This window comes from Scyliorhinus torazame, chromosome 10, assembly GCF_047496885.1.
Source record: "Scyliorhinus torazame isolate Kashiwa2021f chromosome 10, sScyTor2.1, whole genome shotgun sequence".
Classification (NCBI taxonomy): domain Eukaryota; kingdom Metazoa; phylum Chordata; class Chondrichthyes; order Carcharhiniformes; family Scyliorhinidae; genus Scyliorhinus; species Scyliorhinus torazame.
Genome location: NC_092716.1, coordinates 126185601 through 126236157, shown reverse-complemented (window position 1 = coordinate 126236157; position 50557 = coordinate 126185601). Strand labels below are relative to the sequence as shown.

The following is a 50557-nucleotide window of genomic DNA, read 5'->3' as shown; positions in this document are numbered from 1 at the left end:
GCTGAATAAGGCTCAGAAATTGGAGCTGAAGGAAGTTGAACCTCCACAGCAGGCGATCCCTGGACAGGGCAGGGCAGTAAGATATCAGACCATGGGGCATTTACTCACACACTGAGCCTTAGCACACTCCCTGAGTCACCAAGTCACTCTCCCAGGAATAGAGACACTCGCCGATCACTGGGTCAACTCTATCTCTCTCTATCTCTCCTGTGTCCCTCTCTCCTGTACATGTGCTGATCCCACCACTGGATGTCTTCACTGCTTTGGATGATGTGAGTGTTCCTCTTCTCAAACACCTCCGAGGTTTCACATGCCACATTGATGTTGTCAGTTTGAAAGCCTGCGAGGATGAAGAATGTTATTCCCACACCAGAAATCTCTGTCAAATGGTTACCGGGGGAACTGAGACAGCAGCTGCAATAAGTTAAGTTTTAATCAGATGGGACAATGACGAGTTTAAATCCCCACCTGATCTGCTGATCAAAGTCGCCTCTGTTTCACGGTCAGTTTGCCAAGCTTCAGGAAACTCCTGTCACTCCAGAAATATTTGGATTGGCTGTGAGAGACGACAATCAGAGAGAGTCCACCCACTCTGCCCATTCTCTCCTCTTCCTCTTTCACAGCTGCTTCACATCCTGTAGGGACTGAAAACCAAGTGAGGAGATGGTGAGTGAAGGAGCAGAATTTGTAATAATTACATTGCACAATATCCACACGAATTTTCAGGCAGTCTGACTATCCTGTGGGAATCAGGTGTGGAAATGCTCCTTATGCTGTGTGAGAAGATGCAGCTGAGAGACCTGATTACTCGCTGCTTTGTGCTGAGCTGACTGATTGACTGTGTTGGATATTGAGTGTGTTTATTGGAAGCATTTCCCTTCTGATTTACAGCTGAGATTTGTTGATGGGTCATTACTGAATATGAGAAGGTGAGGTGTAATTATCTGGAAGGGGTAGACTGAGGATTTTCGATTTGGGAGCTGGGCCTTATCATGTGGACTGTGAATGGTCAGTTCCGTCTCCGTGTGTTGGAATCTGGATGTTTCCTGTCTTCCAGACGATCCGAACCCACCCCCGTTGAGATCTCCAAAACCCACCTGGCCCTGGACTCCTGACACTTGGATTCTGGGACCAACATGATTAAGAATGGAGGTGCTGATGGCGCTGCCGCCATCTTGTCACTGAACTTCTTGTCCACAATTCTCAACCAGATTTGCTCTGTTGTTTGCTCATCCCAGCATCTCCATCTACTGGTTTGATGATAATTATGGAATGAGGTCTGTACCGGGCTGTGAGATTGTGGTGGATTTAATCCTGTTGTTGCTGATGGCTCACTGCACCTCATGGATACCCAGTTTTGGGATCTGTCCTTAGTCGACATCTCCAGTGATGATTAACCTGGTGAAATATCCATTCATTAGTAGGGAAGGTAGTGGTAGTTTTCCTTGAACTTGTTTGACCTGAAGCCATGATTCTCCATGGAGTCAATATTGAGGATTTCCCCAACTGCCCGTGGGATGGGATATTCCCAGGGATGGTGACACTGCGGTCTTGAATCTTTCCAGATCAATACGATTCAGGTAATATCATTGTTACTTGACCAGTCTGTGGGGCAGTTCCCCTCACTTGGGTATTTGTCTTCAGACCCTTGGTAAGAGGGACTTTACAGGTTACACTGGGCTGAGATCACCTTCATTTTATTCTGACACAAAGCCAGGACTGTGCAGATCTTTGATTTTCCTCATTATTGGACTTTGTAGTGATTGTTTCTCATTGTGTGCTGGGCCTTTCAGAGGACAGTTCAGTGTGGGGGACTGGAGTCACAAATAGACCAAAGCAGGCAGTTGTGGCAGGCTCCCTTCCCTGAAGGACAATATTTAGTGTTTTAATATAATAATAATAATAATAATTGCTTATTGACACAAGTAGGCTTCAATGAAGTTACTGTGAAAAGCCCCTCGTCGCCACATTCCGGCGCCTGTTCGGGGAGGCCGGGACGGGAATTGAACCCGCGCTGCATTACAAGCCAGCTGTTTAGCCTACTGTGCTAAACCAGCCCTAATTTTGGGGATAATCTGAAAGTTATGTTTTCTTTTCAATTCTATTTCACAAATTCCAAAGTGTATTAAATTCAGTTTCACAGTCTGGAGTGGTTGACGTGAATAACATAGATTTCTTTCAGGGGGAATTGCATAAGCACATGAAGGACAAAGAGACAGAAGGATTTGCTGATAGGGTGAGATGAAGAGGGCTGAGAGGAGGCTTGTGTGAAGCATAAACACCAGCATGGAGCAATGGGGCCAAATGGCCTGTTTCTGCACCATAATTCTATCTGTAACTTTCTGTGGTTGGATTTGAACTCCCATTCAGCTCCATACCTGGAGACATTTATTCAAATGTAATTTATTTAAAAATAAATTTAGAGTACCCAATTCATTTTTTTTTTTCCAATTAAGGGGCAATTTAGCATGGCCAATCCATCTACCCTGCACATCTTTGGGTTGTGGGGCGAAACCCATGCAAATACGGGGAGAATGTTCAAACTCCACACGGATAGTGGACCCAGAGGCGGGATTAAAACTGGGGCCTCGGCGCCGTGAGGCAGCTGTGCTAACCACTGCATCACCGTGCTGCCCTTCAAATGTTTTTCATTGTTTTCTTTAAAGATTTTACCTGAAGGCCTCGGCCTTTCCCAAAAGCCTGGGCTTGGATTTGATACTTTTACCCAGTGCTGTGTGAGAGCTGAATTTGGGATGTGCAGTCTGAATGAGGGCAGTGTATCTAATTTCCCAGGATAAACCAGAACCCTTCAATCAGCTTCACTGAAGCAATATTTTCCTGAACTTCCAGCACTTCCTGACCAGTGAGTTTTCTTCAAATATATTTGGAGAAAAGGGAACAACATTTCTAAATCTCCAACAGATTAACATTTCTCTTGAGTCTTTTTTATATTAAACACATTCTCTAAGGGTAAAACTGGTCTTCACCAGCACCATTGAATTGAAAGCTGGTTTTACACTCCGCCTGGCTGTCTTTTCCATTATCCTCACGGTGCCTGGGAAGATGGGGTCTGGGCAGAGGAAATAAAGTAGCCACGTTGTCAGCTCCTGGTCACTATCCAGTGTCCCTGCTGGAATCAGAGGGTGTATGACAGTGAAGGGAGGAAAAAGAAAGGACTTGTATCTGACACTGGGGAACAGCAGACTGACACTCACTGTGGAACAGTCTCTAACTGAGGAGTCAGCCCCTTCAGCAAAGGAGGAGAGGAAATTGGAAGAAATCATGTTTCCTTTTCCTGTTTTACAGAAGGATTGCACCGTACAACACCAGAGAATACAGAGAGGATAGACACTGCAGATAGATCCCAAGGAACAAAAGCACAACTATGAGAAGACATCCAGTCCCTTCATAGGATTGCACAACACAGAGAAGGTTGGACAGTAAAACCATCATCTGGAAATCTGTCGGGTCCGGGGAGCTTTGGCATATCATCAGATCTGAAACTGGTCAGTGGTGTGGAACCTTCCATCAGAACCAACCTTCCCAAAGGTGATCGGTGAAGGTGAGGCTGGGAAGAAGTGTGAGTGAGCTCCAAGTGTGGTGAGAGGTTCAATCATTCATCGAGCCTCATGAACCACTGACTCATTCCTACAGATGAGAGGCTGTTCAAGTCTGAGGTGTAAGGAGAGCTTCACAGGCTTCTAAGATCTCTGAAGACACGCCTGTGCCTGCTGTACAACTTTTAACACAAGGTCAGCTTCATGGAAGAGAAACCGTTCAAATGTGAGGCGTGTGACCGAGCCTTCAGAACATCATCGACGCTTGTAAATCACCGGCGCATTCACACAGGGGAGAAGGCATTCAAATGCCAAGTGTGTAACAAGGGCTTTGCACAGTTATCAGGTCTGGTGAATCACCGGACTGTTCACACTGGGGAAAAACCATTTGTGTGCAAAGTGTGCACCAAATCCTTCTCGAGGTCATCGACTCTTTACAGACACCAACGGATTCATACAGGGGACAAACCATTTAAGTGTGAGCTGTGTAACAAATCATTTTTGTCTTCATCAGATTTCCTCATACACCAACGCATTCATACAGGGGAAAAGCCGTTCACGTGTAAGGTGTGCATGAAATCATTTTCAGATTCTTCGACTCTCTGCAGACACCAACGCATTCACACAGGGGAGAAACCATTCACGTGTGAGGTATGTGACAAATCATTCGTATTGTCATCAGATCTCCGAGTGCACCAACGCATTCACACAGGTGAGAAACCATTCACGTGCAAATTGTGTGACAAATCATTCTCATCATCATCAGATCTCTGCATACACCAACGTATTCACACAGGGGAGAAACCTTTTATGTGTGAAGTGTGTGACAGATCATTTTCACAGTCGGGGAATCTCCGCAGACATCGACGCATTCACACAGGAGAGAAACCATTCAGATGCGATGTGTGTGAGAAATCATTCTCTGACACAGCGAGCCTCTGTGTACACCGCCACATTCACACTAAGAAGAAACCATTCACGTGTGATGTGTGCAACAAATCATTCTCAAGGTCATCGAACCTCTTATTCCATCAGAAGAGCCACACAGGAGACCAACACTTCAACTGTGAGGTTGGCGATAAGGCTTTTGTGACATCTTCGAGCTTCCTGAGGAACTAAATTTGTACTTTATTCATGTCTTCCTTTGTGAAGACAGAAGCAATGTACCGGAGGTTCTGAGAAACACAAGTTTTAGTGAGGAGCTGAAGTAAATGTGTATCAGTAGAGAAATGGTTTTGGGTAAATTAATCAGATTGAAGGCGGATAAATCTCCAGGGCATGATAATCTTCATCCCAGAGTACTTAAGGAAGTGGCCTCAGAAATAGTAAGCGGTCATTTTTCAAAATTCATTGGACTCTGGAATGGTTCCTACAGATTGAAGGGTAGCTATTCAAAAAGGGAGGTTGAGAGAAAACAGGGAACTAGAGCCCAGTGAGCCTAACTAGGGAAGCCATTATCAAGGATTTCATAGCACAGCATTTGGAAAGCAGTGGTATCGTCAGACGAAGTCAGAATGTATTTATGAAAGGGAAATCAGGCTTCACAAATCTATTGGAATTCTTTGAAGATGTAACTAGTGAAGTTGACCTGGGAGACACGGTGGATGTGCTTTATTTAGAGCAAAATAAAGCACAGCACAGGAACAGGCCCTTTGGCTCTCCATGCCTGCGCCAACCGTGCTGCCCGTCGAACCTAAAACCTTCAACACTTCCGGAGTCCATATCCTTCTATTCCCATCCTATTTGTCAAGATGTCCCTTAAATGTCACTATTGCACCTGCTTCCACCACGTCCTCTGGCAGCAAATTCTTGGCACCCACTGCACTCTCTGTAAAAAAAGATTTCCTTGCACATCTCACAGAATCACAGACTGCTGCAGTGCAGAAGAGGCCCTTCAGCCCATTGTGTCTGCTCTGACGCACGAAAGGCCCTGACCTGCCCACCTAATCCCACTTGCCACATAGCCTTGAATGTTATGACGTGCCAAGTACTCACCCAGGTACATTGTAAAGGATGTCAGGCATTCCATCCCTACCACCCTCCCAGGCAGTGCATTCCAGGCCGTCACCACTCTGGGTAAAAAGGTTTTCCTCAAATACCCTCTAAACCTCCCACTCCTCACTTTGAACTGCGTCCCCTCGTAACAGACCATTCAACCAAGGGGAACAGCTGCTCCCTGTCCATGCCCCTCATAACCTTGTACACCTCAATCAGGTCATTGGGCGGCATGGACAGGTTGGGCCAAAGGGCCTCTTTTCATGCTGTAAACCTCTCTGACTCTATGACCTGTTTTTACCATTAAGTTAGTCCATATTGTCCGCATTTGGCCCATATCCCTCAATACCCATATAACTGTCCAAATAATTTCTAAAAGACAAAATTGTACCCACCTCTGGCAGCTCGTTCCAGACACTCACCAGCCTGTGTGAAAAAAATGCCCCTCTGGACTCTTTTGTATCTCTCCTCTTGCGCTTAAACCTATGCCCTCTGATTTTAGACTCCCCTACATTTGGGAAAAGGTGTTGACCATCTACCTTTTATCTATGCCCCTCATTATTTTATAGACCTCCACATGATCACCCCTAAGCCTCCTAAAGGAAGAGTGCTAAATTGGGGAAAGGCCAAGTATAACAAAATTTGGCAGGAGATGGGGAATGTGGATTGGGAGCAGCTGTTTAAGGGTAAATCCACATTTGCAATGTGAGAGTCTTTTAAGGAAAGGTTGATTAGAGTGCAGGGCAGCCATGTCCCTGTGAAAAATGAGGGATAGAAATGGCAAGATTAGGGAACCATGGATGACAGGTGAAATTGTGAGATTAGCTAAGATGAAAAAGGAAGCATACATAAGGTCTAGGTGACTTAAAACTGATGAAGCTTTGGAGGAATATTGGAAAAGTAGGACAAATCTCAAATGTGCAATAAAAAGGGCTAAAAGGAGTCATGAAATATCTTTGGCTAACAGGGTTAAGGAAAATCCCAAAGCCTTTTATTCGTATATAAGGAGCAAGAGGGTAACTAGAGAAAGGATTGGCCCACTCAAAGACAAAAGAGCGATTTTATGTGTGGAGTCAGAGGAAATGGGTGAGATTCTTAATGAGTACTTTGCATCGGTATTCACCAAGGAGAGGGATGTGACGGATGTTGAGGCTAAGGATGGATGTTTAAATACTCTAGGACAAGTCGGCTAAGGAAGGGGGAAGTTTTGGGTATTCTAAAAGGCATTAAGGAGGACAAGTCCCCAGGTCCGGATGGGATCTATCCCAGGTTACTGAGGGAAGTGAGGGACGAAATAGCTGGGGCCTTAACAGAGCTATGCAGCATCCTTGAGCAAGGGTGAGGTCCCGGAGGACTGGAGAATTGCTAATGTTGTCCCTTTGTTTAAAAAGGGTAGCAGGGATAATCCAGGGAATTATAGACCTGTGAGCTTGACATCAGTGGTAGGCAAACTGTTGGAGAAGATACTGAGGGATGTGATCTATTCACATTTGGAAGAAAATAGACTTATCAGTGATAGGCAGCATGGATTTGTGCAGGGAAGGCCATGTCTTACAAACCTAATAGAATTCTTTGATGAAGTGACAAAGTTAATTGATGAGGGAAGGGCTGTAGATGTCATATACATGGATTTCAGTAAGGTGTGTGATAAAGTTTCTCATGGTAGGTTGATGGAAAAAGTGAAGTCGCATGGGGTTCAGGGTGTACTAGCTAAATGGATAAAGAACTGGCTGGGCAACAGGAGACAGAGCGTAGTGGTGGAAGGGAATGTCTCAAAATGGAGAAGGGTGACTAGTGGTGTTCCACAGGGATCCGTGCTCGGACCACTGTTGTTTGTGATATACATAAATGATCTGGACGAAGGTATAGGTGGTCTGATTAGCAAGTTTGCAAATTATATTAAGATTGGTGGAGTTGCAGATAGTGAGGGGGACTGTCAGAGAATACAGCAAAATATAGATAGATTGGAGAGTTGGGCAGAGAAATGGCAGATGGAGTTCAATCCAGGCAAATGTGAGGTGATGCATTTTGGAAGATCTAATTCAAGAGCAGACTATACGGTCAATGGAAGAGTCCTGGGGAAAATTGATGTACAGAGAGATCTGGGAGTTCAGGTCCATTGTACCCTGAAGGTGGCAACGTAGGTCGATCGAGTGGTCAAGAAGGCACACAGCATGCTTGCCTTCATCGGACGGGGTATTGAGTACAAGAGTCAGCAGGTCATGTTATAGTTGTATAGACCGATATATGAACGGGCAGGGAACAGAGGGAGGTAGATCCTTGGAAAATGGGCGACAGGTTTAGATAAAGGATCTGAATCGGCGCACGCTGGGAGGGCCGAAGGGCCTGTTCCTGTGCTGTAATTTTCTTTGTTCTTTTGTTCTAAGCCCCAGGGACAAAAGTCCCTGTCTATCCAGCTTATCCTTATAACTCAAGCCATCAAGTCCCAGTAGCATCTAGTAAATCCTTTCTGCACTCTTTCTAGTTGAATAATATCCTTTCTATAATAGGGTGACCAGAACTGTACACATTATTCCAGGTGTGCTCTTCTCTTACCAATGTCTTGTACTACTTCAGGAAAACATCCCAGCTCCTGTATTCAATGTTCTGACCAATAAAAACCAAGCATGCCAAAAGCTTTCTTCACCACCCTGTCCACCACCTGTGATTTCACTTTCAAAGAGCTATGAACCTGTACTCCTAGATCTCTTTGTTCTATAACTCTCCCCAACTCCCTACCATTAACTGAGTAGGTCCTACCCCCTTTCGATCTACCAAAATGCATCACCTCACATTTACCTAAATTAAACTCCATCTGCCATTCACGGCCCACTGGCCCAATTGATGAAGATCCCGTTGTAATCCTAGATAACCTTCTTCACTATCCACTCTGCCTCCAATCTTGGTGTCATCTGTAAACTTACTAACCATGGCTCCTAAATTCTCATCCAAATCATTAACCCTGCTCCAGAGTAAACAACCCAAACCAATCCAACCTCTTTTTATAACTTAAGTGTCCCATCCCAGGCAACATCCTGGTGAATCTCCTTTGCACCCCATCTAGTGCAATTACATCCTTCCTATAATATGATGACCAGAATTGCACACAGTACTCCAGCTGTGGTCTCACCAAAGTTCTATACAACTCCAACATGACCTCCCTGCTTCTGTAATCTATGCCTCGATTGATAAAAGCGAGTGTCCCATATTCCTTTTTCACCACCCAATTACCCTACCCTTCTGCCTTCAGAGATCTATGGACAAACACGCCAAGATCCCTTTGTTCCTCAACTTCCCAGTGACAGTCCTTTCATGGTATACTTCCTTGTTAAATTACTCCTTCCAAAGTGTATCACCTCACACTTTTCAAGGTTAAATTCCATCTGCCACTTATCCGCCCATTTGACCATCCTGTGAGATCTTCCTGTAACCCAAGACACTCAACCTCACTGTTAACCACCCGGCCAATCTTTGTCATCCACAAAGTTACTGATCCAACCCCCACATAGTCATCATAGTCATTTATATAAATGACAAACAATAGGGGCCCAGCACAGATCCCTGTGGTATGCCACTGGACACTGACTTCCAGTCACTAAAGCAGTCGCCTATCATCACCCGCTGTCTCCTACCGCTAAGCCAATTATGAATCCACCTTAACAAATCACCCCGTATCCCAAGGGCATTTGCCTTCTTAATAATACTCCCATGTGGGACCTTGTCAAAGGCTTTGCTGACATCCATGTAAATTACATCAACTGCACTCTCTCATCTATACACTTGGTTACATGTTCAAAAAAATAAATCAAACTTGTGAGGCATGATCTCCCTCTGACAAAGCCATGCTGACGATCCCTGATCAAACCTTGCCTCACCCAGTGGAGATAGATTCTCTCCTTCAGAATCTTCTCCAGCTGTTTCCTGACCACTGATGTGAGACTCACTGGTCTGTAGTTCCCTGACTTAGCTCTGCAACATTTCTTAAATAGTGCAACCACATTAGCTGTTTTCCAGTCCTCTGGCACCTCCCCTGTGGCCAGAGAGGAATTGAACTCTCAACTTTGCCCCTCGCACCTTAAACCTATGCCCCCTAGTAATTGACTCTTCTACCCTGGGAAAAAGCTTTTGACTATCCACTCTGTCCATGCCCCTCATAGTTTTGTAGAATTCTAACAGGTCGCCTCTCCACCTCCGCCGTTCCAGTGAGAACAAACTGAGTTTATCCAACATCTCCTCATAGCTAATACCCTCCATACCAGGCAAAATCCTGGTAAACCTCTTCTGTACCCTCTCCAAAGCCTCCACATCCTTCTGGTGGCGTGGCGACCAGAATTGAACACTATATATTCCAAGACTTTCAGAAGGCTTTCGACAAGGTCTCACATAGCAGATTACTATGTAAAGTTAAAGCGCGTGTGATTACGGGTTTTGTCTTGAGAGGGATAGAAAGTTGGTTAGTAGACAGGAAATAAAAAGTTGGAATAAATGGGTCTTTTTCCAATTGGCAGGCATAGACTAGTGGGGTACTGCAGGATCTGTGTTAGGACCCCGACGGTTCACATTATATATTAATGATTTGGACAGAGGAACAAAATGTATCATTTCCACATTTGCAGATGATACAAAGTTGATGGGAGGGTGAGCTGTGAGGGAGATGCAGAGATGTTTCAGTGGGATTTAGAGAAGCTGAGTGAGTGGGCATTTGCATGGCAGATGCAGTATAATGTGAATGAATGTGAGGTTATCCGCTTTGGTAGCGAAACGGGAAGGCAAATTATATTTGAATGGGTGTGAATTGGGAGAGGTGGATACTCAGCGAGACCTTGGTGTCCTTGTGAATCAGTTGCTGAAAGAAAGCATGCAGATACAGCAGACAGTAAAGAAGGCAAATGGTAACCCGGAGCTGTGTGGATCCTACAGGCCGATCTCCCTGCTGAATGTGGATGCCAAGTTGGGGGTGGGGGGGGGGGGGGGTGGGGGGGGGGGGTGGTGGTGGGGGGGGGTGGGTGGTGGGGGGGGGGGTGGGGGGTGGGGGGGGGGGGGGTGGGTGGGGGGGGGGGTGGGGGGGGGTGGGGGGGGGGTGGGTGGGGGGGGGTGGTGGGGGGGTGGGGGGTGGGGGGGGGGGGGGGGGTGGGGGGGGGGGGTGGGGGGTGGGGGGGGGGGGGGGTGGGTGGGGGGGGGTGGTGGGGGGGGGTGGGGGGGGGGGGTGGGTGGGGGGGGGTGGTGTGGGGGGGGGGTGGTGGGGGGGGGTGGGGGGGGGGGTGGGTGGGGGGGGGGTGGTGGGGGGGTGGGGGGTGGGGGGGGGGTGGGGGGTGGGGGGGGGGGTGGGTGGGGGGGGGTGGTGGGGGGGTGGGGGGTGGGGGGGGGGTGGGGGGTGGGGGGGGGGGTGGGTGGGGGGGGGGTGGTGGGTGGGGTGGGGTGGGGGGGGGGCGGGGGGAGGAGAGGGTAGTAGTAGTTTAGGTTAAAGTAGGGGGGCAATAAGGGTGGGACCTGTACGAAAGGTAAATGGTTTTTGCACTATGTTTATGGTTTCATGTATCTTCTCTATTTTGTTGTTGTTTCTATACCAAAAATACCTCCATAAAATGTTTATTTAAAAAAATTGAAGGCAAATAGTATGTTGGCCTTCATAGCGAGAGGGTTTGAGTAGAGGAATCGGAATGATTTACTACAATTGTGAAGGACATTGGTGAGGTTACACCTGGAGTATTCTGTGCAGTTCTGGTGTCCTTATCTGAGGAAGGATGTTCTTGCTATGGAGGGAGTGCAGCAAAGGTTTACCAGACTGATTCCTGGGATGGCAGGACTGTCATATGAGGAGAGACTAAATAGATTAGGATTATATTCATTAGAGTTTAGGAGAGTGAGGGGAGATCTCATAAGTTTTAAATTTGAACAGGATTGTGCAGATTAGATCCAGAAAGAATATTCCCAATGGTCCAGAAACAGGGGTCATTGTTGGAGGATAAGGGGTAAATCTTTTCGGACTGAGGTGAGGAGCAATTTCTTCACCCAAAGAGTGCTGACTTTGTGGAATTCACTCCCACAAAAAGTAGTTGAGGGGAAAACATTGTGTGATTTCAAGAAGGAATTAGATATAGCTCATGGGGCTAAAGGGATCAAGGAATATGGTGGGAAGGAGGGATCAGGGTATTGAACTCTATAATCAGCCTTGATCATAATGAATGGTGGAGCAGGCTCAAAGGGCTGAATGGCATCCTCCTGCTTCTATTTTCTATGTATGTTTCATTGCATCAAGAGGGTTCACACACAGGAGAAATTCCGAAGGTGCAATGTTTGACAAGGCTTTCATCCACTACTCTGATCTCCTGAAGTACGAGTGGATTCTTCTCGTCCATCAAAACAGGAGAAACCCGATCAGTGTGTTCTGTAACAAAATCTTCACACAGTTGTTGAACCTCTTGGGGCATCAGTGAACCCCACGGGAACTACTGAGCCAAGTTCTTGCCCAAATCTGTCATCAGGGTGTGAATCTCTAGACAAGCTCACTGCAAAGGATGTTCAGTGGTGTTGGGGCACAGAATAGAAGCAGCTTTCACTCATATCAAACAACTAGTGACGACAATGCCAGTGTTGAGGTTCAATGATGAAGCCACCCTGCAGTGAGATGCCAGTGAAACAGGACTTGGAGCAACCCTCATGCAGTAAGGACAACCAGTTGTGTTTGTATGCAGAGCTTTAACACAACAACTATACAACGCATGATTAAAAAAAGAGTGCGTTGCTCCTGTTTTCTTATAAACATTTCAACCAGTACCTGTTTAGGAGAGAAATTGGTCCCTGTTCTGTTTAGGTGTAACCTGCCCGGCCTGTAGCAGGAGTGTAGCTATGGTCGTCCGTCTGGTAGCGAGCGTTGAACCTGAACTTGCTTCTGGTGGTGCAGGTGGAGGGGTCTCTCCAGTTGAGAGCCGAATCCAAGAGAGCGAACACATGGCGGGGTTCCTTCTTATACTCTGGGGCGGGGGGCTTCGCGTGCTTTTAGATGAGCCTTAAACTTGGTCCCAATCAATTGGGCAGCTTCTCGATCACCGCCATCGATCTGAGCCAATAAAGGAGCGGGTGCCCTGATGGCTGGGCGTGTCCTAAGTGGCCGTTGGCCTTGCTTTGTTTGTTTCTTCTTGCTGAGGTATTGGCGCCGGAATGCATGAGTCGCAAAAAGTTGGTTTACAGGTGCAACAGGTGATTAAGAAGGCAAATGGAATTTTGTCCTTCATTGCTGGAGGGATGGAGTTTTAAGACTAGGGAGGTTCTGCTGCAATTGTATAAGGTGTTAGTGAGGCCACACCTGGAGTATTGTGTTCAGTTTTGGTCTCCTTACTTGAGAAAGGACATATTGGCACTGGAGGGTGTGCAGAGGAGATTCACTAGGTTAATCCCAGAGCTGAAGGGGTTGGATTACGAGGAGAGGTTGAGTAGACTGGGACTCTACTCGTTGGAATTTAGAAGGATGAGGGGGGATCTTATAGAAACATTATAAGATTATGAAGGGAATAGATAGGATAGAAGCGGGCAGGTTGTTTCCACTGGCGGGTGAAAGCAGAACGAGGGGGCATAACCTCAAAATAAGGGGAAGTAGATTTAGGACTGAGTTTGGGAGAAACTTCTTGTAAAGGGTTGTAAATCTATGGAATTCCTTGCCCAGTGAAGCAGTAGAGGCTCCTTCATTAAATGTTTTTAAGATAAAGATAGTTTTTTGAAGAATAAAGGGATTAAGGGTTATGGTGTTCGGGCCGGAAAGTGGAGCTGAGTCCACAAAAGATCAGCCATGATCTCATTGAATGGTGGAGCAGGCTCGAGGGGCCAGATGGCCTACTCCTGCTCCTAGTTCTTATCGTCTTGTGTTCTGAGCACTAGTCTTTTGTTTATCGGAGATGGGCCATCAATGTGCAAATCGGCCAAGATTTTGGTTCTGTCTGCAGTCTGTTTTCTAAATACACATTCAGGCTCTGTGCCTGCTTGTTACTTTGCATTATCCATTTTTCCCTGTATGCTCTGTGAGTGTCCATTTTATATGCTGAAAGTGGCCATCCCAGATGGCTACACTCCCTCCTTATGATCCTCAACGCGAAGCGTGAAGGATCACATTACTGAATCTTTGTTCTCTGCCTAAGTCGAGCACCTGCAATCAAGGACAGGTTCTATCCTATTCTCATAGATTATCATAGAATTTACAGTGCAGAAGGAGGCCATTCGGCCCATCGGGTCTGCACCGGCTCTTGGAAAGAGCACCCTACCCATAGGTCATTCTGTCCTATGGATTTGAACCTTTACCTAAATTGCTTTTATTTACATCATATCATTATAAAATCCTAAGGGTAACATTCAAGCATGCATTACATTTCTTTCTTCAAACACGGGAACCTCTAACTATCTTCCTCTAAACTATCTTCAGGCTGTTTAGCCAATAAAAAGAATTTACAAAGTATAAACTATAGAGTAGCAGTGTTACATTTCTCTGTATCATGGCGGTCAAGTACAGAAAATTCAAATCCTTTCTTTTATTAGAAAACAAAAAAAATAGTCGATGCACTTTATTTATTTAGAGAGAGTGGGGGGGGGGGGGTTTGCTGGAGTCCGAAAATAGGGGGTCTAAGTATGTATACCGGAGTGCGGGAGGCTTTCCTTCGCCATTTCCTTTGTCTCACTGTCTGGATGACACTGCAGAGTATTGCTATCACTAATAGGGCTTCCACGATGTATGAAAGGGAGTACCATTTTATGAGGTTGTCGCACCAGGTTGGTGTGTCAGTGGCTGTTTCTGGGTGTAGTGTATGGCAGTGATGGGATACATTCACCGCCTGTGTGGTGGGGGTCAGGGGGGGTCACTTCCGCGCACAACTGTAGTGATCCCACGATGATCCAAATGTAGGTCATTATGTCTCTTCATTTTGCTCTTGGTCTTCCTGTGTGAGGTGATTCACTTTGGAAGGAATAACAGGAATGCGGAATATTTGGCTAATGGTAAAGTTCTTGGAAGTGTGGATGAGCAGAGGGATCTAGGTGTCCATGTACATAGATCCCTGAAAGTTGCCACCCAGGTTGATAGGGTTGTGAAGAAGGCCTATGGAGTGTTGGCCTTTATTGGTAGAGGGATTGAGTTCCGGAGTCAGGAGGTCATGTTGCAGCTGTACAGAACTCTGGTACGGCCGCATTTGGAGTATTGCGTACAGTTCTGGTCACCGCATTATAGGAAGGACGTGGAGGCTTTGGAGCGGGTGCAGAGGAGATTTACCAGGATGTTGCCTGGTATGGAGGGAAAATCTTATGAGGAAATGCTGATGGACTTTGGTTGTTTTCGTTGGAGAGAAGAAGGTTAAGAGGAGACTTAATAGAGGCATACAAAATGATCAGGGGGTTGGATAGGGTGGACAGTGAGAGCCTTCTCCCGCTGATGGAAATGGCTGGCACGAGGGGACATAGCTTTAAACTGAGGGGTAATAGATATAGGACAGAGGTCAGAGGTAGGTTCTTTATGCAAAGAGTAGTGAGGCCGTGGAATGCCCTACCTGCTACAGTAGTGAACTCGCCAACATTGAGGGCATTTAAAAGTTTATTGGATAAACATATGGATGATAATGGCATAGTGTAGGTTAGATGGCTTTTGTTTCGGTGCAACATCGTGGGCCGAAGGGCCTGTACTGCGCTGTATCGTTCTATGTTCTATGTTCCTCTTGTCTTCTGGTGTTTTGGATTTCCTGTAGACACAAGCATAATATCTGTTATTACCTTGTTTAATATTTTGTATGTCTGGCTGTCTCTCCTTTTATCATCAATTGCCCATTAGAATTGTCACCATATGTGACTCCCTCTTTTTTTAAACCAAATATTTTTGGGGACAAGACATCCGAAAAAGAAAATACTGTCATAGGGCGAGCAGTCTCGCAGCCTGTGTGGTCACTGCGCTGAGTGGGTGGACAATTTCTCTGTCCAGCAGCAAATCGTTTCACCCAAGTGTTTGAAGATGTAAATAGCATGTGGGGTCGTGACCTGAGGGTCGCCGGAAAGCAAATAAAACCTGTGGCAAAGCGCATTCTTTAAACCACATCCTAAGAAACAGTAAAAGAGTTTCAAAATAAAAGCGCCGAATGGGGTGCAAGAATGGGTGGAATCCCCGGATAGGGTGGTGATCAGTGCCGTAGGTGCTTAGCTGACCAGATGGGGGTCCTCGGGCAGGGCGGGGACATGTGCCGTACTCCACTGCCTGGGTGACCGGACAAGAACGGAAAGAATTTGTGTTCGCCGTGGTTCTTATAAACAGGTTCTTATGATTGCCGTCAAATCAGAAGAGTAGTTATGACTGTATCAATAAACTGTATCGTGAGTCGAACAACATACAAACATTTAAAAAAACAAGCTGAAACAAGAAAGCGGGCAGGCTCCATCAGAAAGCGGGCAGGCTCCATCAGAAAGAAGGACACTGTAATTCTCTATCGGTTTCTTTTTCGCATCATCTGGACACCTCATTGTTCTACTGTAAAAAGGCCTGGTGGGAGTCAGACTGAGTCGTCATCATCTCCCGGTTGCCAAACTCGTGATTGGAGTAGCTGTGCCAAGGCGGCCTGGGCCGATGTGGGGTCATCTTTGTCTACAGGAATAGTGCCAGAAGACTGGAGGATGGCAAATGTTGTCCCCTTGTTCAAGAAGGGGAGGAGAGACAACCCCAGTAACTATAGACCAGTGAGCCTTACTTCTGTTGTGGGCAAAATCTTGGAAAGGTTTATAAGAGATAGGATGTATAACCATCTGGAAAGGAATAATTTGATTAGAGATAGTCAACACGGTTTTGTGAAGGGTAGGTCGTGCCTCACAAACCTTATAGAGTTCTTTGAGAAGGTGACCAAACTGGTGGATGAGGGTAAAGCAGTTGATGTGGTGTCTATGGATTTCAGTAAAGCGTTTGATAAGGATCCCCGCGGTAAATTTGCAGATGACACACAAGTCGGAGTTGTGGACAGTGCGGAAGGATGTTACAAGTTACAGAGGGACATAGATAAGCTGCAGCGCTGGACTGAGAGATGGCAAATGGAGTTTAATGCAAAAAAGTGTGAGGTGATTCATTTTGGAAGGAATAACAGGAAGACCGAGTACTGGGCTAATGGTAAGATTCTTGGTAGTGTGGATGAGCAGAGAGATCTCGGTGTCCATGTACATAGATCCCTGAAAGTTGCCACCCAGGTTGAGAGGGTTGTTAAGAAGGCGTACGGTGTGTTAGCTTTTATTGGTAGAGGGATTGAGTTTCGGAGCCATGAGGTCATGTTGCAGCTGTACAAAACTCTGGTGCGGCCGCATTTGGAGTATTGCGTGCAATTCTGGTCACCGCATTACAGGAAGGATGTGGAAGCATTGGAAAGGGTGCAGAGGAGATTTACCAGAATGTTGCCTGGTATGGAGGGAAGATCTTATGAGGAAAGGCTGAGGGACTTGAGGCTGTTTTCGTTCGAGAGAAGAAGGTTAAGAGGTGACTTAATTGAGGCATACAAGATGATCAGAAGATTGGATAGGGTGGACAGTGAGAGCCTTTTTCCTCGGATGGTGATGTCAACACGAGGGGACATAGCTTTAAATTGAGGAGAGATAGATATAAGACAGATGTCAGAGGTAGGTTCTTTACTCAGAGTAGTAAGGATGTGGAATGATCTGCATGCAACAGTAGTGGACTCGCCAACACTAAGGGCATTCAAATGGTCATTGGATAGACATATGGACGATAAGGGAATAGTGTAGATGGGCTTTAGAGTGGTTTCACAGGTCGGCGCGACATAGAGGGCCGAAGGGCCTGTTCTGCGCTGTAATGTTCTATATTCTATGCTCTGTCGTATTGTGCTGCTGCACCATTTTCCTAAGGGTTTGGTTGAGGGTTCAATTCATGCGTTCTACAGTCCCACTGGATTGGGGATGATAGGCTATATGGAATTTTTGTTGTATGCCGAAAATTCTGAGGACATTTTTCATGACGCATCCTGTGAAGTGTGAGCCTTGGTCTGACTCGGTACTATGGGGGAGTCCCAATCTTGTGAAAATTTGCTGTGTTCGAATTTTGGCTGTTGTTTTACCTGTGTTAATCCTAGACGGAAAAGCTTCCATCCATTTCGTGAAGGTGTCGATCACTACCAACACATATTTAAAACCATTTTTGCAGGGGGGTAGGGGACTAATCTATCTGTAAATTCGCCCAGGGGCTATTAACAGGGCGGGTGTGACTGAATTGAGCTTTCTTCGCTTACCTGTCTGGATTGTTCTGGGCGCAAATCAAACAATTCTCAATGTAATGAGTCACATTGGATTTTAAATCAGACCACCAGCAGAGAGGTCTGAGGTGGGCAAGGGTTGAATCTATCCCTTGGCGTCCATGGAATTGGCAGATAATCTGGTTTCTATCTTGGGTGGGGACCACATAAATACCGTCTTTTTAAATTATGCCATCGTGTGCTGTGAAAGCGTTTCTGCACTTATCATAGGGGGCTGGGAAGTTACCTTTTAAAACGTCCCTCAGCTTTTCGTCTTCCTTCTGTGCGTGGGCTAAATCTTGGATATTGGTCTGTGAGACCTGGACCACGTGTACTGGGGCACTCTTGGGGGGATTCCAAAAGTGACCTGGCCTTAACGTTACCGGGGCGGGGGGGGGGGGGGGGGGGGGGCGAAGAACGATGGTGGCTGCGAACCTTAACGATACCGTATTTACGGTCTTTAGCTGTCTTGAGGATATGCTGGAGTAATGGGGCTGAGGGGAGGGGTTTCCCGTCGGCGGAAACAAAACCTCTAGATTCCCACAGGGGTAGGAACTCAGTTAAGCTATTGCTGACATTTAGGCTATCGGAGTATATTTCGGCTGGGGTCGGGAACGAGTCGGGATGCTGTACAATGTAGGCTACGGCTGCTAATTCGGCTGCCTGCGAATCTAGATGTCCAGGCAATTTTAGTGAGATTTCTTCTAACGCGCGTGCTTGCGCGTCCTCGACATAAATACCACAACCTATGATTCGTTTGCCATTTAAAACTGTGGAGGAGCCATCCACATAAATCTTAAGAGCTGCGTCTGTGTCTGTGGCCTGGGGTCTCTGGGGTGTAGCACCTGGTTTCGGGGGAGCTGGTTTGGGGACAATAGCACTCTCGCGCTCTCCTGCCTCCCTCGCGCTCTCCTGCCTCCCTCGCGCTCTCCTGCCTCCCTCGCGCTCTCCTGCCTCGATTTCAGCGGGAGCGGAGCAGGCTAGTCAATTTCAGCGGGAGCAGTGCGCAAGTGATTTCTGGGAGGTAAGTTTCTCCATTATAAAAACACTTGTCTTTGCAGGAGCAGGCCAGTCGATTTCAGCGGGAGCGGAGCAGGCTAGTCAATTTCAGTGGGAGCAGTGCGCAAGTGATTTCTGGGAGGTAAGTTTCTCCTTTAAAAACACTTGTCTTTGCAGGAGCAGGCCAGTCGATTTCAGCGGGAGCGGTGCGTTAGTGATTTCTGGGAGACCTTCACAGGAGCAGGCTAGTCAATTTCAGTGGTAAATACTTACCTGGTCCCGTTTTCGGTCCCTCCTTTGCTGTTTTTTTTTTTTAATTTTAGTGTTTAAGGCGGGGAACAGGAAGTTCGACTTCTGGGAAGACCCTCACCAATAAATTCTGGTGGAGAGGAAACCCGAGACACTACACGTGTAGTGTCTCCCACCCGCCCTCCTCCTCTAACCTAATAATAAAACCCATTGGTGTGAGGTAAGTACCATATTTTATTATTATTATTTTTTTCTTTTTAAATTTAATTTAGTTGTTAGCCAGATCTTGGTAGAAAGTTAGAGGGATGGCAGTGAAGGGAGTGCAGTGTTCCTCCTGCAGGATGTTTGAGGTGAGGGATGCCGTTAGTGTCCCTGCTGATTTTACCTGCAGGAAGTGCTGCCATCTCCAGCTCCTCCAAGACCGAGTTCGGGAACTGGAGCTGGAGTTGGAAGAACTTCGGATCATTCGGGAGGCAGAGGGGGTCATAGGTAGCAGCTTCAGGGAATTAGTTACACCAAAGATTGGAGATAGATGGGTAACTGTAAGAGGGACTGGGAAGAAGCAGTCAGTGCAGGGATCCCCTGCGGTCGTTCCCCTGAGAAACAAGTATACCGCTTTGATTACTTGTGGTGGGGATGACTTACCAGGGGTAAGCCATGGGTACCCCTCTGGGCCTCTGGCACGGAGTCTGTCCCTGTTGCTCAGAAGGGAAGGGGGGGAGGAGCAGAGCATTAGTAATTGGGGACTCGATACAGGGATGGTGCAGACGGGAGGGATTCAGATTTTTGGATAACTGGGGCTCTTTCTGGGGAAGGTGGGACCTCTACAAACAGGATGGTCTACATCTGAACCTGCGGGGCACAAATATCCTGGGGGGGAGATTTGTTAGTGCTCTTTGGGGGGGGTTTAAACTAATGCAGCAGGGGCATGGGAACCTGGATTGTAGTTTTAGGGTAAGGGAGAATGAGAGTATAGAGGTCAGGAGCTCAGATTTGACGTCACAGGAGGGGGCCAGTGTTCAGGTAGGTGGTTTGAAGTGTGTCTACTTCAATGCCAGGAGTATACGAAATAAGGTAGGGGAACTGGCAGCATGGGTTGGTACCTGTGACTTCGATGTTGTGGCCATTTCGGAGACATGGATAGAGCAGGGACAGGAATGGATGTTGCAGGTTCCGGGTTTAGGTGTTTTAGTAAGCTCAGAGAAGGAGGCAAAAGAGGGGGAGGTGTGGCGCTGCTAGTCAAGAGCAGTATTACGGTGGCGGAGAGGATGCTAGATGGGGACTCATCTTCCGAGGTAGTATGGGCTGAGGTTAGAAACATGAAAGGAGAGGTCACCCTGTTGGAAGTCTTCTATAGGCCTCCAAATAGTTCTAGGGATGTAGAGGAAAGGATGGCGAGGATGGATAAGAGCGAACGTAACAGGGTAGTTATTATGGGAGACTTTAACTTTCCAAATATTGACTGGAAAAGATATAGTCCGAGTACATTGGATGGGTCGTTTTTTGTACAGTGTGTGCAGGAGGGTTTCCTGACACAATATGTTGATAGGCCAACAAGAAGCGAGGCCACGTTGGATTTGGTTTTGGGTAATGAACGAGGCCAGGTGTTGGATTTGGAGGTAGGAGAGCACTTTGGGGACAGTGACCACAATTCGGTGACGTTTACGTTAATGATGGAAAGGGATAAGTATACACTGCAGGGCAAGAGTTATAGCTGGGGGAAGGGCAATTCTGATGCCATTAGACGTGACTTGGGGGGGATAAGGTGGAGAAGTAGGCTGCAAGTGTTGGGCACACTGGATAAGTGGAGCTTGTTCAAGGATCAGCTACTGCGTGTTCTTGATAAGTATGTACCGGTCAGGCAGGGAGGAAGACTTAGAGCGAGGGAACCGTGGTTTACCAAAGAAGTGGAATCTCTTGTTAAGAGGAAGAAGGAGGCCTATGTGAAGATGAGGTGTGAAGTTTCAGTTGGGGCGATGGATAGTTACAAGGTAGCGAGGAAGGATCTAAAGAGAGCTAAGACGAGCAAGGAGGGGACATGAGAAGTATTTGGCAGGTATGATCAAGGAAAACCCAAAAGCTTTCTATAGGTATGTCAGGAATAAGCGAATGACTAGGGAAAGAGTAGGACCAGTCAAGGACAGGGATGGGAAGTTGTGTGTGGAGTCTGAAGAGATAGGCGAGATACTAAATGAATATTTTTCGTCAGTATTCACTCAGGAAAAAGATAATGTTGTGGAGGAGAATGCTGAGACCCAGGCTAATAGAATAGATGGCATTGAGGTACGTAGGGAAGAGGTGTTGGCAATTCTTGACAGGCTGAAAATAGATAAGTCCCCGGGTCCTGATGGGATTTATCCTAGGATTCTCTGGGAGGCCAGGGAAGAGATTGCTGGACCGTTTATTTGGCTTTGATTTTTATGTCATCATTGGCTACAGGAATAGTGCCAGAGGACTGGAGGATAGCAAATGTGGTCCCGTTGTTCAAAAAGGGGAGCAGAGACAACCCCGGCAACTATAGACCGGTGAGCCTCACGTCTGTAGTGGGTAAAGTCTTGGAGGGGATTATAAGAGACAAGATTTATAATCATCTAGATAGGAATAATATGATCAGGGAGAGTCAGCATGGCTTTGTGAAGGTTAGGTCATGCCTCACAAACCTTATTGAGTTCTTTGAGAAGGTGACTGAACAGGTAGACGAGGGTAGAGCAGTTGATATGGTGTGTATGGATTTCAGTAAAGCGTTTGATCAGGTTCCCCACGGTAGGCTATTGCAGAAAATACGGAGGCTGGGGATTGAGGGTGATTTAGAGATGTGGATCAGAAATTGGCTAGCTGAAAGAAGACAGAGGGTAGTGGTTGATGGGAAATGTTCAGAATGGAGTTCAGTTACAAGTGGAGTACCACAAGGATCTGTTCTGGGGCCGTTCAGAGGAGAGCTGATCTCCATTGGGGCCCACAAAAGGAAAACAGAGGCCAAGGAAAGGGAAAGATTACTGGGGGCGATTTTAAGGGTGGATAGGGAATTTGCGGAGACCCCGGAGGAGGAATTGTACAGGGAGAGGAGACGACTCCAGACGGAATTTGACCTTCTGACCACCAGAAAGGCGGAGGTACTGTGGAGGAAGGCACAGGGGAGGAGGTATGAATATGGGGAAAAGGCTAGTCGCCTGTTGGCTCATCAATTGCGAAAGAGGGCAGCAGCGAGGGAGATAGGAGGAATTAGAGACGAAAGGGGAGACACGGTGCGAAGGGCAGGAAAGATAAATGAGGTGTTCAAGACCTTCTATGAGGAACTGTATAGGTCTCAATCCCCCGAGGGAGAGGAGGGGATGCGGCAGTTCCTGGACCAATTGAGGTTCCCGAAAGTGGAGGAGCGGGGGGGGTGGTAGGCCTGGGGGCACCGATTGGGGTGGACGAGGTTATTAAGGGACTGGGAAGCATGCAAGCAGGGAAGGCCCCAGGACCTGACTGGTTCCCGGTGGAGTATTACAGAAAATATGTGGACTTGTTGGTCCCGTTGATGGTGAGGACGTTCAATGAGGCCAGGAAAGGGGGGACTCTACCCCCGACGATGTCGGAGGCAACGATATCGTTAATTTTGAAGAGGGATAAAGATCCGTTGCAGTGCGGGTCCTATAGACCCATTTCATTATTGAACGTGGACGCCAAATTGTTGGCAAAGGTACTGGCATCGAGGATAGAGGACTGTGTCCCGGGGGTGGTGCACGAAGACCAGACCGGGTTCGTAAAAGGGAGACAACTGAATGTTGACGTGCGACGACTATTAGGGGTGATAATGATGCCCCCAGTGGAGGGGGAGGCAGAGATAGTGGCGGCAATGGACGCAGAGAAGGCATTTGATAGGGTGGAGTGGGAGTATTTATGGGAAGTGTTAAGGAGGTTTGGGTTTGGGAACGGGTTTATTAGCTGGGTTAGACTTCTTTATGGGGCTCCAACGGCAAGCGTAGTTACAGGTCGACATAGATCGGAGTATTTCCGACTATATAGGGGAACAAGACTGGGATGCCCGCTGTCTCCATTGTTGTTCGCGTTGGCAATTGAACCTCTGGCCATGGCGTTGAGAGACTCCAGGAAATGGAGAGGGGTGATTCGAGGGGGAGAAGAACACCGAGTCTCGTTATACGCGGATGACCTATTGTTATACGTGTCGGACCCAGCGGGGGGGATGATAGAGGTTATGCGAATTTTGAGGGGGTTCGGGGATTTCTCGGGGTATAGGCTAAACATGGGGAAGAGTGAATTATTTGTGATACTTCCAGGGGACCAGAGTAGAGAGATAGAAGGCTTGCCTCTAAGGAAAGTGGAAAGAAACTTCCGATACCTGGGGATTCAGATCGCTAGGAGCTGGGGAACCTTGCACAGACTTAATCTGACACGGTTGGTAGAACAAATGGAGGAGGACTTCAAGAGGTGGGACATGCAGCCTCTATCGCTGGCGGGCAGGGTGCAAGCAATTAAGATGATGGTCCTCCCGAGGTTCTTATTTGTATTTCAATGTCTCCCTATACTAATCACCAAGACCTTTTTTAATAAAATAGACAGGAGCATCACGAGCTTCGTGTGGGCAGGGAAAGTTCCGAGAGTAAGGAGGGGGTTCCTTCAGCGTAGTAGGGACAGAGGAGGATTGGCACTACCGAACTTGGGCAATTACTATTGGGCCGTCAATGTGACAATGATACGTAAATGGATGATGGAGGGTGAGGGAGCGGCGTGGAAAAGACTGGAGAGAAAGTCCTGTAAAGGGACGAGTTTAGAGGCGCTGGTGACGGCGCCGCTACCGATCTCACCTAAAAGGTTTACCACGAACCCGGTGGTGGCGGTAACATTGAATATCTGGGGACAGTGGAGGCGACAGAGAGGGGTGCGGGGAGCCCTGGTGGGGTCCCCAATCCGGAACAACCATAGGTTCGCCCCAGGAAGAATGGATGGAGGATTTCAGAGCTGGTACCAGTTGGGAATTAGGAGGGTGGGAGATTGTATTTATAGATGGGACTTTTGCGAGCTTGGGCGCATTGGAGGAAAAGTATAAGTTGCCCCGGGGAAATTTCTTGAGATATATGCAGGTGAGGGCGTTTACTAGACAACAGGTGAGGGAATTTCCGTTGCTCCCGACACAGGGGATACAGGACAGGGTGCTTTCAGGGGTGTGGGTCGGAGAGGGCAAGGTGTCAGAGATTTACCGAGAGATGAAGGAAGAGGGGGAGGAGTCGGTGGGCGAACTAAAAAGGAAAGTGGGAAGAAGAACTAGGGGAGGAGATAGAGGAGGGTATGTGGGCTGATGCCCTAAGCAGGGTAAATTCCTCTTCCTCATGCGCCAGGCTTAGCCTGATTCAATTTAAGGTGCTACATAGAGCACACATAACGGGAGCAAGATTGAGCAGGTTCTTTGGAGTGGAGGACAAATGTGGGAGGTGTGGTGGGAGCCCGGCAAACCACGCACATATGTTTTGGGCGTGCCCGGCATTGGAAGGGAGTGACAGGAGTGATTTCGCGGGTGGTGAAGGCCCGGGTCAAACCAGGCTGGGGGTTAGCTCTATTTGGAGTTGCGGAAGAGCCGGGAGTGCAGGAGGCGAAAGAGGCCGACGTTGTGGCCTTTGCGTCCCTAGTAGCCCGGCGCAGGATCCTACTCATGTGGAAGGAGGCGAAACCCCCCGGACTGGAGGCCTGGGTAAATGATATGGCGGGGTTCATTAAACTGGAGCAGATAAAGTTTGCCCTGAGAGGATCGGCTCAAGGGTTCACCAGGCGGTGGCAGCCATTTCTCGACTACCTAGGGGAACGTTAGAGGGAAGACAGATGACCAGCAGCAGCAACCCAGGGGGAAGGGGAGGGGGGGTTTAGTTTAGTTTAGGTCAAAGATAAAGGGGTTTTGTTACTTGTGTATTGTTAAAAATTTCTGTATTATTGTTGCGTTTGCTTTGTAAGAGGGGAAAAATTGTTGTTTGGGAAAAGAATTTCAATAAAACATTTAATAAAAAAAAAAAAAAAAATAAGATGCTGTTGGTCCAGGTGGGGAGGGGGGGGGGGCGCTGAATTTATAAAAAAGGGCCCCCACTCCCTCAACATGCAGCTGATTTGCAACCACAGCGAAAGATTCATGCAAGTGTCATGTGAGAGTACCTTTAAGAAATGGGTGTGTATATAAATATCTGTAGTGAGAGTACCTTTAAGAAATGGGTGTTTACTATTGCAGTGATGTCAGAGAGTGGGTGGAGCTGGGCTGTCTGTCAGCTTTTTACTTTTGTTTTTGAGTAGGCTGCAGGGTGTGTTTTAGTTTCGTTTTCAGAGCTGAATAGCTGCAGTCACAGCCAGAAGGTGTATGAATCTCTCTCTGTAATCTAAAGATTGTAAAGATCCTGGCGATTTAAAACTAATAACAGTAGTGACTTTAACCTGATGTGCTTCTGGTAAAAGGTGTTTTAAGTCTTATGGATGTTAAAAAGGAAAGCTTAAAGATTTACTTAGTGTTGTAGTCTTTGGTGTTGTATTTGAATTAATGGTTGCTAAGATGTTCACTGTATGTTTCAAAAAGGTTAACTTGAGTTCATAGAATAAACATTGTTTTGCTTAAAAAAAAACATTGTGTCAGGAAACTCTCCTGCACACACTGTACAAAGAACGACCCATCTAATGTACTCGAACTATGTATTTTCCAGTCAATATTTGGAAAGTTAAAGTCTCCCATAATAACGACCCTGTTACTTTCGCTCTTATCCAGGATCATCTTCGCCATCCTTTCCGCTACATCTTTAGAACTATTTGGAGGCCTATAGAAAACTCCCAACAGGGTGACCTCTCCTTTCCTGTTTCTAACCTCAGCCCATACTACCTCGGAAGATGAGTCCCCATCTAGCATCCTCTCCGCCACCGTAATACTGCTCTTGACTAGCAGCGCCACACCTCCCCCTCTTTTGCCTCCTTCTCTGAGCTTACTAAAACACCTAAACCCCGGAACCTGCAACATCCATTCCTGTCCCTGCTCTATCCATGTCTCCGAAATGGCCACAACATCGAAGTCCCAGGTACCAACCCATGCTGCCAGTTCCCCTACCTTATTTCGTATACTCCTGGCATTGAAGTAGACACACTTCAAACCACCTACCTGCACACTGGCCCCCTCCTGCGACGTCAAATCTGAGCTCCTGACCTCTATACTCTCATTCTCCCGTACCCTAAAACTACAATCCAGGTTCCCATGCCCCTGCTGCATTAGTTTAAACCCCCCCAGAGAGCACTAACAAATCTCCACCCCAGGATATTTGTGCCCCTCAGGTTCAGATGTTGACCATCCTGTCTGTAGAGGTCCCACCTTCCCCAGAAAGAGCCCCAGTTATCCAGAAATCTGAATCCCTCCCATCTGCACCATCCCTGTAGCCACGTGTTTAATTGCTCTCTCTCCCTATTCCTCATCATCACGTGGCACGGGCAACAACCCAGAGATAACAACTCTGTTTAGAATCATAGAATCATAGAAGTTTACAGCATGGAAACAGGCCCTTCGGCCCAACCAGTCCATGCCGCCCAGTTTTTACCATTAAGCTAGTCCCAGTTGCCCGCACTTGGCCCATAACCCTCTATACCCATGTAACTATCTAAATGCTTTTTAAAAGACACAATTATACCCGCCTCTACTACTACCTCTGGCAGCACATTCCAGACACTCACTACCCTCTGAGTGAAGAAATTACCCCTCTGGGCCCTTCTGAATCTCTCCCCTCTCACCTTAAACCTATGCCCTCTAGTTTTAGACTCCCCTACCTTTGGGAAAAGATGTTGACTATCTACCTTATCTATGCCCCTCATTATTTTATAGACCTCTGTAAGATCACCCCTAAGCCTCCTACGCTCCAGGGAAAAAAGTCCCAGTCTATCCAGCCTCTCCTTATAACTCAAACCATCAAGTCCCGGTAACATCCTATTAAATCTTTTCTGCACTCTTTCTAGTTTAATAATATCCTTTCTATAATAGGGTGACCAGAACTGCACACAGTATTCCAAGTGTGGCCGTACCAATGTCTTGTACAACTTCAACAAGACGTCCCAACTCCTGTATTCAATGTTCTGACCAATGAAACCAAGCATGCCGAATGCCTTCTTCACCACCCTGTCCACCTGCGACTCCACCTTCAAGGAGCTATGAACCTGTACTCCTAGATCTTTGTTCTATAACTCTCCCCAACGCCATACCATTAACTGAGTAGGTCCTGGCCTGATTTGATCTGCCAAAATGCATCACCTCACATTTATCTAAATTAAACTCCATCTGCCATTCGTCGGCCCACTGGCCTAATTGATCAAGATCCCGTTGCAATCCTAGATAACCTTCTTCACTATCCACTGTGCCACCAATTTTGGTGTCATCTGCAAACTTACTAACCATGCCTCCTAAATTCTCATCCAAATCATTAATATAAATCACAAATAACAGTGGACCCAGCACCGATCCCTGAGGCACACCACTGGTCACAGGCCTCCAGTTTGAAAAACAACCCTCTACAACCACCAGACGTCTTCTGTCGTCCAGCCAATTTTGAATCCAATTGGCAAACTCACCCTGGATCCCGTGAGCTTTAACCTTCTGCAACAATCTACCATGCGGTACCTTGTCAAAGGCTTTGCTAAAGTCCATGTAGACAATGTCTACTACACTGCCCTCATCTACCTTCTTGGTCACCCCCTCAAAAAACTCAATCAAATTTGTGAGACATGATTTTCCACGCACAAAGCCATGCTGACTGCCCCGAATCAGTCCTTGCCTCTCTAAATGCTTGTAGATCCTGTCTCTCAGAATACCTTCTAGCAACTTACCTACTACAGACGTTCGGCTCACCGGTCTGTAGTTCCCAGGCTTTTCCCTGCTGCCCTTCTTAAACAAGGGCACAACATTCGCTACTCTCCAATCTTCAGGCACCTCACCTGTGGCTGCCGATGATTCAAATATCTCTGTTAGGGGACCCGCAATTTCCTCCCTAGCCTCCCACAACATCCTGGGATACATTTCATCAGGTCCCGGGGATTTATCTACCTTGATGCGCTTTAAGGCTTCCAGCACCTCCTCTGTAATATGCACACTTCTCAAGACATCACTATTTATTTCCCTTAGTTTCCTAACATCCATGCCTTTCTCCACCGTGAATACCGATGAGAAATATTCATTCAGGATCTCACCCAACTCTTGTGGCTCTGCACATAGATGTCCTTGTTGATCCTTAATAGGCCCTACTCTGTCCCTAGTTACTCTTTTTCCCTTTATGTATCTGTAGAAGCTCTTTGGATTCTCCTTTGCATTATTTGCCAAAGCAATTTCATGTCCCCTTTTTGCCCTCCTGATTTCCCTCTTAACTCTATTTCGACAATCTCTATACTCTTTAAGGGATCCACTTGATCCCAGTTGTTTATGTACGTCATATGCCTCCTTCTTCTTTTTGACCAGAGTCTCAATATCTCGAGTCATCCAGGGTTCCCTACTTCTACCAGCCTTGCCCTTCCCTCTAAAGGGAATGTGCTTACCCTGCACCCTGGTTAACACATTTTTAAAAGCCTCCCATTTACCAGCCGTCCCTTTGCCTGCCAACAGTCTCCCCCAATCTACCTCTGAAAGTTCCTGTCTGATACCATCAAAATTGGCCTTGCCCCAATTAAGAATTTTAACTCTTGGGCCAGGCCTATCATTCTCCATAGCTATCTTAAAACTAATGGAGTTATGGTCACTTGTCCCAAAGTGATCCCTCACTAACACTTCTGTCACTTGCCCTTCCTTATTTCCCAAGACGAGGTCAAGTTTTGCCCCCTCTCTAGTCGGTCCATCCACATACTGAATGAGAAATTCCTCCTGAATACACTCAACAAATTTCCCTCCATCCAAGCCCCTAATGCTATGGCTGTCCCAGTCAATGTTGGGAAAGTTAAAGTCCCCTACTATTACCACCCTATTTTTCTTGCAGCTATCTGTAATCTCCTGACATATTTGCTCCTCAATTTCCCGCTGACTATTTGGGGGCCTGTAGTACAGTCCTATCAAGGTGATCTCTCCCTTCTTATTTTTCAGTTCCACCCATATAGACTCAGTGGGCGAACCCTTGGATATATCCCCTCTAAGTACTGCCATGATGTTCTCCCTAATCAAAAACGCCACTCCCCCTCCTCTCTTACCTCCTGTTCTATCCTTTCTATAGCATCTGTACCCCGGAACATTGAGCTGCCAGTCCTGCCCCCCCCCTTAGCCATGTTTCAGTCATAGCTATAATATCCCAGTCCCACGTGCCCATCCATGCCCTGAGTTCATCCGCTTTGCCCGTCAGGCCCCTTGCATTGAAATAAATGCAGTTTAATGTAGACTTTCCTTGCTCTCTGCCCTGCTTTCTCTGGTCATGCTTTACACACTCTCCCTTCCTGACTTTTGTTTCCGTCCCCACTGACTTCCTACATCGGTTCCCATCCCCCTGCCACATTAGTTTAAACCCTCCCCAACTGCACTAGCAAGCACCCCCCCCGAGAACATTGGTTCCGGTCCCACTCAGATGCAGACCGTCCGATTTGTACAGGTCCCACCTCCCCCAGAACCGGTCCCAATGTCCCAGGAATTTGAAACCCTCCCTCTTGCACCATCTCTCAAGCCACGTATTCATCCTAGCTATCCTGTCATTCCTACTCTGACTATCACGTGGCACTGGTAGCAATCCTGAGATTACTAGCTTTGAGGTCCTACGTTTTAGTTTAACTCCTAACTCCCTAAATTCAGCTTGTAGGACCTCATCCCGTTTTTTACATATATTGTTGGTGCCTATATGCACCACGACAGCTGGCTGTTCACCCTCTCCCTCCAGAATGCCCTGCAGCTGCTCCGAGACATCCTTGACCCTTGCACCAGGGAGGCAACATACCAACCTGGATTCTCGTTTGCGTCCGCAGAAACGCCTGTCTATTCCCCTTACAATTGAATCCCCTATCACTATAGCTCTGCCACTCTTTTTCCCGCCCTTCTGTGCAGCAGGGCCAGCCACGGTGCCATGAACCTGGCTGCTGCCACCTTCCCCTGGTGAGCCATCTCCCCCAACAGTTTCCAAAATGGTAAATCTGTTTTGGAGGGAGATGACCGCAGGGGATCCCTGCACTGCCTTCCTACTCTTCCTCTGTCTGTTGGTCACCCATTCCCTATCTGCCTCAGTAATTTTAATCTGCGGTGTGACCAACTCACTGAATGTGCTATCCACAACTTCCTCAGCATCGCGGATGCTCCAAAGTGAGTCCATCCGCCGCTCCAGAGCCATCAAGCGGTCTAACAGGAGCTGCAGTTGGACACACTGCTTGCAGATGAAGGAGTCAGGGACACCAGAAGGGTCCCTGAATTGCCACATCTCACAAGAGGAGCATGACACGGGTCTGAGCTCTCCTGCCATGACTTAAACCTGAAGTTAAATTTGAACTACACTACACAGCTAAGAGAAAGTCAAAGAGAGAAAAGATAAAAAAATCACTTACCTGCTGGCTGTGATGTAATTGCTCCCGAGACTCCTTCACAGGTCTGCTTCTCTGCACCTCCTTGAGATGAGCACCAAATTCCCTTAACTAGTTAATTAATTTGCTTAATCAATTGTTTTGTTTTGGGAAACTCAACCCCAAACACCAAACTGCAAAAAAAACACAGCCCTCACTCACCTCTTACCCGAACTCAGCCTTACCCAAACTTAGATACACTCTGTTTGCTTCCAGCACTCTGTTTCTAAAGGCACTTCAGCCACACCTTTTGTATCCAATTGAATTCAATTCAATTCAATTCCCACTTCGATTCAAATTCCCAAACTCATTCTTTGCTGTGTCTCACGCCTGGCTCTGTCTTCTCTCTGGCTCACTGGGAGTGAGTTTACAAGTGGCTCTTTTTAAACTGCCCTGAATTGACTCCCCTCCCCCACCTGCTTTTAGATCAAAGTAGATTAAAGTGACTGACACTTAACTGCCAACCAATTATGTGAGTGGGTGGGGCAGCCCTTGTTAACCTACACTGCACAATACTAGCTTAATTTAAATTAATTTAAACTCCTGAAATTTAAAAGGAGCTGCCTTACTGATTCGATTCAATTCAATTCCCACCTCGATTCAAATTCCCAAACTCACTCCTTGCTGTGTCTCACTCCTAGCTCTGTCTTCTCTCTGGCTCACTGGGAGAACTCACCTCGAACTGTTTGTTCTCGTTCTGAGCTTCCATCCTAGCTCCCTGAAAGCCTGCCTGACATCCTTGTCCCCTTTCCTACCTATGTCGTTAGTGCCAATGTGGACCACGACTTGGGGCTGCTCCCCCTCCCCCTTAAGGACCCGGAAAACACGATCCGAGACATCACGTACCCTTGCACCTGGGAGGCAACATACCAAACGTGAGTCTCTCACGCTCCCACAAAATCTCCTATCTGTGCCCCTGACTATCGAGTCCCCAATTACTAATGCTCTGCTCCTCTCCCCCCTTCCCTTCTGAGCAACAGGGACAGACTCCGTGCCAGAGGCCCATACCCCATGACTTACCCCTGGTAAGTCCTCCCCCCACCACAAGTATCCAAAGCGGTATACTTGTTTCTCAGGGGAACGACCGCAGGGGATCCCTGCACTGACTGCTTCTTCCCAGTCCCTCTTACAGTTACCCATCTATCTCCAATCTTTGGTGTAACTAATTCCCTGAAGCTGCTATCTGACCCCCTCTGCCTCCCGAATGATCCAAAGTTCTTCCAACTCCAGCTCCAGTTCCCTAACTCGGTCTTGGAGGAGCTGGAGATGGCAGCACTTCCTGCAGGTAAAATCAGCAGGGACACTAACGGCATCCCTCACCTCAAACATCCTGCAGGAGGAACATTGCACTCCCTTCCCTGCCATCCCTCTAACTTTCAACCAAGATCTGGCTAACAACTAAATTTAAAATACTCACCCAGCAGCAGCCCCCGCACTCCGCTCCCGCTGAAACTCCAAGAGATGCTCCTGTAAGGTAAGTTACTTTAAACTTCAATACTCACCCAGCAGCAGCCTCCGCACTCCGCTCCCGCTGAAACTCCAAGAGATGCTCCTGTGTCCTCTCTCTCTCTCTGGGTCCCAATCTCCCTCTCTCCGGTGTCCCTGTCCCTCTCTGTCTCCTGCGTCCCTCTCTGTCTCCTGCATCCCTCTCTCTCTCCTGCGTCCCTCTCTCTCTCCTGCGTCCCTCTCTCTCTCCTGCGTCCCTCGCGCTCTCCTGCGTCCCCCTCGCGCTCTCCTGCGTCCCCCTCGCGCGCTCCTGCGTCCCCCTCGCGCGCTCCTGCGTCCCCCTCGCGCGCTCCTGCGTCCCCCTCGCGCGCTCCTGCGTCCCCCTCGCGCGCTCCTGCGTCCCCCTCGCGCGCTCCTGCGTCCCCCTCGCGCGCTCCTGCGTCCCTCGCGCGCTCCTGCGTCCCCCTCGCGCGCTCCTGCGTCCCCCTCGCGCGCTCCTGCGTCCCCCTCGCGCGCTCCTGCGTCCCCCTCGCGCGCTCCTGCGTCCCCCTCGCGCGCTCCTGCGTCCCCCTCGCGCGCTCCTGCGTCCCCCTCGCGCGCTCCTGCGTCCCCCTCGCGCGCTCCTGCGTCCCCCTCGCGCGCTCCTGCGTCCCCCTCGCGCGCTCCTGCGTCCCCCTCGCGCGCTCCTGCGTCCCCCTCGCGCGCTCCTGCGTCCCCCTCGCGCGCTCCTGCGTCCCCCTCGCGCGCTCCTGCGTCCCCCTCGCGCGCTCCTGCGTCCCCCTCGCGCGCTCCTGCGTCCCCCTCGCGCGCTCCTGCGTCCCCCTCGCGCGCTCCTGCGTCCCCCTCGCGCGCTCCTGCGTCCCCCTCGCGCGCTCCTGCGTCCCCCTCGCGCGCTCCTGCGTCCCCCTCGCGCGCTCCCGCGTCCCCCTCGCGCGCTCCCGCGTCCCCCTCGCGCGCTCCCGCGTCCCCCTCGCGCGCTCCCGCGTCCCCCTCGCGCGCTCCCGCGTCCCCCTCGCGCGCTCCCGCGTCCCCCTCGCGCGCTCCCGCGTCCCCCTCGCGCGCTCCCGCGTCCCCCTCGCGCGCTCCCGCGTCCCCCTCGCGCGCTCCCGCGTCCCCCTCGCGCGCTCCCGCGTCCCCCTCGCGCGCTCCCGCGTCCCCCTCGCGCGCTCCCGCGTCCCCCTCGCGCGCTCCCGCGTCCCCCTCGCGCGCTCCCGCGTCCCCCTCGCGCGCTCCCGCGTCCCCCTCGCGCGCTCCCGCGTCCCCCTCGCGCGCTCCCGCGTCCCCCTCGCGCTGTCCCTCGCTCCCTCGCGGGTCCCTCGCTCCCTCGCGGGTCCCTCGCGGGTCCCTCGCGGGTCCCTCGCTCCCTCGCGGGTCCCTCGCTCCCTCGCGGGTCCCTCGCTCCCTCGCGGGTCCCTCGCTCCCTCGCGGGTCCCTCGCTCCCTCGCGGGTCCCTCGCTCCCTCGCGGGTCCCTCGCTCCCTCGCGGGTCCCTCGCTCCCTCCCGGGTCCCTCGCTCCCTCGCTCCCTCCCGGGTCCCTCGCTCCCTCCCGGGTCCCTCGCTCCCTCCCGGGTCCCTCGCTCCCTCGCTCCCTCCCGGGTCCCTCGCGGGTCCCTCGCTCCCTCGCGGGTCCCTCGCTCCCTCGCGGGTCCCTCGCTCCCTCGCGGGTCCCTCGCTCCCTCGCGGGTCCCTCGCTCCCTCGCGGGTCCCTCGCTCCCTCGCGGGTCCCTCGCGGGTCCCTCGCTCCCTCGCGGGTCCCTCGCGGGTCCCTCGCTCCCTCGCGGGTCCCTCGCGGGTCCCTCGCTCCCTCGCGGGTCCCTCGCTCCCTCCCGGGTCCCTCGCTCCCTCCCGGGTCCCTCGCTCCCTCCCGGGTCCCTCGCTCCCTCCCGGGTCCCTCGCTCCCTCCCGGGTCCCTCGCTCCCTCGCTCCCTCCCGGGTCCCTCGCTCCCTCCCGGGTCCCTCGCTCCCTCGCTCCCTCCCGGCTCCCTCGCTCCCTCCCGGGTCCCTCGCTCCCTCGCTCCCTCCCGGGTCCCTCGCTCCCTCGCTCCCTCCCGGGTCCCTCGCTCCCTCGCTCCCTCCCGGGTCCCTCGCTCCCTCCCGGGTCCCTCGCTCCCTCCCGGGTCCCTCGCTCCCTCGCGGGTCCCTCGCTCCCTCGCGGGTCCCTCGCTCCCTCGCGGGTCCCTCGCTCCCTCGCGGGTCCCTCGCTCCCTCCCGGGTCCCTCGCTCCCTCGCTCCCTCCCGGGTCCCTCGCTCCCTCCCGGGTCCCTCGCTCCCTCCCGGGTCCCTCGCTCCCTCCCGGGTCCCTCGCTCCCTCGCTCCCTCCCGGGTCCCTCGCTCCCTCCCGGGTCCCTCGCTCCCTCGCTCCCTCCCGGGTCCCTCGCTCCCTCCCGGGTCCCTCGCTCCCTCGCTCCCTCCCGGGTCCCTCGCTCCCTCGCTCCCTCCCGGGTCCCTCGCTCCCTCGCTCCCTCCCGGGTCCCTCGCTCCCTCGCTCCCTCCCGGGTCCCTCGCTCCCTCGCTCCCTCCCGGGTCCCTCGCTCCCTCCCGGGTCCCTCGCTCCCTCCCGGGTCCCTCGCTCCCTCCCGGGTCCCTCGCTCCCTCGCGGGTCCCTCGCTCCCTCGCGGGTCCCTCGCTCCCTCGCGGGTCCCTCGCGGGTCCCTCGCGGGTCCCTCGCGGGTCCCTCGCTCCCTCGCGGGTCCCTCGCTCCCTCGCGGGTCCCTCGCTCCCTCGCGGGTCCCTCGCTCCCTCGCGGGTCCCTCGCTCCCTCGCTCCCTCGCGGGTCCCTCGCTCCCTCGCTCCCTCGCGGGTCCCTCGCTCCCTCCCGGGTCCCTCGCTCCCTCGCGGGTCCCTCGCTCCCTCCCGGGTCCCTCGCTCCCTCGCTCCCTCCCGGGTCCCTCGCTCCCTCGCTCCCTCCCGGGTCCCTCGCTCCCTCCCGGGTCCCTCGCTCCCTCCCGGGTCCCTCGCTCCCTCCCGGGTCCCTCGCTCCCTCCCGGGTCCCTCGCTCCCTCGCTCCCTCCCGGGTCCCTCGTTCCCTCGCTCCCTCCCGGGTCCCTCGTTCCCTCGCTCCCTCCCGGGTCCCTCGTTCCCTCCCGGGTCCCTCGCTCCCTCCCGGGTCCCTCGCTCCCTCCCGGGTCCCTCGCTCCCTCCCGGGTCCCTCGCTCCCTACCGGGTCCCTCGCTCCCTCCCGGGTCCCTCGCTCCCTCGCTCCCTCCCGGGTCCCTCGCTCCCTCGCTCCCTCCCGGGTCCCTCGCTCCCTCCCGGGTCCCTCGCTCCCTCGCTCCCTCCCGGGTCCCTCGCTCCCTCGCTCCCTCCCGGGTCCCTCGCTCCCTCCCGGGTCCCTCGCTCCCTCCCGGGTCCCTCGCTCCCTCCCGGGTCCCTCGCTCCCTCGCGGGTCCCTCGCTCCCTCGCGGGTCCCTCGCTCCCTCGCGGGTCCCTCGCTCCCTCGCGGCTCCCTCGCTCCCTCGCGGGTCCCTCGCGGGTCCCTCGCTCCCTCGCGGGTCCCTCGCTCCCTCGCGGGTCCCTCGCTCCCTCGCGGGTCCCTCGCTCCCTCGCGGGTCCCTCGCTCCCTCGCGGGTCCCTCGCTCCCTCGCGGCTCCCTCGCGGGTCCCTCGCGGGTCCCTCGCGGCTCCCTCGCTCCCTCGCGGCTCCCTCGCTCCCTCGCGGCTCCCTCGCTCCCTCGCGGCTCCCTCGCTCCCTCGCGGCTCCCTCGCTCCCTCGCGGCTCCCTCGCTCCCTCGCGGCTCCCTCGCTCCCTCGCGGCTCCCTCGCTCCCTCGCGGCTCCCTCGCTCCCTCGCGGCTCCCTCGCTCCCTCGCGGCTCCCTCGCTCCCTCGCGGCTCCCTCGCTCCCTCGCGGCTCCCTCGCTCCCTCGCGGCTCCCTCGCTCCCTCGCGGCTCCCTCGCTCCCTCCCGGGTCCCTCGCTCCCTCGCTCCCTCCCGGGTCCCTCGCTCCCTCGCTCCCTCCCGGGTCCCTCGCTCCCTCCCGGGTCCCTCGCTCCCTCCCGGGTCCCTCGCTCCCTCGCTCCCTCCCGGGTCCCTCGCTCCCTCCCGGGTCCCTCGCTCCCTCCCGGGTCCCTCGCTCCCTCCCGGGTCCCTCGCTCCCTCCCGGGTCCCTCGCTCCCTCCCGGGTCCCTCGCTCCCTCCCGGGTCCCTCGTTCCCTCGCTCCCTCCCGGGTCCCTCGTTCCCTCGCTCCCTCCCGGGTCCCTCGCTCCCTCGCTCCCTCCCGGGTCCCTCGCTCCCTCGCTCCCTCCCGGGTCCCTCGCTCCCTCGCTCCCTCCCGGGTCCCTCGCTCCCTCGCTCCCTCCCGGGTCCCTCGCTCCCTCGCTCCCTCCCGGGTCCCTCCCTCCCTCGCTCCCTCCCGGGTCCCTCCCTCCCTCGCTCCCTCCCGGGTCCCTCCCTCCCTCGCTCCCTCCCGGGTCCCTCCCTCCCTCGCTCCCTCCCGGGTCCCTCCCTCCCTCGCTCCCTCCCGGGTCCCTCCCTCCCTCGCTCCCTCCCGGGTCCCTCCCTCCCTCGCTCCCTCCCGGGTCCCTCCCTCCCTCGCTCCCTCCCGGGTCCCTCCCTCTCTCGCTCCCTCCCGTGTCTCCCATGTCCTCTCTTTCCCGTTTCATGGGACAGCTGTGGGAACAGAAGTTGGTCATGGATGGGTGTGCCGGGGCGTGCCGGTGGGTGCCGGGGTGTGCCGGTGGATGCCGGGATGTGCTGGTGGATCTTAAACAGTGGTGCTACATTAGTCATTTTCCAGTCTTCTGGGACCCTCCCTCACTCCAGTGATTCCTGAAAGATCACCACCAATGTCTCTACAATCTCCTCCGCTATCGCCTTCAGAACCCTAAGGTGTAGTCCATCAGGTCCAGGCGATTTATCTACCTTCAGACCTTTCAGTTTCTCAAGCACCTTCTCCTTAGTGATGGTCACTTCACTCACCTGTGCCCCCTGACTCTCTTGAAGTTTTGGTATGCCACATAGTGAATTGACATAGTGAAAAGAGTCCTCCTGACTCTCTTTTCCATTGTCCTCACGGTGCCTGGGAAGGTGGGGGTCTGGCTGAGAAAGAAAGTAGCCACGTTATCTGCTCCTGGTCACTATCCAGTGTCCCTGCTGGAAACAGAGGGTGTGACAGTCAAGTGAGGGGAAAGAAAGGACTTGTAGCTGATCCCCACACAGGGTAATGGCAGACTGACACTAATTGGAACCAGAGAATACAGAGAGGATAGACTCCACAGATAGATCCTGACCATCACCAGAGGAACAACTGCGCAACTGTGGGAAGAGACCCAGTCCCTTCAGAGCATTGCTCAACACAGAGACGGTTGGACAGTAAAACCATCATCTGGAAATCGGTCGGGTCAGGGGAACAAAGAACAATCAGCACAGGATCAGTCCCTTATTGTACCAGTCATGATGCCACCCTTCGCCAAAACCCTCAGCACTTCCATGTGTCGTATTCCTCTCCCCATCTTATCCATGTATTTGTCGAGATCCCTTTTGAACACCGTTAATGTATCTGCTTTGACACATCATCAGGTCTGAAACTGGTCAATGGTGTGTCCGAACTAACTTTTCCAAAGGTCCGGCTGTGGTGATTGGTCAGGGTGAGGCTGGGAAGCCATGTTTTGGGGCTCCAAGTGTGGTGGGGGCTCCAAGTGTGGTGAGAGCTCCAATCATTCATTGAGCCTCATGAACCACTGACTCATACCTACAGTTTGGAGGCTTTCAAATATGAGTTGTGTGCGAAGGGCTGCATAGCTCTATTAAATCTGCTCACACACAAGGGGTGTCTGTTTTAATTTCATTAATACAAAGACAGATTTATGGAAGAGTAACCATTCAAATGTGAGGTTTGTGACAGTCATCAAAACTCATGGGACAGTAGTGTGTGAAAAATCCTTCAGACACTTCAGGTGCTGCCAACTACATCAGGTGTGAGGATTATGAGAACACTTTCACCCACTCTGATCTCCTGAGACACCTGCAGACTCATACAGGGGACAAACCCTTCAACTGCGAGGTTTGCAACCGAGCCTTCACACAGTCGTCGTCACGGGCTGGTTTAGCACAGTGGGCTAAACAGCTGGCTGGTAATGCAGAACAAGGCCAGCAGTGCAGGTTCAATTCCCTTCCTCCCCGAACTGGCGCCGGAATGTGGTGACTAGGGGCTCTCCACAGTAACTTCATTGAAGCCTACTTGTGACAGTAAGCGATTATTATATTATTATACTTGTGAAACACTGACACATTCGCACTGGGGAGAAGCCGTTCAAGTATAAGATGTGTAATAAGACCAGAAGATAGAGGAGCAGAATTAGGCCACTTGGCCCATCGAGTATGCTCCACCATTCAATCATGGCTGGTATTTTTATCATCCCCATTTTCCTGCCATCTCCATAACACCTGATCCCCTTATTAATCAAGAACCTATCTATGTCTTAAAGACACTCAGTGATTTGGCCGCCACAGCCTTCTGCGGCAAAGAATTCCACAGATTCACCACCCTCTGGCTGAAAAATTCCTCATCTCTGTTTTAAAGGATTGTCCCTTTAATCTGAGATTGTGTCCTCTGGTTCTAGTTTCTCCTACATGTGGAAACATCCTCTCCACATCCACTCTATCCAGGCCTCCCAGTATCCAGTAAGTTTCAATATGATACCCCCTCAATCTTCTAAACTCCCAATGAATACAGATCCAGAGTCCTCAACTGCTCCTCATACGACAAGCTGTTCATTCCAGGGATCATTTTTGTGAATTTCCTCTGGACCCTTTCCAAGACCAGCACATCCTTCCTTAGATACGGGGCTCAAAACAGCTCACAATACTCCAAATGGGGTCTGATCAGAGCCTTGTACAGCCTCAGAAGTACATTCCTGGTCTTTTATTCTAGCCCTCTCGACATGAATGCTAACATTGCATTTGCCTTGCTAACTGCTGATTGAACCTGCACGTTAACCTTAAGAGAATTAAGTCCCTTTGTGCTTCTGATTTCCTAAGCATTTCCCCATTTAGAAAATAGTCTATGCCTAAATTCCTCTTTCCAAAGTGCATAACCTCACACTTTTCCACACTGTATTCCATCTGCCACTTCATTGCCCACTCTCCCAGCTTGTCCCCTGCTTCCTCAATGCTACCTGTCCCTCGACAGACCTTTGCATCAACTGCAAACTTAGCAACAGTGCCTTCAGTTCCTTCTTCCAGATCATTAATGTATATTGTGAAAGGTTGTGGTCCCAGAACCGACCCCTCAGGCACACCACTAGTCACCGGCTGCCATCCTGAAAAAGACCCCTTTATCTCCACTCTCTGCCTTCTGCCAGTCAGCCCATCCTCTATCCATGCCAGGACCTTATCCTTAACACCATGGGCTCTAAACTTATTTAACAGTCTCCTATGTGGCGCCTTGTCAAAGGCCTTCTGGAAATCTAAATAAATCACGTCCACTGGTTATCCTTTGTCTAACTTCCTTCTTATCTCCTCAAAGAATTCTAACAGATTTGTCAGACATGACCTCCCCTTGACAAAGCCGTGCTGACTCAGTCCTATTTTATCATGCACTTCCAAGTATTCCGCAATCTTATCTTTAATAATGGACTCAAGTTTTACCAATGACCAAAGTCAAGCTATCCGGCCTATAATTTACCGTCTTCTGCCGCCCTCCCTTCTTAAACAGTGGTGTTACATTCTCCACTTTCTTGTCCTCTGGGACCCTTGCTGCCTCCAGTGATTCCTGAAAGATCACCACCAATGCCTCCACAATCTCCTCAACTATCTCTTTTAGAACCCTGGGGTGTGGTCCATCCGGTCCAGGTGATTTATCCACCTTTAGACCTTTCAGTTTCCGCAGAACCTTCTCCTTAGTAATGGTCACTGCACTCACCTCTGCAGGTTCTCTTGGAGCTCTGGCATCCCACTGGTGTCTTCCACTGTGAAGACTGATGCAAAGTAAGTATTTAGTTCCTCTGCCTTTTCTTTGTTTCCTATTATTACTTAAAGATAGATAGTTTTTTGAAGAATAAAGGGATTAAGGGTTATGGTGTTCGGGCCGGAAAGTGGAGCTGAGTCCACAAAAGATCAGCCATGATCTCATTGCATGGTGGAGCAGGCTCGAGGGGCCTGATGGCCTACTCTTGCTCCTAGTTCTTATGTTCTCCAGCCACATTTTCCAGTGGCCCAATGTCTATTTTTGCCACTCTCTTACCTTTTATGTATTGAAAAAAAACTCTTCCTATTTTCCTTTATATTACTAGCTAGCTTGCACTCGTATTTCATCTTCTCCCCCCCCCTTATTGCTTTTTTACTTATCCTCTGCACGCTTTTAAAGGCGTCCCAATCCTCTGGCTTCCCACTAAGACTCGCCACTTTGTATGCTTTTTCTTGAACTTTTATACTGTCCTTGACTTCGCTTGTCAACCATGGATGCCTTGTCCTCCCCTTAGCATGTTTCCTCTTATTTGTGAAAGCAGCAGCAGTTATTTTTATTAAGGGCCTTATTATTTTTATTTATTTTTTTCTTAAAATCTAACAACCAAAAGAGGGAGAAATGTCAATTGGCGGGGCCGCGTGCGACATCTGCACGATGTGGGACATCATGGACACCGAGTGTCACCGAGGATTTCATCTGTGGAAAGTGTATTCAGTTGCAGAAGCTCACTGAACGCATGGTTAGAGCAGCAGCTGGAAACACTAAGGAGCACATAATCAGCTGAAATTGTTATAGATAATAGCTACAGAGATGTGGTCACACCCAAGGTACAGGAAGATAGATGGGTGACTGCCAGACGGGTAGGCAGACAGTGCAGGGGTCCCCTATGGCCGTCCCCCTATCTAACAAGTATGCCGTTTTGGATACTGATGAGGGGGAAGATCCATCAGGGGACAGCAGCAGCACTGGCCAGAGCGAGGGCACCATGACTTGCCCTACTGCATAGACGGAGGGTACAAAGCGTAGAAAAGCAATAGTGATAGGGGATTCAATAGTCAGGGGCACAGATAGGATCTTCTGTGGCTGTGGAAAAGACTCCAGGATGACAGTTTGCCTCCCTGGTGCCAGGGTCCTGGATGTCTCTGGGTGGGTACAAAACATCCTAAAACGGAAGGGAAATCAGACAGGTGTCATTGTCCACAGTGGCACAAATGACATAGGTAGAAAGAGTAGCGAGGTCCTGCAATGGCAATTTAGGGAGCTAGATAGAAGATTAAAAAGCAGAACCTCTAGGGTAGTAATCTCAGGATTACTCCCCGTGCCACGTCTAGCAAGACTAGCAACAGGGATATAGTCCAGTTGAAAATGTGGCTAAAAAACTGGTGCAGGAGAGAGAGTTTCAGTTTTTTTTGCTCACTGGGATGTCTTCCAGGGAAAGTGTGGCCTGTACAAGAAGGGATGGGTTACACCTGAATTGGAGGGGCACCAATATCCTGGCTGGGAGGTTTGCTAGTATGGTTCGGGTGGGTTTAAACTAATTTGGCAAGGGGGGGGATCAGGACAGCAAGTGTAGAGACTGGGGATGAGCATGGTACCAGGGTCAGGCTGGCTAAGAGGAAGGGTAGGCTGGGGGAGGTTGAACTCCGTGGGACTGGAGATCTGGAGTGTATCTGCTTCAATGCAAGGAGTATAACAGGTAAGACAGATGAACTTAAAGCATTGATTCACACGCGGAATTTGGAAGTGGTTGCTGTAACGGAGACTTGGTTAAAAAAGGGACAGGACTGGCAGCTAAATATTCCAGATATAGGTGTTTTAGGCGAGACAGGGAGGAAGGTAAAGGAGGTGGGAGAGTTGCAATACTGGTTAGGGAACGTATTACAGCTGTACAGAGGGAGGACACCATGCACAAATTAAGTAACAAGGCATTGTGGGTAGAACTCAGAAACAGGAAGGGGGCAGTCACTACGATGAGGGTGTACTGCAGGCCTCCCAACAGCCCACAGGAAGTTGAATAGATATGTAAACAGATTCTGGATAGATGTAGAAATAATAGGGTTGTTGTAGTGGGAGACTTTAATTTTCCTCATATTGACTGGAAATCCCTGAGGGCTAGGGGGGGGTCTGGATGGTGAGGAATTTGTTAAGTGTGTCCATGAAGCTTTTTTGGCTCAATATGTGGATAGTCTGATAAGAGAGGGGGTTATATTGGACCTAGTACTAGGCAACGAGCCTGGCCAGGTCATCAAGGTTGTGGCGGGAGAACATGTGGCGAACCACAATTCCATAAGCTTTTGGATACTCATGGAAAAGAACGAGTGTTGTCCTAGGGTTAAGGTGCTAAATTGGGAGAAGGCTAACTACAACCAGATTAGGCAGGATTTGGAGGCTGTTGTTTGGGAGAGGCTGTTTGACCTGTGGTAAATCCACATTTGGCATGTGGGAGTCTTTTAAGGCACAGTTGATGGGAGTGCAGGACAGGCATGTGCCGGTAAAAAGGAAGGACAGGAAAGGCAGGATTCGGGAACCATGGATGACCAGGGAAATTGAGAATATTGTCAAAAAGATGCATATGTGAGGTACAGGCAACTAAAAACAGATGAAGCACTTGAGGAAGACAAGGAAAGTAGAAAAGAGCTCAAGCAGAGAGTTAGGAGGGCAAAAAAGGGGTCACAAAATGTCCTTGGCAGACAGGATTAAGGAGAAACCCAAGGCATTTTAGACATATATTAGGAACAAGAGGGTAGCTAGAGAAAAAGTTGGCCCACTCAAGGACAAAGGAGGGAAATTATGTATCGAACCAGAGGAAGTAGGTGAGATCCTTAATGAGTATTTTGCATCGGTAATCACAAAGGAGAGGGACATGGTGATTGGTGGTGTCTCAGAGGGATATGTAAACATTTTAGAACAGGTCGTTATTACGAGGGATGAAGTGTTAGGTGCGTTAAAAAGCATGAAGGTAGACATCCCCTGGGCCAGATGGCATCTATCCCAGATTACAAGAGATGAAATTGCTGGACCTCTGACAGGATTGTTTGTGTCCTCAATGGCCACAGGTGAGATCCCAGAGGATTGGAGGATAGACAATGTACCGTCATTTAAGAAGGGTTGAAAAGATAATCCGGGTAATTATGAGCCAGTAAGTTTGACGTCAGTGATAGTGAAATTGTTGGAAAAGATTCTGAGAGATAGGATCTATGCACATTTGGAAGTGAATGGTCTTATTAGCGACAGTCAACATGGTTTTATATGGATTCGGCTTCCGGCAGGGGAAGAGAGCGGTCGTAGGTGGAGGAGCTCCTGGGGGGAGAACAAAGTTGCGCCCCGCACCTCGCCGAGAACTTGCAGCCAAGCGCACAAATTCATCTGTTTGTGCCCCCTGCAACAAGAGACTGGGGACGAAGGAAAACCCGGACTCCAAAGCAAATTAAAGTGGGAGACCTAGGCGCTCGGGAGTGGAGCGATCCGCCTCCCCCCCCCCCACGCACGGCAGAAGAACGTGGGGCAGGAGCGGCGGCCCAGACCAAAGCAGGGACCGAGCCAGCAGCAAGGACCGAACCCCAGTGGCGACCACCACGAGGCAGGCGGCGGAACAAACTCCCGGCCCAACCAGAAGCCTCTCTCTCGACCCTGGGTGAGTGAGGGGGAAAAAAAAGAACTTCCACTTTTTTAAAAAAAAAACTTTGAAAAGAAAACTTTTAAAGAGAAAGAATTTTTTCACTTTTTAAAAAACAAAATGTTCTTGAAAAGAGTTTAATTTTAAAAAGTGTTAACGGAGAGAAGGGAGGGGAAAAGAAAAAGGAGAAAAAAAAGAAAGGAGGAAAAAAGGGGGGGGGAAGGGGAAAAAAATGTCAGAAGGGTGCCAAAGCAGAGGGAGAAAGGGCACCAAAAGCAGACGGAGCAATGTGCGATCCAGTTCAGACGAGCTAATCGGCTCACGAAGTGGCGGAACATAGAACATTACAGCGCAGTACAGGCTCTTCAGTCCTCGATGTTGCGCCGACCTGTGAAACCACTCTAAAGCCCATCTACACTATTCCCTTATTGTCCATATGTCTATCCAATGACTATTTGAATGTCCTTAGTGTTGGCGAGACCACTACTGTTGCAGGCAGGGCATTCCACGCCCTTACTACTCTCTGAGTAAAGAACCTACCTGTCATCTGTCTTATATCCACCTCCCCTCAATTTAAAGCTATGTCCCCTCGTGCTAGACAGCACCATCCGAGGAAAAAGGCTCTCACCCTATCCAATCTTCTGATCATCTTGTATGCCTCAATTAAGTCACCTCTTACCCTTCTTCTCTCTAACAAAAACAGCCTCAAGTCCCTCAGCCTTTCCTCATAAGATCTTCCCTCCATACCAGGCAACATTCTGGTAAATCTCTGCACCCTTTCCAAAGCTTCCACATCCTTCCTATAATACGGCGACCAGAATTGCACGCAATACTCCAAATGCGGCCGCACCAGAGTGTTGTATAGCTGCAACATGACCTCATGGCTCCTAAACGGAAGGTTTGCCGCAACAAAAATAACTTGACAGAGAGGAGCATTTTCCCCCGGGGCCAGGGGGGAACTGGAAGGCAGCCTTTGCCGAGGTGGTGAGGGAACATCAGCAGGAAAACAAGGCAGAGGCCAGAGCAGACATAGAGGCCGCAGTACAGGCAGCAATGGCCAAGGCCATGGCGGAGGTGCAGCAGGCCCTGGGCAGAGCAGAGGAATAACTGGAAGCCCAAGAGGCAACCTTAAGGAGCTGGGAAAAGGCTGCGGGTGGCCGAGCGACAGCGCCTCCAGAGTGGACATGTTTGACACATTTGGCCCTTCCAGGTGCCCACCTGCCTCTCTCAGGTGTTTCTTTGCAGGGAGGACATGGTCCCAACTCCAACTGTTTCAATCCAAGCATTTTTCTCATCCAGCCACGCTTTAGAGCCTCCTTTTTAATAAATATTTAATTCCTGACTTTTTTGTATGAAGAAACGAATGTCAAAGAAGGACCAAACAACATTGTAAATAGCACCTCCACCCGTTCTGCCCTCGGCTCCCAAATATCGCCCACTCCTCCCGGCCCGCCCTCGGCTCCCCAATATCGCCCCCTCCTCCCGGCATGCCCTCGGCTCCCCAATACCGACCCCTCCTCCCGGCCCGCCCTCGACTCCCCCAATATCGCCCCCTCCTCCCGGCCCGCCCTCAGCTCCCCCAATACCGCCCCCTCCTCCCGGCCCGCCCTCAGCTCCCCCAATATCGCCCCCTCCTCCCGGCCCGCCCTTGACTCCCCCAATATCGCCCCCTCCTCCCGGCCCGCCCTCGACTCCCCCAATATCGCCCCCTCCTCGCCCGCCCTCGACTCCCCCAATATCGCCCCCTCCTCCCGGCCCGCCCTCGACTCCCCCAATATCGCCCCCTCCTCCAGGCCCGCCCTCGACTCCCCCAATACCGCCCCCTCCTCCCGGCCCGCCCTCGACTCCCCCAATACCGCCCCCTCCTCCCGGCCCGCCCTCGACTCCCCCAATACCGCCCCCTCCTCCCGGCCCGCCCTCGACTCCCCCAATACCGCCCCCTCCTCCCGGCCCGCCCTCGACTCCCCCAATACCGACCACTCCTCGCCCGCCCTCGACTCTCCCAATACCGACCACTCCTCCCGGCCCGCCCTCAACTCCCCCAATATCGCCCCCTCCTCCCGGCCCGCCCTCGACTCCCCCAATGCCGCCCCCCTCCTCCCGGCCCGCCCTCGACTCTCCCAATACCGCCCCCTCCTCCCGGCCCGCCCTCGGCTCCCCCAATACCGCCCCCTCCTCCCGGCCCGCCCTCGACTCTCCCAATACCGCCCCCTCCTCCCGGCCCGCCCTCGACTCCCCCAATACCGCCCACTCCTCGCCTGCCCTCGACTCTCCCAATACCGACCCCTCCTCCCGGCCCGCCCTCGACTCCCCCAATACCGACCACTCCTCCCGGTCCGCCCTCGACTCCCCCAATATCGCCCCCTCCTCCTGGCTCGCCCTCGACTCCCCCAATACCGACCACTCCTCCCGGCCCGCCCTCGACTCCCCCAATATCGCCCCCTCCTCCCGGCCCGCCCTCGGCTCCCCCAATACCGCCCCCTCCTCCCGGCCCGCCCTCGACTGCCCCAATACCGCCCCCTCCTCCCGGCCCGCCCTCGACTCCCCCAATATCGCCCCCTCCTCCCGGCCCGCCCTCGACTCCCCCAATACCGCCCCCTCCTCCCGGCCTGCCCTCGACTCCCCCAATACCGCCCCCTCCTCCCGGCCCACCCTCGACTCCCCCAATACCGCCCCTTCCTCCCGGCCCGCCCTCGACTCCCCCAATACCGCCCCCTCCTCCCGGCCCGCCCTCGACTCCCCCAATGCCGCCCCCTCCTCCCGGCCCGCCCTCGACTCCCACAATATCGCCCCCTCCTCCCGGCCCGCCCTCGACTCCCCCAATACCGCCCCCTCCTCCCGGCCCGCCCTCAACTCCCCCAATACCGACCACTCCTCCCGTCCCGCCCCCAGCTCCCCCAATATCGCCCCCTCCTCCCGGCCCGCCCTCAACTCCCCCAATACCGCCCCCTCCTACCGGCCCGCCCTCAACTCCCCCAATACCGACCACTCCTCCCGGCCCGCCCTCAACTCCCCCAATATCGCCCCCTCCTCCCGGACCGCCCTCAACTCCCCCAATACCGCCCCCTCCTCCCGGCCCGCCCTCGACTCCCCCAATACCGACCACTCCTCCCGTCCTGCCCTCAACTCCCCCAATACCGACCCCTCCTCGCCCGCCCTCGGCTCCCCCAATACCGCCCCCTCCTCCCGGCCCGCCCTCAACTCCCCCAATACCGACCACTCCTCCCGGCCCGCCCTCAACTCCCCCAATACCGCCCCCTCCTCCCGGCCCGCTCTCGGCTCCCCCAATATCGCCCCCTCCTCCCGGCCCGCCTTCGACTCCCCCAATATCGCCCCCTCCTCCCGGCCCGCCCTCGACTCCCCCAATATCGCCCCCTCCTCCCGGCCCGCTCTCGACTCCCCCAATACCGACCACTCCTCCCGGCCCGCCCTCGACTCCCCCAATATCGCCCCCTCCTCCCGGACCGCCCTCAACTCCCCCAATACCGCCCCCTCCTCCCGGCCCGCCCTCGACTCCCCCAATACCGACCACTCCTCCCGTCCTGCCCTCAACTCCCCCAATACCGACCCCTCCTCGCCCGCCCTCGGCTCCCCCAATACCGCCCCCTCCTCCCGGCCCGCCCTCAACTCCCCCAATACCGACCACTCCTCCCGGCCCGCCCTCAACTCCCCCAATACCGCCCCCTCCTCCCGGCCCGCTCTCGGCTCCCCCAATATCGCCCCCTCCTCCCGGCCCGCCTTCGACTCCCCCAATATCGCCCCCTCCTCCCGGCCCGCCCTCGACTCCCCCAATATCGCCCCCTCCTCCCGGCCCGCCCTCGACTCCCCCAATACCGACCACTCCTCCCGGCCCGCCCTCGACTCCCCCAATATCGCCCCTCCTCCCGGCCCGCCCTCGACTCCCCAATATCGCCCCCTCCTCCCGGCCCGCCCTCGACTCCCCCAATACCGCCCCCTCCTCGCCCGCCCTCCCTCGACTCTTTCCCCCCCCCCCCCCCCAAAAAAGGAGCTGGGAAAAGGCGCGACTGACATGAGTGACCGGATCACGGCCCTGGAGAAGGGGGTGGCGAGACTGGGCACAACGCAGGGGAGCCTGAAGGGCAGAATGGACGAAGGGCAGGAAAACCACTCGAGAAGGCAAAATGTCAGGATAGTGGGCCTACCACAGGGGATCGAGGGTAGAAACCCCACGGCATACATGGCCGAGATGCTGGACAACTTCGTGGGGAGGAAATCTTGCCCCAATCAACAAGAAATGGACAGAGCACACCGGTCGCTGTGCCCAAAGCCCAAGGCAGGGGACCACCCGAAGGCTGTTATAGCTAAACTGCACCGGTACCAAGATAGGGAAACAATCCTGCGCTGGGCCAGGCAAAACAGAATCTGCAAATGGGAAGGACACTTCATTAGAATTTACGAGGACATTGGGGCAGACTTTGGTATGCTGTACCCAGCGAAACTCTGGGTCACATACCAAGAAAGAGAGTACTTCTTCACAGCCCCCGCCGAAGCAAACAAGTTTGTTGACCACGGGCTGGAAAACCAACAGCTAGTGTAGAAATAAGGGGCCCCTGGCAAGGGGCAACAGCATGGGGGGGGGGGGGGGGGGGGGGGGCAGCGGTGAGGCAACGTCAGGCCCCCCACCCCCACCACGGCGAGCACACTCTGAAGAAAAAGCAAACCACTGCCTGAGGGACCGCTTCAGGTGGGAGACCAGGCCCCAGCACGAGGGAAGTAGCGAAGAAGACAGAGCAAGCGAGAGTGTAGGGTAGGATGGGGGAAGAGCGGGCAGAAAACCGCAGAGGCCGGGCAGGGGAGAAGTGAGACAGTAACTCTCGAGAGGAGGGCCACCGCACTAGCAGGAAAGCTAGTGCCGGGGACATGCAACAAAGCAGGGCCGCAGCACGCCCCCAATAGGGGGGAAAGGCCCCAGGAAGGGTGGGGGGGTGGGGAAACACCACTCAACAGAGGCGGGAGAGCAAACGGGGATAGGAACAGGGGAAAGAGAGACAAAAGAGGGGTATACGGGTGAGGGGGGAAAGGGAGGGACCGGGGGGGGGGACACCGGGAGTGACAGGGAGAGAAGGACAAACAAGGCTAGAAAGGGAATAGCAATAGGGCTACAAAATGCCACAACCAAGGGCTCGGAACAAGGAATCGCTGCAAGCATCCACCCAGTACGGTCTCTGGTCAAAGGGAGACTCCAGAGTGCAGGGGACTACCAGCATGGTGGACACACAGCGGGCGGCCATGTCAGGTGCCCCCTGGACAAAGGGAAACCCCGGAGTGCAGGGACCCGACCGCATGGAGAGAGCAGTAACAGCAGCCATCCTGGATGGCTTCCTTTCAAAGGGAAACCCTGGAGGGCAGGGGCGCGTCCACCAGGTAAGTATGGTTAATCCCACAGGAGCGAGGGGACAGAAGCCCCCACAGGATAGTCACCTGGAACGTCAGAGGACTCAACGGCCCAGTGAAAAGATCCAGAGTCCTCACCCACCTAAGAAATATGAAGGCCGACATAGTCTTCCTCCAAGAGACACACCTGAGAGAGCAGGACCGACTGGGTAAGAAAGGGCTGGGTGGGACAAACCTACCATTCCTGCTATGGGACGAGGGCCAGGGGGTGGCAATACTGATCAGCAAGAGGACGTTGTTTAGGGCGACAAAGATGGTTACGGACCCAGGGGGACGGTACGTCATGGTTCTGGATGGGGCACCGACTCTGCGCGCCCACATTACTGGGATTAGATTTCCAGTGCAACCTGCAGAGCCTAACGTTTCAATTTGGCGGCCCAATACCCCCACTCACTATCTGCGGCCTCGCAACCCTCAAAGTTGAACCACCATCCTTGTTTGCAAACCTCACCCCGGATTGCAAACCCGTCGCCACTAGGAGCAGACGGTACAGCGCCCAGGACCGGATATTTATTCGGTCTGAAGTCTAGCGGTTGGAGGGGGGGTAAAGTGTGGGGGGGAGGCGTGCAGAAGAGGGAAGAAACGGAACAATAGAGGCGAACCAGGGAGGGGGGGAGGCATGGAAATGATAGCCGGAAGGAGGGCACGGGAAACAATAACAAACTTGCCATCTACAGGAACAGAGAGCAAGGAAAATGCGGGCGAAAGACAGGAGGAACGGCTGAAGCGGAGGTGAGCGCGACACGACAACGGCAGCGAAATCCGTTCGGGAGAAGCAAGTGACGACACCAGACCCATCCGAGTATTGCCCTCTGTAATTGTTTCTCCGGCACCCAAATGTATATCTACCTCCCCAGTCTCCCACCACCCCTGCACCTCCCCCCCCCCCCCCCCCCCCAAACAGATGCCTACTAATGTGTTGTAAATAATATTGCCAATTGTACAGAGTTGCTGCTGTTGAGCTGTTGCATAATACCTTACCAGTTATTTTACTTTATTTTTTTTAAATTTCTTATTATTACTTTTTTTTTGTATGTTAGTGTGTGCCAATCTCCTCTATATATCGATATATATATAACGGTAAATATACTTTGTTCAAAAACCCAATAAAAAACATTTATGTAAAAAAAACATCGTTTTATATGAGAGCGGTTTTGTATGAGAGAGGTTATGTCTCACTGATTTGATTGAATTTTTTGAGAAGGTGACAAAAATGATTCGAACAAAGAACAAAGAAAATTACAGCAAAGGAACAGGCCCTTCGGCCCTTCCAGCCTGCGCCGATCCAGATCCTTAATCGAAACCTGTCACCTATTTTCCAAGGATCTACTTCCCTCTGTTCCCCGCCCGTTCATATATCTGTCTAGATGCACCTTAAATGATGCTCTCGTGCCCGCCTCTACCACCTCCGCTGGCAAAGCGTTCCAGGCACCCACCACCCTCTGCGTAAAAAACTTTCCACGCACATCAGCGCGGGAGGAGAGAGAGCCGGGACAGTGAAAACAGCGCGAGAGGAGAGTGAGCTGGGACAGTGAAAACAGCACGAGAGGAGAGTGAGCCGGGACAGTGAAAACAGCGCGAGTGGAGAGACAGCTGGGACAATGAAAA

General features: G+C 51.8%; 1 protein-coding gene across 2 annotated transcripts; it reads left to right on the top strand.

Annotated features, from left to right (window-relative positions):
* Positions 1-237: 237 nt before the first annotated feature.
* On the top strand, positions 238-50047 carry LOC140430907 (uncharacterized). 2 transcript variants are annotated; one of them, XM_072518703.1, is made up of 3 exons: positions 238-666; positions 3307-4628; positions 49627-50047. In XM_072518703.1, exons 2-3 carry the CDS (start codon positions 3762-3764, stop codon positions 49672-49674), a joined length of 915 nt encoding a protein of 304 aa, XP_072374804.1. In that variant the 5' UTR covers positions 238-666; positions 3307-3761; the 3' UTR covers positions 49675-50047. The 2 variants fall into 2 exon arrangements, with proteins under 2 accessions (XP_072374804.1, XP_072374803.1); XM_072518702.1 differs by lacking the exon at positions 49627-50047 and having other exon boundaries at positions 240-666; positions 3307-4787.
* The last annotated feature ends 510 nt before the right edge of the window (positions 50048-50557 follow it).

What these genes read in the sequence shown, in the direction of transcription:
- LOC140430907 (XM_072518703.1), top strand. Translation starts at nt 3,762, where the DNA reads ATGGAAGAGAAACCGTTCAAATGTGAGGCGTGTGACCGAGCCTTCAGA. An exon ending in ACCAACACTTCAACTGTGAG is followed by an intron (nt 4,629 to 49,626) that starts GTTGGCGATAAG and finishes TGCCATCTACAG; the next exon opens with GAACAGAGAGCAAGGAAAAT.